Source organism: Macrobrachium nipponense, chromosome 3 (genome assembly GCF_015104395.2).
Source record: "Macrobrachium nipponense isolate FS-2020 chromosome 3, ASM1510439v2, whole genome shotgun sequence".
NCBI classification, from domain to species: Eukaryota; Metazoa; Arthropoda; class Malacostraca; order Decapoda; family Palaemonidae; genus Macrobrachium; species Macrobrachium nipponense.
Genome location: NC_087202.1, coordinates 81,104,987 through 81,177,075, shown reverse-complemented (window position 1 = coordinate 81,177,075; position 72,089 = coordinate 81,104,987). Strand labels below are relative to the sequence as shown.

Here is a 72,089-nt window from a genome sequence, read left to right as displayed (position 1 = left end):
GCTGAGCGGACTCAGAGGTCTGGTTCCTGGCTGCACGGTCGCTGGTAGGCGACCGTACACTCGGTACCTCACCTTCCCGCGAACGGGAGGCCGAGACGGACCCTGATGCAGTGGCAGAACCACTGACACCAGGCGAGGAAGTACCGGTGTTAGCCGGTACCCCTCTGGTCCCCGTAGTCTTCTTCCTTGCGGAAGAAGAGACGGGCCCCGCTCCCGAAGGAGCAGGAGGACCAGCGGAAGGAACCCTCCCGTCCCACCGAGGTGAGACGGGTCCCGAGAAGCTCCCGAGGAAGCTTCTTAGAGGGAGGAGGCGACCTTCTTCTTCCTCGGCTGTAAAGCCTTAGAAGTCGAAGGGAAGAGGCGGCGGCCGACGACGATGAAGAAGATGAAGACGACGACCACGACAACTTCCTCCTCTTCTTCGTCAGCTTCCTCAGACAGACGTAAGATCTGCTATCCAGGCGGAGCCGGGGCTGCTGTAGCCGAAGCCACAGGGCCCGGACGCACCTGTACAGACAGACCAAAGTCTGGGGTAGTAGCCACCACGAACAGGGACGACATCAGCAGGTATGGGCATCTCAGGAACAGCAGGCACGGCAGCACATGATCGGTAGGGACAGCCAGCGCAGCAACGGCAGGAACAGCCAGCGCAGCAACGGCAGGAACCAGCCACGCCAGCAACGCAGGGAACAAGCCAAGGCCAGTAACTGCATGGACAGTTCAGCCCAGAATCGGCAGTACGGCAGGCCGCACCGGAAACACAGGAAGTGGAGCAGCAGCCAGCAACATCCTGGTACCGGCGGCAGGTCCAGGGGCGAGTTCTAGGGCAGCGGAAGTGTGGTCGCTGCAGCGCGGCAACCACGAGCGGCGGCGGCACGCTCTCGGTACGGCGAACGGCAATTCACAGCGGCTGTAGGCAAGACTGTTAGCACGTGAGGCGAGTACACCAGGTGAGGAGGGACGTCGTCACCTGGTTGCGTGGTCCACATCCCATGGGTGACCGCAGTAGGCCCAGACATAGAACCGCAGCCCCTGGACACCAGCACGCTCTGCAATTGGAAGGACGCCCATACCTCACCAAGGTCCACTCTCGTGGCAGTAGCACCTGCGGAAATAATAGTAGTAGCGATTAATGGGGGGGAAATCCCCTCGTGCGGGGTTTGCCTCCCGAACGAGTGGAAGACCCCTAATACAATTGTACATCGGGCACGAGCGCCCACCCCCGCGCTCGACGGATCGGCGAGGAGAAGACGCCGATAACCTCCCCCCCCCCCTAAGGGGAAGAGCCATCTGTGGGAACTGAGCGGGGGGGGGTCTCGTTCCCCACCCCCGCACAGTACCCATGTACCCAACAACAATATAAGAGCCCTAGAGCAATCGTGCCATCGGCACGAATACAAGGCATAAGGATCAATTCCCTGACTGAGCGGAACTTGAACCAAATAATATTGATGCAATCAATAATAAGGAACAAAATGAAAATGCATCTTGCAAACGATTCACTTCACAAAGAATAAGGGCTCGGATCGAGCGCATTCGCGCCCTCGGCACCGAGCGCAAGGGTGAAAGGTTTTATTCCTTACCTTTATGGATCAAGGTTTCTGGAAACCTTGATCCATAATGAATTGATGCAATCAAGAAATATATGAAAATGAAAGACTACTGCGCTGCGATTTCACTTCATACAAATAAAAAAGGGGAAGGATCAATTCCCGTGAATAGCGGACATTGATCCCAGTCAACAATGCAATCTCATAAAAAAATGAAATGAAAAAGAACTGCACTTGCGATTTCACTTCATTCAAAAATAAAAAGGGGGAAGGATCAATCTCCGGGTAAGCTCGGAAACTGATCCAAAATGAGTATTGCTACAATAAAAAATAATATATGAAAATGAAAAAGAATACTGTACTTGCGATTCCACTTTCATACTGAATAAGTTTCCGTGTCGAGCGCATTCGTTCGGCAACGGGCATACAGGTCAAAAATAAATATAAATGAAAAGAGCACTTACTTACGATTTTCATCTACACATTTCCAACCCAATATACGCTCGGATAAGCGAGCGCGCGTCCGCCCTCGGCACCGAGCATACCCAATCCGAGGATCATTCTGGGAAAATGAATTCCGCAATTACGCCCTTCAGTCCCGGCACTCGGGTAATCGGAGGGCGTTGTGAACCAAGATCCTTTAATTCACAATTGAATTCAATGAAATGATTGTACTTACAATTCAGTTTCACTAGAAACATAGAAAAGAAAAACACAATCATGCGAAAGCAAACGACGATGAAGCGGGCAGAGAGCGATGATACACGTCCCACACGCCAGCAGGCCGAAGCAAAAGTGATTTGGTTTACCTCCCAGTCGCGCGCGCGCGCCTGTCGGACAAGCAGTTAACTACCGACCCCTTGTTCGAAAGCTTACGACCTATCCAGCTGCCGCTAGTACCTTCCTATTGTAAAAGGACCGAAGGTTTGTATGCCGTGTCGGAACAACCAGAGTTTTTTAATATATGAACATCTTTCAGCATGAACTGGAAACTGGTTAAAACTTGGTAACAAGGTATTTAACCACATGGAGATGGGCAGTGGGAGTGTTGAGCAAGGAAGTATCCCTCACTTGCCAACCATTGCCTTCACTTTTCCTATCACCAGAGGCACTGAGCAAGGCAGTTGAAGTGGGGATGAATATAAAGAGCTCTGGTTTGTGCAGCAACAGTGCAAGGTCTCTCCTCAACCCCCCTAAAGAAAGAAGAGAACCTATCCTCTGCTAACATGAAATCAATCCATGGCCTGATCTCAGGAAGAACAAATGGGTTGTGCATGCTCCTTTCTATGGCAGGTTGTAGAAAGATTGTTTTACACACTTTCAGTGAGCATGTGACTGTGACCAAACAGGGAGAGCAAAACATGCAGCCTCATTCCAGTGTAAGCCCAAGTGCTTGAGGTAGGATGAGGCGGGAGTGGGCCCTGAATTGAGTGGACTGGTTTTGTGCACAACCTGGTGACCAAGCACCCTTGCTACCCCTGGAGCAGGGAAAGTGCACAGACAGTAACTTTGGACTGCTTGCACAAGCCTTTAGACTTCCCCTTCTTCCACTTCTGCTGGTATAGCAAAGCCCAGGGATGGGGCAAAGGAAGATAAATCTGATAGAAACAAGGGGGAGGAAAAGGGTGAAGAGGGAGAACACTCTGGAGTATCTTCCCTTTCCCTGTGCCAGACACTAACCTCAGACAGCTGGCTAAGGTCATAACCAAATATGCAGATGTATCAGGAACCAGAGGGTCTACTACTGGAAGAACGACTGTAAAAGGAAGATCTGAACAGAAACAGCAAAATAAATACATCCAGAACGGTACTGGAGGGTTCAGGTGTTGAAAGCTGCTTCTCCTCATCCAGGTTGTCCAAGACGGCAGTGAACGACAGGGTCCCGGGATATTAAGGGAAGGCCATATCTTATCTTAATGAGGTACAATGACATCCATCTGTGGGAAACAGGTCATCATAAGCAGTTGTGTCCTCATGTGAGGGGGTATGATCAGTCTTACGATTAGGCTTAGTGTTACTCCTCACTGAGGGAGAAAACTTAATGAGGAATCAAAGAAGAGGTAAGGAGCTAGATGGGTTTGGTGGGTTCACCAAGGGCACATCCCCATCTGATGAAGCCAGATAAGGATAGCATATGCTTGTCCATGCTTGTCCTTCCTCCTTTGTTGCTCCAGGCAACATGAACTGCCCACAAGGCCAATAACATCCTTAACAGTGACATAACTTGTTTTTTTATCAAGAAAATAAAAAACAGACTGGCAATACAAAAATAGTTGCCAATGAGGAATACCCATCCAACTACATCTTTCAACCAGTCATTAATGTACCGTATATACTCGCATATCATGCGATTTTTGAAGACCTAATTTTGGAGCTAATTTTAAGGGGGTCACATCATACTTGAGATATAAAATTCGAGTATGTAATAATCACAGTATTGCATGATTAAATACAAACATAATGGATATGCATTTTTCCATGGATCCTTTAAAAAGCTAAGCTTTACTTCACTGCATCCAATAATATTAAGGCGGTCCCCGGGTTACGACGGGGGTTCCGTTGTTGTTGAGAACGCGTCGTAACGCCGAAAATAATCGTCATAAGCCCGGAACATTGTCAAAATCCTAAGGAAAACCTTACTTTTAAATGCTTTGGGGGTGCATTGAAAACAACAATGTAAACTCGCATTCTTATGGCCTTTTTCCATCAAAAAAAGAACCTTCAAATATGACCAACTTTGTCCCAAAATTGCCATTTTTCCTTAACTATACAAAACCTGAGGTCCTTTTTACAACTATGGAAGGTACTCTAGCCGCAGTCTGGATAGGTCGTTAAGCTTTCGAACAAGGGGTTCGGTAGTTTAACTGCTTGTGCCGACCAGGTCCGCAGCGCATTGGGAAGCTGCTGAGTTAGGGAGGTTAAACAAATCACTTTTGCTTTTGGCCCGAAGCTAAAAACTGCAGAGGGAGTGATGGGTGGCAATTGGTGTGGGACTATGTGTAAAAGGACCTCAGGTTTGTATAGTTAGGAAAAATGCGAATTTTGGACAAATTGTCATTTGTTCCGCACCCGGCCATACCAACCTTCTGGGGGGGTTGGGGGGGTCCTTTTACCAATAGGAAGACCTCACTTCTTGGTGGGTGGAGGTAATCTGAGTCTTTTGTGTGAACAGACTGGTGTTTCGCCCAACCAACATTGGAATGCCCTCCCTGGTTCGTAAGAGCGAGGGAGGGATCCAAGCCTCTGTCCCCGATTTGTATCGGGGTGTGCACCGGCAGGATGCAATTGGTCCAGACCTCTGGACCAAGTTACTAAGAGAGAGGCAACGCGTATCTCTTCGTACCAGCAAACAAGAACAAGTTCCTATTTACGAAGTATGGCAACAATAAGTTATGGTTTGTCTCGTTGTTGGCATCCACTTCCCCCCCCTCCCCCCCCTTTGTAGGAGGGAAGTGGTGGGATTATTCGCCTGTCCCCCATGCCCTAAGTGAAAGGGCTATGATGGGCTCTGTCAGGAGTAGCTCACCGGTCCATCTCGTCCGTTATCCACGCAAGGTTTGATGGAACCGTATCCCTCTACCCACAGGTATAGGGAGAGAAAAAGATAGGAAAGAAGAACCGCAGTCCCACTCTCCTCATTCCAACTTATCTATTCTTACAGTCCACAGAACCAGATCGATTGCTCGTTCAGCCTTGCTAGGGTCCTAGGGTTAGCTACACAACGTGTTGAAACGCCACCACTGGGTCCCAAGGAAAAAACGATCCAAGGACCTTGTGTGGGCAATATCCAAAAGGGTAAATAAGGAGGTGCCAGTGGGTCTGGTTGTACCGAGATCCCCTGCCTTTCAGTAGCCTGCTCCACGAAGAAGTTGTCTTGTGTAACTCGTAGGGAGTGGTAACTTCTCGGATTCATCATTGGTGCTGACGAAGAGTCTTCAACACCTCAGCCTGGGATTGTCGAAGTTTCTTCAGAAAGCGCGGTCAGCGGCTTTCACAGGACAAAGCCAGCATCTCCTTCGCATCGAAGGACGGTGGAAGTCCATTAGGGATGGGGATTTTGTGAAGAACTCTAAACCGATCAGTCATTGAACCAGAAGGGTTCAGAGTTCCTTGTCGCTACGAATTCGGGTAACGAAATCGGAGCGTGACGAATCCCCACATCCCCTGGCATTCTTTGACCTTTGCATGGAAAAGTACATGCAAGTTACCATCAAAGGAATGGAAAAGGAAGGGAAGGGAATTGGTCGTATGACTATCCCTCTTCTCGACTTCGTTGTGAAATGTCCTTTGTACCCTATGACTGGTCTATTTCCGTCTGCAGCGAAGTTGTTTCTTCTCTGGTAGTGGATAGGACCCACCGACACTCAAATGGGTGGGTGTACCTGTATGGTTGGGTTACTGGTACTGGAGCCAAGGCCGTTAGGGACGAAGAAAGACGGTTTTATGGAACAACCGAACTAAGAAATCCACAGCCGAAAGTCCGTAACCAAGACATTGGGCGCTCTAAGTGACGAATACAACATGCCGACTGACTGGGGCGTTCGGTAGGAAGGCAAGTTTGTCCAATCACCCCGAGCAAGTCACGTGACCTTCGCCTTAAAAGGGTTATGCCAAGAGACTAAACAAATAATTTGTTCGTCACCGATGCCAGAAGGCAAGGTGATGACTCTCTTAAGGCATGTGCCCAACAGGCGAAAGTCAATTGCCTTCAAGAGACCAAGGTCCCTGATGGCAAGATATCTCATAGTATAGTTGATTCTCGGCTAAGGAGAACAACACTATGTGTCGTTGAAGACGAAGGTGTACAGAAAATGCAACCTACGTCTTCACAGCTGAACCGAGAGAAGGATTCTCAAGATTCTGAACCTGTGCTACAAAGACTGAGAACGCTAACCGCTATTCATTGCTGTCCAGTGAGGATCGTAGTTGCAATTAAAATCGGAGTGCTTTTCAGTAATGAACGCCGGAAATAACTACTAGCCTGAAGAACTGCTTCTCATGGGCTGAACATTTGGAAGTAGAGCTGTCAGGTCGGAGAGTAGGGGATGTCTTCTGACATATCTGTTAATTCGGGGCGAGCAATGAATAATTGCACACCTACGAATACGAGGTATTTTGAAGACAAACTCAGATGTCTGCAAAAATCATTCGCATTATCGCGGTGCGATGCAGCGGGTGACTAGTACAGACTTCTGTTACCGTGCGGTAAACAGAAAGATGAAAGAGTCCAAGAAGATATCTCTGTTGAAAATTCTCGCAATGTCGAACAGGCGATGAAATCGAGCGTCACAAGCAGTAAGATGGTCCTTCATTATTGCGAGAATCCCCGTTAATCAGAGACCTAAGTCCATGATTGTTGGGCAGAGATACGGTTCGGTAGTCAATCAAACCAGGGGAGAGAGAGACGTAACCGACCGTGCATCTCCGAGACCTAGCTGATACTGAGCCGCTATCAGGCAGTTCAATACGCAGTAGCTTCTCGGTGACTCGTCATCCTGAGTTGCCAGGTAATCCATTATTCCACGAAGGAATGCGTTCGGCTAGAACCATCGAGCATAAAGATACGCTCGAGCAATTATATTTTGTTAACCGAAAAACGGATTTCGGTAAATACAAAAGCTGATTTGGTGTTGTCATGACATACCAAGTATCTAAAATCGAAACTGATAACTGCTGGGAGGTTGCAGGCAACCCCGAGTTGCAGTTCAATTAAGATACAATTCGTCTCGGTCACAAACCGTAGAGTTAACTACGGTATGCGCCTACCCCCCGGACAATTCAACTGTTAAAAGAATCATGTCGCGAGGGTAATATACGTAGTATATTTGTAGGTTCTGTACCACGACCTCCATCCTAAATTCTTTTCCTCTCGAGGAATGAGAATAAGGATTGGAGATCGACCGCCTTCGTTCTCTAGTCAAGAGAGTGAAGGAGAAGTCTTTCCCAAAGGAAAGCTTTCAATGGTGAACAGAATACCGAAGACGATAGTTCAAGCCAAACTGGAAGTTCCCGTCCGTTCTTCTCTATTCCAGGTTAATCGCCTACTGTGAGATACTCTTCTTTCAGCAGCAGTCTTCTTTCCAAAATGCTAGAAATTACGGAATTCGAGTATATTTGCGAGGTTCCCGATTAATCGTGTAACAATTATACGGGATTCTCGCTCACTTTGGACCGTGGTCTCGCCTAAGTGTTTGGAGATTCGTAAAAAAAAGCTCGAAAAAAAAAAACACTTTCTGAGGTTGAAGGTGGCGCTAAGTAAATTCCCCCCATAAGAATTCTAAAAAAAAGCCCACTCTGGGGTGAAAACCCCCCACCAGAATTCGGTTCAAACGATATCCAAGGCTGGTGGTCCATTCTCGATTTCCCCGTAGAAATCGAGAAAGGGGCAGGATCCCTCCTCAATGACCGGGGCTTACGTCAGGTAGGACCCGAAGGTCCCCCCACGGTAGCGGGGCCAGCCCCTAATGTTGGGATCTTATACAGAGAAATCTCTGTAGGATCCCTCCCCTTTCCCTCGTAGCCGTAAGGAGAGAGGGTGGGGGAGGAGAGGAATTGGATACTGGCTCGCCTTCCCAGCGGAACTAGCAGTTGGAGAAGAAAAGGAGCAGCCATCGCCTTACGGCGATGGCCTCTCAGAGCCTTGGGAAAACGTATCGTCAGGAGAAAACGTTTTTCCCCCGAGGAGGGTTTACGAACTCATACTGTAGGTAAGGGTCTGCCGCCACTGTGAACGTCGTCTGGGTGGGGCTGATCGACACCTGACAGGAGAGAGCCAATACCGTCCTCCGACTCATTCCAGTCCTCGTCGAGGTCGAAACCTCAGGAGGACCGAAGGGAAGGGGTATTCAAATACGGGTGTCCGAAGACACGTAGAAACGCCTCTGTCCCGCAGTAGAGAGGTGAAGTAGCTTGTTCGACCGCCCAGACTGAGAGAGCCTCTTGTCCGGAGACGAGAGACTACCTGGTTCAACACAGTCGGCAAGCTCCGATCGCGGCAGACCCTCACCGTCGATTTGGGTTCCCTCTCGGGCCCCAAAACGACTCGAGCCGAGACGTGGCTCTGCTGGTGGGAGCGGCGATCCTTCCCCGAGGTCGTTGTGCTGACGAATCAGCGCCATAACCTCGGCAAAGTTCCTCTGGATCTCGGAAGTCACAGCATCTTGCAGAGTGGGACCGTTAAGAAGCCCTTCGAACAAAGAGCATATTCCGAGAACTTCCTCCTAAAGAAGGGGGAACAGCGACAGCCCTCTCGGTCTTCTCCATCCACTTGCGCATACGTCCTGGCCGGTCCAAGAACCGTGCCTGGCACGTAGGGGTCGTGGTGGAATCATAGGGGCGCACCCCTCATGATCAAACTCCTTCAATACCTCGCTCCTTCCTGTGTAACCCGAGGAGGTTGAAAGGTAACGGGAGAGGCAGACTGAACGCCACCTCCTCGCTCGCTGGCCAGAACCAGCAGGCTTGGAGGGCTGCAGGCGATCGTCAACCCGCGGTGGCGATCGAGCTGCAGGCCTGGTCGAACCGTCTCGCTGTGGAGAACGGCTGGACTGAGCACAGCGGCCCCGCTCTCGAGTGTCGAAGAGCTGGTGCTGGTTGCCGTACCCGATCGCTCTCTGTGAGTGCGACGGTCAGGCGACCTGCAGGCTCCACTGTCACAGTGAGACCGGTGCTTGTCCTCACGGCACGTCACGTCGCTGGTTCCAGCCGTGGCTGGCACCGGCGAACGGGAGGACCTCTTCCCAGCCTCAGCCCGGTGCCGGTCGTGGACCGTCACGTCCCCCGGGTAGCCAGCTGGTCGCCGCGAGAGCGAGAGCTGGTCTGGTGAGAGTCGCGTGAGCGGCTGTCAGTCTTCCGCCCCGTGCCGTGAACCTGACGCTGAGCGAGCTCCGAGGTCTGGTTCCTGGCTGCACGGTCGCTGGTAGGCGACCGTACACTCGGTACCTCCCGCGAACGAGAGGCCGAGACGGACCCTGATGCAGTGGCAGAACCACTGACACCAGGCGAGGAAGTACCGGTGTTTAGCCGGTACCCTCGGTCGGTCCCGTAGTCTTCTTCCTTGCGAAGAAGAGAGGGCCCCGCTCCCGAAGGAAGCAGGAGGACCAGCGGAAGGAACCCTCCCGTCCCACCGAGGTGAGACGGGTCCCGAGAAGCTCCGAGGGGAGACTTCTTAGGAGGGAGGAGGCAACCTTCTTCTTCCTACGGGCTGTGAAGCCTTAGAAGTCGAAGGGGAAAGAGGCGGCAGCCGACGACGATGAAGAAGATGAAGACGACGACGACGCCAACCTTCCTCCTCTTCTTCGTCAGCTTCCTCAGGACAGACGTAAGATCTGCCATCCAGGGCGGAGCCGGGGTTGCTGTAGCCGAAGCCACAGGGCCCGGACGCACCTGTACGACAGACCATAGTCTGGGGTAGTACCACCACGAACAGGGACGACGTCAGCAGGTATGGGCATCTCAGGAACAGCAGGCACAGCCAGCACAGCATCGGTAGGGACAGCCAGCGCAACAACGGCAGGGACAGCCAGCGCAGCAACGGCAGGGACAGCCAGCGCAGCAACTGCATGGACAGTCAGCCCAGATCGGCAGGTACGGCAGGCAGCCACCGGAAACACAGGAAGTGGAGCAGCAGCCAGCAAACATCCTGGTACCGGCGGTAGGTCCAGGGGCGAGCTCTAGGGCAGCGGAAGTGTGGTCGCGGCAGCGCGGCAACCACGAGCGGCGGCGGCACGCCCCCTCTCGGTACGGCGAACGGCACTTCACAGCGGCTGTAGGCAAGACTGTTACCACGTGAGGCGAGTACACCAGGTAGAGGAGGGACGTCGTCACCTGGAGTGAGCGTGGTCACCACTCCATGGGTGACCGCAGTAGGCCCAGACATAGAACCGCAGCCCCTGGACACTAGCACGCCCTGCAAAATGGAAGGACGCCCATACCTCACCAAGGTCCACCCTCGTGGCAGTAGCACCTGCGGAAATAACAGTAGTAGCGATTAGTGGGGGGGGAAGTCCCCTCGCGCGGGGGGGTGAGCCCTCTCCGAACGAGTGGAAGACCCCGAATACAATTGTACATCGGGCACCGAGCGCCCTCCCCCGCGCTCGACGGATCGGGCGAGGAGAAGAACGCAGATAACCTCCCCCCCCAAGGGGAAGGGCCATCTGTGGGAGCTGAGCGGGGGGGGGGGGGGGGGGGGGGGTTCTCGTTCCCCACCCCCGCACAGCACCCATGTACCCAACAATAATAATAAGAGCCCGAGAGCAATCGTGCCCTCGGCCCGAATGCAAGGGCATAAGGATCAATTCCCTGACTGAGCGGAACTTGAACCAAATAAATATTGATGCAATCAATAATAAAAGGAAAAAATGAAAAAGAATCTTGCATTACGATTCACTTCACAATGAATAAGGGCTCGGATCGAGCGCATTTGCGCCCTCGGTACCGAGCGCAAGGGTAAAAGGATCCATTCCCGATTATGAATGGAAACCTTGATCCATAATGAATTGATGCAATCAAAATATATATGAAATGAAAAAGAATACTGCGCTTGCGATTTCACTTCATACAAATAAAAAGGGGAAGGATCAATTCCCGGGAAATAGCGGAAACATTGATCCAAGTAAACAATGCAATCTCAATAAAATATGAAAATGAAAAAGAACTGCACTTGCGATTTCACTTCATTCAAATAAAAAGGGGAAAGGATCAATTTCCGGGTAAGCTCGGAAACTGATCCAAAATGAGTATTGCTACAATCAAAATAAATATATGAAAATGAAAAAGAATACTGTACTTGCGATTCCACTTCCATACAGAATAAGTTTTCGTGCCGAGCGCATTCGCTCGGCAACGAGCATACAGGTCAAAAAAATATAAATGAAAAGAGCACTTACTTACGATTTTCATCTACACATTTCCAACCAAAATATACGCTCGGAGCGAGCGCTCTCCCGCCCTCGGCACCGAGCATACACAATACGAGGATCATTTCTGGGAAAATGAATTCCCGCACTTACGCCCTTCAGTCCCGGCACTCGGGTAATCGGAGGGCGTGGAGAAACCAAGATCCTTTAATTCACAATTGAATTCAATGGAAATAAATATGAAATGATTGTACTTACAATTCAGTTTCACTAGATAAATAGAAAAAGAAAAACACAACCATGCGAAAGCAACGACGATGAAGCGGGCAGAGAGCGATGATACACGTCCACACGCCAGCAGGCCGAAAGCAAAAGTGGTTTGTTTACCTCCCAGTCGCGCGCGGGCGCCTGTCGGACAAGCAGTTAACTACCGAACCCCTTGTTCGAAAGCTTACGACCTATCCAGCTGCCGCTAGTACCTTCCTATTGTAAAAGGACCGAAGGTTTGTATGCCATGTCGGAACAAATTGATTATTTTGCATTTTTGGTGTCATATTTCATCTCCCAGATGAGCGTTGTAGGCGTCGTACCCTGGAACATGCGTCGTAACCCTGGAAATAACGTCTATTGACAAGCGTTGTAACCTCGGAACGTCGTAAGCCGACACCGTCGTAACCCAGGGACTGCCTGTAATATATGTATTTTCATATTACTGTGTTTGTATTATAAAATACAAACTTAGCAATCAATGTTTTGGTTTGGAAATCACCTGAGGGCGAATGAGAGGTAAGTTTGTTTAGCTGTATTGAACTCAAATCAGAGCGACTTTCTTGCTTTTAGTTAGCGCAAATGAATCTCAAGATACTCTGTATAATGTAAAATAACCATGCCCCATATAAATAAAGTGTGTTCCGTTCAAAGTCAAAATATACTTAATCGTTGTGAACAAAATTTTGTTATTTTTTTCAATAGTAGATGGCGCTGCGGGCATGTTTATTGCATAAACAAAAATCAACAAATTCCGTTCAATATTTTCACTTCATCTCATCAGAATACTACAAGCTTTACTGTTTTCACTCCAATAAACGATCAATTTATAAAACGGTCTTTCATGCCCAATAGTTTCAATAGTTTTGCGAGTTTCATCTACGTTGCCAATGCACGATAATAGTCGTTAGCAGATCAACATTCTTTCCTCAACTTCAGCTAAAACTTACACCTTGAATTTAGCAGTATATCCCCTTGCCGATCTGTTCTCCATAGTGAGTAAGGATGTAGTGTAAAAATACATCAGTCCTATTCTCCTTAACGTCATTTGTAACATAATTATGGTAATTTTTTACTACCCCACGATGGTTGAAATGTAAGGAAAAAGGCTGTTGTTACGGACTGGTCGTTCATAGCAAATCAGCTGTTTCTGGCTGTATGCATTTTCAAAACAAGTACAGGCAGTCCCCGGGTTACGACGGGGGTTCCGTTCTTGAGATGCGTTGTAACCCGAAAATCGTCGCAAGCCGGAACATCGTAAAAAATGCTAAGAAAACCTCACTTTTAATGCTTTGGGTGCATTGAATACTGTAAAGTGCATTCTTATTGCATTTTTCATAAAAAAAACCTTCAAATATTGATTATTTTGCATTTTTGGTGTCATATTTCTTGTGCCAGATGAGTGTTGTAAGTGTCGTAACCCTGGAAATAATTTCTGATGATAATAATTGAAAAGCGCCTTAACCTCGGAACGTCGTAAGCCGAGCCCATCGTAACCCGGGGGACTGCCTGTATATCATTACTAACAATACTTTTGGCATTCTCTTTTACTTTTTTCAACTTAATTAGAAGATGGGATTGATTAAGAGATGGAGGAAAAGGGGTTAGCCTAACTAAAAAATGGAATAGATAGTAAGTGCAGCAGCATGTCCATCTATCATTACGGATGAAAAAAAGTGAAGGCGACAGTTTCCGAGTGAGGGGTAAGCCCTGCCCACCCTTCCACTCCACCTGTTAACTGCCTGGTTAATTGCCATGTTACCAAGATTTAACCAGTTTCCAGATAGCTCTGAAAGATACTCCTATATAAAGGCGATTGTATTCCCGTAGGAACAGCAGTAGTACACCATATTAAATCACAATACTACATTAATCCTGTGAAAAAGAACATAAATATTTTTTTTTTATTCAAGTTATACAAACAACAAAAATTCAATGCTTCGATTTTCTCAAAGCCCATATAACAAAGATTTAACTTATGTTTGATATGAAGCCCAGTTTACAGATTGCAATGGTACTGAAGAACTGACTCTATACTCCTCTTCTCTGTCACTGTTCTTCCGATTTGCTTCGTCAATTGGACGATGAGTAATCAAAGTATTTCCAGAAACAGGCCCACCTATTTGAAGAGGTACTGAAGAATCTAATGTTTGTGTTGTATTTGATGACAAGTGACTCCCCTGTGCAGTAAAGGCTAAGGACTCAGGCACTGGAAGGATCTGGGATGGTTTAACACATTCATTTGTGAACTGGGCTGACCCTGCATTTATATGTGCATAAAAAGTGGTTGAATTGACTGTTGCTTCTACAGGTAATTTGTTAGGTCCTCCCTGGACATCACTGGGTTCTGAACTTGAATGCTTTACGTGGTAATTCATATGCACTCGGAGATGCTTCTTGAGATTACCCGATTCACAAAAACCTCGATTACAATACTGACAAACGTAAGGTCTCTCTCCTGTATGAAGGCGCTCATGTACCTTCCTCTTTCCTTGATCTCTGTGAAAAGATGCAACATTTCCTTGTGATAAGATCAAAGCAGTAAAGTTCTTTCAACAATTAAAAAAAAGGATTAAATTCAACAACAAAAATAAATTTTCAACTAATATGCAAGTTCAAAAAGCAATTTAAATTTGTGGTCCTATCATATCAGTCAAGTAATGCAGACAGTAGGCAACAGTTAGCACATACTCTACAGTTTATAAGACATTTCCCTTACATATTGCTAGCTTGCTTACCTAAATGACTTTTCACAAAAGGAACACTTATATGGTCTTGTGTCTGTGTGTACATGCTCATGTTTCTGAAGAACTTGTTTTCGCAAAAACTGTTTATCACAAAATCTGCATTTATGCGGTTTTTCTCCTTTATGCTGCTTCTGATGCACAGTTAACTGTCCTTGTCGTCTGTACCTTAAGTGAAAGAAAAAAATGTGAATACAAATGAAAAGGGAAAGCTTAAGAAAGGAACTATAAGTGGACTCCATTAAGCGAGTGTTCCACAGCCTAAGCTCTATTTACATATATATAGTACTTCAATGTTAAAATATAAAAAAAAAAAAAATTTAAATGAGCCAGATCAATACACACCCAAAAAAAGTGAAACAGACCAATACATACACATTTCTTTATCTAGGTTCAGAATTATTTTCAATACAGAAGAAATGGACATGGCAAACAAAAGTATATAAATCCAAAATAACATCTGTTTATTAATAATATAGGTACAGAACTGTTGTTCATAAATTTAGAATAGAAAGATGAATTCATAGTATAAAACTAGACTCAAAATATAAAATGATCATCAATTGATTATCAGTCACCAAATACCACTTTTACACATTAAAAAATAACTGTAAGATTGTCCTACCTAAATTCAATCTATACAGGCAACACCCAAACCCAAAATGACTATAAACAATGGTAATACATGTCATGTGAACAATGACTACCAGAACCTCACTAGTAAATAAAATTTTCCCTCACAATAACCACAGGTTACAAGTGACACAGCACCTATTCAAGTTATTATAATGAAAAATAAATTAGTACATCAAAAACCTAAGAATTAAGGATAAAACATTGCTAAACTTACTTTGTGCCACATATGTCGCACACATAAGGTGTCTCCCCAGTGTGGATTCTTCTATGTTCCTCCATGTTCCCTCTTTGAGAAAAGCTTTTGTCACAGAATTCACAAGAAAAGGGACGCCTGCCAGTGTGCAGCCGTAAGTGACTCTCTAGATTTGCTTTTTGTGTAAACCTGCCAAAAATGGGGTAATTTAAAATATGAAGCGATTGTCAAACAGATTTCTGAAGAAACATTACAATATACTTTTCCAACAAGAAAACAAAACAGATAACTGTATTTCCTAGTACATAAATACCATTTTAAAACAAATCTGGAAATACTCCCGTGACTTTATACTAAGCTCAGTTTCAAGTAATTAGATCCTTGGGACTTCAAGGAATACCTAGTTAAGTCTAGCTTTAAAAATGTCACTGAAGTAAAATTAGCATTGAGCTAGCCATACACAATAGTACTAAGTTTGTTGCCTCTTCTACAGGACTAACTAAAGAACGTCTCTCTGTCTTCTGTTATCTAATTTTTTTTTGTCCTTGGCACCAGAACATCTTGGGGTTGCATACTCTGGAAGATGTTTAACAAGCAAAGGAATAATTTCTGAAAAGAGCTTAATTATTAGCATTAATAATGCTATACATATAATAACAATTCCATAATGTAACCTACACTTAAGCATTCGGGATATCATACAACAAGAATTATGTATCATTTCTGCCTTAAGAAAACCTGTATTATACACATCTGGAAATATTTTTTTTTTATCTACAATACTCAGAGTCCAGGGGCTGCCAATGCTTGAAAAAATTTTCAAGATCTTGAAACATCCACTATGAGCTTGAAATCTTAAAAGAAAAAAATTAAAATTACCCAAATATTGAAAAAAAATTAAATAGAAAAGTCCATCATCAAAAAAATATCATTTATCAGCAGTCTTCTGGAACTACTACTTGTTGAAGAATTTCCAGAAGACTGCTGAGCCTTGACCCAGGCTAACAACCTACACCTCTCTTGAAAAAGGGCCACAGATAGGGCATGAAAGTACTCGAGTGTTGAGTAAAATAAAATGTAAATACTTATAAGTAAACACGTTATACATAGTAATTTTGTGGGTTTCTTTTTCAATCTTCACAAGAAAACAAAGAATTTTTTGTTTTTAAAATCATCCTTGCTATTTCGGTCAAAAAGCCTGAATATTCCTGATATTAGAACTGAAGTGACTTTCATGGTCAATTATGATAACCCTAAGCAATCTATATTCATGCTGTAAGTAACTGCTTTCCAAGTGAATTAGTAAATCTAATGATAAAATAATTACTAACCTCTTTCCACACAATTCACAGCAATGAGTATATCTTTCCTCACTTGGCTTGTGTGTTCTTTTATGATTATAAAGCTCTGCTTTACTTTTAAATTTTTTATCACACTCATCACAAGTGAATGGTCGGGTATTTGTGTGAACAAGCATGTGTCGAGTCCATAAGTAGTGGGCAGGATATAGTTTCTTACATTTGGGGCAGCTGAAAATAAAGAAAATAATTTTATAAAATAAAGCTATGCAGAACAGGACATTTGCTCCAACACGTAATACAAACCCTCGGTCCTTTACATAGGGATTTACTTACAGTGCCAGCTGGACTGGTCGTAAGATTTCTAACAAGGTGGTTCGGTAGTAACTACTTGTCTGATGGTTGGGAGTCCTGCCCGACTGGAGGTAAACATTCCACTTTGCTTTCGGCCGTTGTCGGATGAAGACGTGTTCGCTCACCTCTCTGCCCGCCATTGTCGTGAGAATTCTACGCTTTTGCTTACGAAGCTGCTCTTTTCACAACTTTTCCTTGCTGTAGTACTTGTGGTATGCATCTACGTAAGTACTTGTGATTTAATTTTGTTCTTGACTTTGTGGTTTGCTTCGAGGACTCAGCCATGCAAGCCAATAAAGGTGAGACCCCCCCCCCCCCCCCCCCCCCACAACCAACCGGAGAGTATGCCCTGGTGTGGAGGGCCATAAGTGTGGGTCTTTTCAGTCCTCTGAGGTAGTGGACCCCCATTTAGTGTGTGCTCAGTGCCAAGGGTGTGAGTGCTCTCGGGCTGAGCCCTGTGACTTTTGTATTTCATGGTTGGAGGAAGAGGGTATGTAAAGTAGCCAAGCCTCATGTGGCTCTTTCCCCTGCGGGGGATGTGTCCCGTTCCGCCTCTTCGTTCGACCTGTCGAGCGCAGAGGAAGGGGCGCGACACCCTGACTAGGAACTGTACTCGGGGTCTTCCGTACGCTCAGGGTGGGATCTTTACCCCCCCGGGGTCCCCCCCCCCCCGGGGTGAGCGGGAACCTACCCCCTCTAACCCGACTGTTGCTTCCACAGGTGTGACTGCCGCTGCAGTTAGAGACCTCCAGCAGGTCTGGCACTCACTGAACCTTCCGGGCACTCCAAGTACTCAGGAGCTGTTGTTACACCTGGCTGCCCCTGTGACCCATGGCCCGGTGACGCTGACGACGACCACCATCTCTACACCTGGGTATGCTGCGCTACCGCACCTGGTGTACACGCAGCACATAACGTCAGTGACCCCCTCAGTTGCTGTGCAGGCCCTGATGACATTCGTGCCACGGGAGGAGATGGTTCCTCCTCTTGGGTTTGCTGTCCTCGTCCCAGCCCGTGACTTCGAGTGCCCGAAGAGTTCCCCGCTTGACTGCCAACCAGTTCCTGTGCCTGATCCTGCTGTCTCCGCTCCTGCCCGTGGTGTTGCTGCTCCCGCCGCAGGTCCCTCCAGACAGGTGCAGTTGGGCCATGTTGCTACCACAAGTGCCCCAGCTCCGTCCTGGATGGAGGACCTGACGGTGGTCCTGAGGAAGCTGACGAAGCAGAGGAAGGTGTCGTCGTCTTCTTTGTCGTCCTCTGCTGCCGCCTCTTCCCCTTCGACTTCCAAGGTCCCACAGCCAAGGAAGAAGAAGGTGGCCTCCACCCCCCCAAGAAGTCTCGCACAAAGACTTCTAAGTGTCTGTCCCACTCCAGTGGGACAGGTAGGTCTTCCACTGGTCTTCCTGTTCCTTCGGGAACGGGGCCTGTCTCTCCTTCCCCAGGGACGAAGAAGACGGGGACCGTAGGGTGCCAGCTATACTGCTGGTACCTTTTCTCCTGGTTCTAGAGGGTTCCGCCTCCACACCAGGAACCATCTCGGCCGCTCGCGAGCGAGCGTCACCGAGTGTACGGTCACCTGCTGGTGACCATGCAGCCAGGGTCCAGACCGCTGAGCCTGTTCGCCATCAGGACCTAGGCACGGAGCGGAAGACTGGTGGGAGTCGCTCAGGTGACTCTCGCCAGGCCGCAAGGCGATCGCTCTGGGTGGTGGATGCATCCCCAGTTCCCAAGGGTGACGTGACGGTCCCACCAGACCAATCACGTGCCGATGCCAGGAAGAAGTCCCGCTGGTCACCAGACCCAGCTCGGCTGGATCAGGTACCATGACGCGTCGAGAGGACGGTGCATGCTCTCACCGCGTCAGTGGACACTACCGGTCACCCGACCGTCGCTCCCACCGGGACCGGACGGCTCACTTGACTGGTAGCAGTTCTCCTGACGCACAGGACCGTTGCTACCGTTCTCAGTCCAGCGGTTCTCCATGGGACTAGACCTGCAGCTCGGTCGCCGCCATGGGTTGGCAATCGCCTGCAGTCCTCCAAGCCCACCGGCTCTGCTGGTAGGCAGGGTGGGACGTCAGGTCTTCCTCACCCCTGTCCCTTCAACCTCCTCAGGCTACACCAGGAGGACGAGGCAACTAGGGGCGACTGTGAGAAGCGCGCTCCACACAGTCCCGCCAGGAGAGTCTGCGAGCCTGGCTTGGTCCTGGGACTTGGCAGATTGTACACACAAGTGGTTGGAGGAGACCACGATGGGGTCTGGCGAGGTTTTTCTTCCTTCTGAAGGAAGAGGGTCTCGGGAGTTGATCGGCCTGGATGGATCTGACGGTCCATCGCGCAGGACGGTATCACTCCCGAGATTCAGAGGTCTTTTGCGGAGGTCATTTGCGCTGATTCGTCAGCACAACGACCTCGGGGAAAGGATCGGTGGTTGCTCCCTCCGAACCTCCATCGAGGTTGAAGTCGTTCTGGGGTCCTAAGAAGGAACCCAGGACGGCTGTGGGTTTGCCCCGATCCTCCTAGGCCGACAGTGTGCTGGGCCAGGTTGACTCTCTTGTCTCTGGACAGGAGGGCTCACTTAGGTCCAGCAGGTCGGACAAGCTGTTTCCCCCTCCTCTGCCTCATCAGCGGCGATTCTACGTGCAATCTGTGGACCCGTTGCTGACCAAGCAGGTTGACCCGGAGATAGCTAGGCTAACTCCAGGGGTGCCTCTCCATCACCTGCTGGCTGAGAACTCTGGTTCTCACAGCAAGAGGCATCGGCCCTGGAAGCGAACGCCATGGCAGCCTTCCAAGCAGTCTCCTGCCCAGACCTGTGGTCCCTCACAGTGTCCAGAGTCGCAGCCTCCTCAGGACCCATCACTCCCAAAGAAGATTAGGCGTTCGGAGACAGTGTTAGTCTGGAGGTAAAGCCATCTCGTATCTCACCCACCAGACAGCTAACCTATGGGCCAACCTGGTCCTGAGACGTCGAGACGCAGTCCTCGCTCGGGTGACCAGGGCGGCCAGTCGGGAAGTGACATTGGGTCTACGAAATGGACCGTTACTGGGTTCCTCCTCTCTCTTCCCCAGAGAGGCGGTGGAACAGCGGCGCACTGATGACAGTGACCGCCTAGTACACCAGGCAGTCTCAAAGGCCTCTGGGCAGCCTCAAATGACTGTGGCCAAGCCTCAGAGCTCGGCTAGCGCTTCCTCTGCCACCAAGACATCAGCTTCGTCAAGGTCAAGAGGAAAGACCCAGTCTTCGACTTCTGCTTTGAGGAGCGAGCATCAGCCCTCCTCCCATGCCTCCCACTCCCGTGGGGGTCCCGCCAAGCAGAAGCCGAAGAAGGGGAAACACTAGGGACGGCATTCCCCCTCACCTGCTGCTGGAAGTGGGGGGGTGCCTGGCGAGCCATTGGGCAACTTGGCAGTGCTACGGAACCAAGACCTAGGTAGTGGATGTCCTTCGGGAGAGATATCTGCTACCCTTCAAATTGCGGCCACCCCTCACTTCGCATCAGGAAGAAGTCAAGACCATGCTGAGCAAGCGAGCTGTGGAGATCGTACGAGATCAGTCGCTGGGCTTCTACAGCCGACTCTTCCTAGAGGAGAAGTCATCCGGGGGCTGGCAACCGGTGATAGATCTCTCTCCCTAGTACCGATTCATTTGCCAGACTCGGTTCACGATGGAAACGGCACGCTCAGTGCTCAATTCCATCAGGGAGAATGACTTCATGCTTTCAGTGGACCTGAAGGATGCATATTTCCAAATACCCATCAATCAGTCCTCCAGGAAGTACCTCCACTTTATCCTCAACGGGATGGTGTACCAATTCAGGGCACTGCTTTGGTCTCTAAACCACCCGCCTTCACACGAGTGTTCACTCTGGTGTCAGCTTGATCCAGCAGTGGCAAGTCTTGATTGGTCACCTGTCGTCACGAGTGGGCCTTAGCTCACTCGGTAGAGCTGTCAGCCAGATACACTCCAGGCAAGAGGAACGTAGTGGCAGACAAGCTCAGCCACCGGAATCAGGTGATTGGGACCAAATGGTCTCTTTACCCAGACGTGGCGGAAAGGCTCTTCAACCTGTAGGGGCAACCAGTCATGGATATGTTCGCTACCCGGCACAACAGAAAACTCAAGGTTTCTTCTCAGTCGTGCCAGACCCATGGGCAAGCTGCAGAGGACGCGTTCCAGCACCCATGGGACAACCTCCTAGTTTACGCCTTTCCCCCGTTCTGCCTGATTCGTAAGGTGATCAGCAGAGTGCTGGTCACCAGCAATCTTCGGATGATTCTGGTGGCAACCCAAATGGCCTCAGGCTGTTTGTATCCTGACCTGCTGGCTCTTTTCTCCGAGGCGCCGAGAGAGATTCTCCCTTGGCACAACCTCCTGTGCCAACCACACGAGGAGAGGTACCACCGAGCAGTTCAGTCCCCGTGTCTTCACGGCTGGTGGTATCCACCATCTCTTGCGAGTGAGAGGCTTTTCTCACCGAGCAGCAACCAAGAGATGGCAGGGCACCTCAGACAGTCCTCTGCAGCATTATACCAGGGAAAGTGGTCCGTCTTCTGTGGTTGATGTCGTGGACAGGGTCTCTCCACTCAGAGCCACTCTTCAGCAAGTAGCGTATTTCCTCATCTTTCTTCGTCGAGAGAAGCTCCCTCTCCGTCTCCGGCAGTTAAAGGCTACAGAGCCGCCCTGGCCCTAGTCCTTAAACTGCGAGCAGTCGACCTTTCCACTTCCATGGAAATTTCACACTCCTAATGAAGACTTCGGGGAGTCTTAAGCCCACCCAGGGAACTGAGGCCCCCGGGGTGGAATGTGACTTTCATACTTAGGAGCCTGACTCGCAGACCCTTCGAGCCACTCCGAGAGTTGTCAGACAGGGATCTGACCCTCAAGACCCGTCTTTCTGCTGGCCCTGGCATCGGCAAAGAGAGTGGAGAACTTCATGGTCTTTCCTTCGATGTTAAGCACTCGAGAGCATGGGGATCTGTAATGCTCTATTTCATCCCAGACTTCGTAGCGAAGACTCAGAACCCTTTGGTCCCTGATGACAGGTTCGAGTCCTTCACGATCCCCTCCCTGAAAAACTTAACCAACAATGATGCGGATGAGATGCTGCTTTGTCCTGTGAGGGTGCTACGCGCTACCCGAAGAGAACTCGTCACCTCAGGCCTGAGTGTCGACGCCTCTTCGTTAGCACCGGGGTTACCAAGAGAAGTGTCCAAGAACACTATTTCTCTCTGGCTTCGTGAGGTAATCCGGAAGGTGTACGCTTCAGGCAGGAGTGCCAACACCAGTACCCTTCGTCCGAGAACCCACAAAGTCAGAGGTATTGGTCCACCCCCTGCATTCTGCAAGAATTTGTCTGAGGCACAGGTACTGAAGGCAGGGGTTTTGGCCAACCAGACCACCTTCACCTCCTTCTACCTTCGGGATATTGCCCACAAGTTGTGTAGCTTACCCAGCTCCCTTACCGGACAAGGTAGCATTTCATCCTTGTGCGACTGCATGAATGGAAGAATGAATGAGAGTGTGACTGGCTTCTCTTCCTCATCTTTTTCTTCCCTCTCCCTGCGGCAGAGGGTGGCGGTCGTCACCACGCTGGACAGGATGTGGATGCAGGTAAGCATCCCTTTCATTAGGGATAGAAGCGTTTATCCACCACTTCCCTAACAAGGAAAGAAGTGGACGCCAGCGAGAGACAAACCCAAGACTTTATATTGGCTCTTGCGTAGGACTACTGTAGTTCTTTCTTGCTATTCATAAGATTACGTTTGCCTCCCTCTTATGAATTTGGTTCAGAGGTCTGACCACTGATCCTGCAGTACACACTCCAATCAGTTGGGCGAAGGCTAGGCTCCCTCCCTTTGCTCTTACGACCAGGGAGGGAACCCAGGTCGGACAAACACCAGTCTGTTCATAAGACTTAGATTCCACCCACCAATAAGTGAGTCTTCCCTATGTGAATGACCGAGGGTTTGTATTACGTGTCGGAACAAATCACAGTTTTGAAGTAAATTGTATTTTTCCTAACTATACAAACCTGAGGTCCTTTACACATAGTCCCGCCTCATGTCACCTCTCACTCTGTTCCTGGGCATAAAGCAAAGTGGAATGTTTACCTCCAGTCGGGCGGGACTCCCGACCATTGGATAAGCAGTTACTACCGAACTACCTTGTTAGAAATCTTATGACCGCTCCAGCTGGCGCTGCAAATAAATCCCTATGTAAAGGACCTCAGGTTTGTATAGTTTGGAAAAATACAATTTACTTCAAAATTGTGGTATTATAACACACCTCTAACTTCCACTAGGTAATGTTCCAACACAAAAATCTCTACTTTCCAAACATCAGACCATAAAGAAATGTACAACACTGTAAAATCAAAACTCGTTACTAAACTACAAATTTTTTTTTTAAATATTCACTCCATTTAACAAGATACCACTGTTCTTATGCAAAACACTTGTATATAATAACTTACGGAACATAAAGCAAAATGACAATTTGTCCAAAATTGCATTTTTCCTAACTATACAAACCTGAGGTCCTTTTACAATAGGAAGGTACTAGCGGCAGCTGGATAGGTCGTAAGCTTTCGAACAAGGGGTTCGGTAGTTAACTGCTTGTCCGACAGGCGCGCGCGCAGCGACTGGGGAGGTAAACAAATCACTTTTGCTTTTGCCCAAGAAAAAACTGCAGAGTGAGGGGTGGCATGAGGTGGGGCTATGTGTAAAAGGACCTCAGGTTTGTATAGTTAGGAAAAATGCAATTTTGGACAAATTGTCATTTGTTCCGACACGGCATACAAACCTTCGGTCCTTTTACAATAGGAAGACTCACTTCTTGGTGGGAGGAATCTGAGTCTTTTGTGAACAGACTGGTGTTCGCCCAACCTTGGAAGTCTCCCTGGTCGTAAGAGCGAGGGAGGGATCCAAGCCTCTGTCCGATTGATCGGGGTGTGCACCGCAGGATCAATGGTCAGACCTCTGGACCGAGTACTAAGAGAGAGCAAGCGTATCTCTTCGTACCAGCAATGTAAGAACTTGTTCCTGTACAGGAGCAAATATAAAGTCATGGGTTTGACTCTTGTAGGCATCCACTTCCCCCCCCTTGTAGGAGGAAGTGGTGGATATTCTGCTCCTATCCCTAGTGAAAGAGATAGGATGGGGCTCTGTCATATAGCTCACCTGCATCTCGTCCTCATCCAGCGTAGTGACGACCATGGCCCTCTGCCCACAGGTAGAGGAGGAGGAAAAGATGGGAAGAGGGAGCCAGTCACTCACTCACTCACACATCCATCCACACAGTCACACCAGGACTCGATGCTGTTTCAGCCTGCGAGGGTCTGGGTTAGCTACACAACTTGTTGAGCAGCCACCACGGGTCCCAAGGGAAAAGGTATCCAAGGACCTGTGGGCAATATCCCGAAGGTAGAGGACGTAAAGGTAGTCTGGTTAGACCAGACCCCTGCCTTCAGGACCTGCGCCACGGAGAAGTTCTTACGAAACGCCAACGAGGGGCCAATACTTCTGACTTCGTGAGCTCTCGGACGGGACGTACGGATGTCGTCACTACCATCAGCCTCATACGCCCTCCTGATGACCTCACGCAGCCATAATGAAAGAGTGTTCTTGGATACTTCTTTCTTGGTTACCCCCGGTGCTAACCGAAGAGGCGTCGACACTCAGGCCCTGAGGTGTCGAGTTTTCTTCAGATAGCGCCGTAGCGCCCTCACAGGACAAAGCAGCATCTCATCCGCATCATTATCGGTGAAGTCCATTAGGGAGGGAATCGTGAAGGGACTCGAACCTGGTCGTCTGGGACCGACGGTTTTCTGAGTCTTCGCAACGAAGTTCGGGACGAAATCGAGCGTCACAGATCCCCATCCCCCTGGAGTGTCGTACATCATAGGAAAGACCATGAAGTTCCCCTACTCTCTTCGCCGATGCCAGGGCCAGCAAGAAGAGGGTCTTGAGGGTCAGATCCCTGTCTGACGACTCTCGGAGTGGCTCGAACGGCGTTCGAGTCAAACTCCTAAGGACGAGAGTCACAAATCCCACGCAGGGGGCCTGAGTTCCCTGGGTGGGCAAGAACCTTTCGAACTCCTCATAAGCAAGGAGATCTCGAACAGTTCGAGATGTCCAATCCCCTCAGTTTCAGGACGAGAGCCAGGGCGGCTCTGTATCCTTTGACTGTGGGACTGAGAGGAGCTTCTCTCGGCGAAGAAAAACGAGGAAATCCGCTACCTGCTGAAGAGTGGCTCTGAGAGGAGATAGACCCGTCTACGACACCAACCACAGAAGACGGCCCACTTCCCTGGTAACACAGCTGCAGAGGACTGACGGACGTTTCCAGCCATCTCTGTTGCTGCGCTACGAGAAAAGCCTCTCGTTCGCAAGAGATGGTGGATAACAGCCAGCCGTGAAGACGTAGGGACTGGACTGCTCGGTGGTACCGCTCGACGTGTGGCTGGGCGAGAAGGTTGTGCCAAGGGGGAATCTCTCTCGGTTCTCCTGCGAGAAGAGCCAGCAGGTCCGGATACCAAATGGCCTGTGGCCATTTGGGAGCCACCAGATCATCCTGAGATTCGGGTGGTGACCAGTGCTCGACTGATCACCTTGCGAATCAGGCTGAACGGGGGAAAGGCATAGACTAAGAGGTTGTCCCACGGGTGTTGAAGAGCTCCTCTGCAGCTGCCCATGGGTCCGGCACGGCCGAGAAGAACACCTGGAGCTTCCTGTTGTGCCGGGTGGCGAACAGATCCACGACTGGTCGCCCCCACAGGTCGAAGAGCCTTTCCGCCACGTCCTGGTGTAGAGACCACTCGGTCCCTATCACCTGATCCCGACGGCTGAGCGTGTCTGCTACTACATTCTCTTCCCTGGAATGTAGCGTGCCGACAGCTCTATTGAGTGTGCCTCGGCCCACTCGTGCACCTGCCGAGTCAACTGGTACAACGGGAGAGACACTAGGGCCCCCCCTGTTTTTGTTGACGTAGGCACTACCGTGGTGTTGTCGCACATCAACACCACTGAGTGTCCCATCAAGCGGTCCTGGAACTCTTGGAGAGCGAGGACGCTGCCTTGAGTTCCAGTACATTGATGTGAAGGTGCTTGTCGTTCTCGTCCCACACTCCTGAAGTCAGCAACTCCTCCAGGTGTGCGCCCCATCCCTCGGTCGATCGTCGGGGGTTGAGAACAGCTGCATGTCCGGGGGGGGAGTGCGCAAGAGGGCACTCCTCTTAAGAGGTTCCTGTCGTCCAGCCACCAGGCTAGGTCCTGCCTCACCTCCGGTGTCAGTGACACTGGAAAGCTTGGGGGATCCGTCGCCTGTGACAACTCTCCTTTAGTCTCCACTGAAGAGACCGCAGGTGAAGACGCCCGTGAGGGACAACTTCTCGAGTGACGACAGGTGTCCGATCACGACTTGCCATCGCTGAGCTACCTGTTCCTGCCGAGACAGGAACTGGTTGGCTGCCTCCCTGAATCTGCTGATCCGCGAGTCTGCGGGGAAGACTCGCCCTGCTACCCGTGTCGATCAGCATACCCAGGTACTTCATCCTCTGCTTGGGCTCGAGATCGGACTTTTCGAAGTTCACAACGATCCCCAGATCGCGACAGAACTCGAGCAAGTCGATCCCTGTCCTGTAGCAACTGCGAGCGGAGCTCGCCAGGACTAACCAATCGTCGAGATACCTCATCAGACGTATCCCGTGCGAATGGGCCCAAGCAGACACCAGAGTGAACACTCGCGTGAACACCTGTGGGGCGGTTGAGAGACCGAAGCAAAGTGCCCTGAACTGGTACACCGTCCCGTCGAGGATGAAGCGGAGGTACTTTCTGGAGGACTGATGAATGGGTATTTGGAAATACGCATCCTTCAAGTCCACTGAAAGCATGAAATCGTTCTCCCTGATGGAGTCGAGCACTGAACGTGCCGTCTCCATCGTGAACCGGGTCTGGCGAACAAACCGGTTCAAAGGAGAGAGATCTATCACCGGGCGCCAGCCTCCCGTAGACTTTTCCACCAGGAAGAGTCGACTGTAAAAGCCTGGTGGACTGATCCGTGACGATTTTCTACAGCTCTCTTGCTCAGCATGGTCTTGATCTCCTGTCCAATGCTACGTCCTTCGATGACCCTGGAACGTACGACTGCTGTTGGACCGGGTTGGAGGTGAGGGGTGGCCGAGATTCGAAGGGTAATAGATATCCCTCCCGAAGGACATCTACAATCCAGGTCTCAGCGCCGTAGCGCTGCCAAGTTGCCCAATGGCTGGCCAGGCACCCCCCCACCTTCCCGGCAGCAGGTGAGGGGGAACGCCGTCCCTAGCGTTTCCCCCTTTCTTCGACTTCTTCCCAGAGCCTCCACGGGAGGAGGAGGGCTGGGAGGAGGGCTGGTTACGGCTCCCCTTGGTAGAAGTCGAAGAAGACAGAGTCTTTCCCCGGGGCTTCGACGCCGCTACCGTCTTAGCCACCGAGGAAGCGCTAGCCGAGCTCTTAGACTTGGCCGCAGTCCGAGGCTGCCCAGAAGCCTTCGAGACTGCCTGGTGAACCAGACGGTCACTGTCGTCAGTGCGCCGTCTGTCCACCGCAGCGTCCACCATCTCTCCTGGGAAGAGAGATGTGGAACTCCGTAGAGGTCCGTTGCGAAGACCCAACGCCGCTTCACGCCCGCCGCCCTGGAACCCGAGTAAGGATCAAGGCGTCCCGTTCCGTTACGGAGAACCAGGTTGGCCCACAGGTTCACCGTCTGGTGGGCAAGGAATGGAGATGGCTCTTCCTCCAGACTGGCAAAGTCTCCTAAAGGCCGAGTCATCTTCGGGAGAAATTCCCCCGGGAGTTGGCTGCGACCTTAGATACTGTGAGGGACCACAGATCTAGCCAGGAGACGGCCTGGAAAGCTGCCATGGCAGTAGATTCCAGGCCGAGTGCCTCTTGCTGCGTGGGAGAACCATAGGTTCTCGGACAGGAGCTGCTGCAGAGACACACCCGGAGTCAGCCTGGCTAACTCCGGGTTCACCTGTTTGGGCGGCATCGGATCCTCGGATGGCACGTAAAAACGCCGCTGTCGCAGCAGAGGAGGTGGAAGCAGCTTGCTCGACCTGCCAGACTTGAGAAGAACCGTCTTGTCCGGAGACAAGCGATTCTACCTGGTCCAGCACTGAGTCTGCAAGCTCGGAACGCGGCAAACCCACCGTCGGTCTGGGTTCCCTCTTCGGGCCCCTAGAACGACTCGAGCCGGGACGTGGGCTCGGATGGTGGGAGCGGCGATCCTTCCCCGAGGTCGTTGTGCTGACGAATCAGCGCAATAACCTCGGCAAAGTTCCTCTGGATCTCAGGAGTAACTGCGTCCTGCGGAGTCGGACCATCCAGTCCCTCAAACAGGAGCATCTCCCGAGACCCTCCTCCCTCGAGGGGAGGAACAGCGACAGACCCCTCTCGGTCTCCTCCAACCACCTGTGCGTACGACCTGGCTGGTCCGAGAACCGTGCCTGGTACGTATGACGACGTGGTGGGATCCTGAGGGGCGCACCCCTCACGTCCACTCCTCAATACCTCGCCCCTCCCGGTGTAACCCGAGGAGGTTGAAGGTATGGGAGAGGCAGACCTGACGCTCCCTCCTCGCTCGCTGGCAGAACCAGTGGGCTTGGAAGACTGCAGGCGATCGTCAACCCGCGGTGGCGATCGAGCTGCAGGCCTAGTCGAGCCGTCTCGCTGTGGAGAACGGCTGGACCGAGAACAGCGGCCCCGGTCTCGTGTGTCAGAGGAGCTGGTGCTGGTCGCCGTACGATCGCTCTCTGTGAGAGTGACGGTCAGGCGACCGGCGAGCTCCACTGTCACGGTGAGACCGGTGCGTATCCTCACGGCGCGTCACGTCGCTGGTACCAGCCGTGGCTGGTGCCGGCGAACGGGGGGACCTCTTCCCAGCCTAAGCCCGGGGTGGACGGTCATGGACGTCAGTCGCTCCCGGGTAGCCAGCTGCTCGCCGCGAGAGCGAGAGCTGGTCTGGTGAGAGTCGCGTGAGCGGCTGTCACCAGTCTTCCGCTCCGTGCCGTGAAACCTGACGCTGAGCTGGCTCAGAGGTCTGGTTCCTAGCTGCACGGTCGCTGTTAGGCGACCGTACACTCGGTACCTCTCGCGAACGATAAGGCCGAGACGGATCCTGCTGCCGTGGCCGAACCACTAACAGCAGGTGAGGAAGTGCCGGTGTTAGCCGGGCACTCCTCTGGTCCCCCGTAGTCTTCTTCCTTGCGGAAGAAGAGACGGGTCCTGCTCCCGAAGGAGCAGGGTGACCAGCGGAAGAACCCCCCGTCTCACCAGAGCGAGACGGGCCCTTAGAAGTTCCCGAAGGAGACTTCTTAGGGGGGGGGAGGCGACCTTCTTCTTCTTAGGCGGGGGAGCCTTAGAAGAAGAAGGGAAGATGGCGGCAGACGACGACGACGACGAAGAAGACGATGACGACACCTTCCTCCTCTTCTTCTTCTTCGTCAACCTCCTCAGGACCGATGTCAAATCTGTCATCCAGGGCGGAGCCGGGGCTGCTGTTGCCGAAGCAACAGGGCCCGGACGCACCTGTCCGAACAGATCAGCATCGGGAGCAGCGGAGCCAGGAACAGGAACAACGTCAGCAGGTGCAGGCATCACAGGAACGGCAGTCGATACGGCAGGAGCAGGTACAGGAACGGCAGCAGTGGTCATCAACGTCACGTCCGTGAACAGCGGCTGGGAAAGACCAGGTACGGCAGGTACGGCAGGCTGTGCAGGCGGTCCAGATGGACGGACCAGCGGCACAGACATCCTTGGTACTGGTGGGAGGTCCAGGGGCGAGCTCTTCGGGCACACGAAGTCCGGTCGCGGCAGCACGGCAAACCCAGGTGGCGGCATCACACTCCCCCGAGGTACGGCGACTGGCCCCTGCACCGATGTAGTAGGTGTTACAGAGACCGCGTGCGGGGTGTACACCAGGTGAGGAGGTGAAGCGTAGCCAGGTGTTGTAAGGGTCGTGGTGGTGGTCGTAACCGTCGCATGGGTGACCGCCACGGAGCCAGCGAGGATGGTAGAGCAGCCCCTGGACACTCGGCACGCCCTGCAGGCCCCAAAACGATGCCCACACCTGTCCGAGGTCGTCCTTCGCGGCAACCGCACCTGAGGAAGCAAAAGTCGGGTGATTAGGAGGATCCTCTACCCGCTCGCGCGAAGACGAACGGATAGAGGACCCAGAGTACAACTCGACGTCAGGGTATCTAGCGCCCTCCTCCACACTCGACAAGTCAGGTGAGGAGAAGGACCTAGAAACCCCCCCCGAAGGGGAAGGCGCCAAACGTGGAAGCTGAGCGGGCGGCAGGAAAGAAGACGAAGTGTCCGTAACCAAAGGAGTCGCGGGAGAGCTTTCCGACGACTCCTTTGCAGGCCTTCGCTTCTTCCTGCCCTCATACAAAGTCCACTGCGCCTCCGACCAATTATTACAAACTTCACATGGCTCGGCTCGGGTGCATTCGCGCCCCGACACCGATGCGCAAAAAAAAGAAATATGAGGGTCAATCTCCGGGAATGAGCGGAACTTTCCGCATTTACGCCCTTCGGTACCCGGGCATAGTCTCCGTGGGGTAGCGAGGCGAGGAGATTCCATCATTGACCAATAAATCACAATTAATTAGAAAGAGAGAAATGATTGTACTTACAATGATTCTTTCATACACAAACACAACCATATACTCAGGAAAGCAAACGACGAGAAGCGGGCAGAGAGCGTCGAACACACACGTCCACTCGCTGTGAGGCCGAAAGCAAAAGTGATTTGTTTACCTCCCAGTCGCGCGCGCGCGCCTGTCGGACAAGCAGTTAACTACCGAACCCCTTGTTCGAAAGCTTACGACCTATCCAGCTGCCGCTAGTACCTTCCTATTGTAAAAGGACCGAAGGTTTGTATGCCGTGTCGGAACAATCATGAATTATGGACAACTGTACTTTCAACATATCAAAGAAATCTACAATTCTAGAGATTAGTACCTTTGTAGAGTATCCCGATGCTTCCTTTTCTGATGGCTAGTCATGGAATTAAGTTTCAGAAAAGTCTCTGGACATTGAGGGCACATAAACTTAACATCTGAAGACTTATGAACTTCTATGACATGGCTAGTCAACTCTTCCGAACTGTGAAAGGTAGCTTCACAGAAATGGCATCTCATTGGACATCTCGACTTTACTTCCTAAGATATAAACATTTTAATGGATTTTGTGACAAAATAAAAAATATTAAAACAAAAAAGTATGTCTTTATAAATTTGCTACAAATGACAATAGTATACTAACTAAAATAAAAAATATTAAAACAAAAAGGCATGTCTTTATAAATTTGCTACAAATGACAATAGTATACTAACTTGGCCTAGAGTTAGCTTATGTCAATATGTTTGTTCTTATGTAACCAGTAGTAATCATAAAATAGCCTAACTCCATGTGCAACAATTCCAGTCATACCAGTTTGACAAGTCTTTCTAGAAAAAATCAGTTGCACATAACCAGCTTGTGCTTAACTTGTCCATATAGGAAAGTTGGCATCAGTCCTCTATGTATCTCCTTCAGGATTGGTCAAGCTGTTCCGCAACCCATGGATATTGCTGTTTTACTGTTATTGTGGTATGCCATACATTATGTAGTCATTCACAAGCATCTGTTTATTAATGTAGTCATTCACAAGCATCTGTTTATTGTTTGCATCTCTCTAGCTTGTTGTGATTAGTGTTGAGTGTATTTACGTTTCCCATTTAGTTTGTGGCATGGTCACTGCCACTGTCCTATTGTGAGTGCTCATTTTTTCAGTATTCAGTAAGTTCACTGTTCATGTAGGTTAAAATGGAAACATTCAGAGTAAATTTTGCTCTTTCCTCGTTCTTTGTCAGGGGTGATTTGTTTCTTTATTTTGTACATATTTTGCCATTTTTGTCAGTGTATAGTAACAATTAACTATTTACAGAGGGGCCCCTGCAATGCCTAGTGTTGGAAAGGCTGTTTGAAGCCATTCGGGCAGGTTCGTTGAACAGCAAGCCATAAATAGCAGGAATAACCTCATGGCCAAGAAATTTGTCTTCTTATTGGCTGTGCAATCTTCAGCTGTGATATCCCACTGTACTGAAACTTTTAAAAATCAACTAATGTTCTTGATTAGGGATGTTGGCTTTATATTTTATAAATTTTTAAATAATCTTACATATAAAGTAAAACTAGGCGGACTTTTTCAGATTTTTAATTCTATCATTAGCAAAAGTCAAATACTAGTTGTGTATTGAGAATAATGATCATTTTAATAAAACTGTTGCTTTACTGAACCTAATAATATGGGATGTATTATTACCATATTATCATATTATAATATAAACAGAGCAATCTGCTATTCGCATTCTGGTTTTGTTTACATTCTTAAAATTATCAGCTGATTTTGTTTTACCTACATCAGTCTTTTGCTGCCGAATGGAACTTAATTCATAGATACGTTTCTTTCATAAATTACCAAAGCTGGGTTTAAAAATTGCAGCTACTTTATTTATAAATTAAATGAGCTACATGTGTGTTTTTCCCAGTTTCAGAAAGTGCTTTTGCATCCAAAACATTTTGCACTGTTCATTATTCATGGTTTCCAGTCGTTCTTGACTTATGAACCTTGTTGAACTTGTTTACTAATGGCCAATATTTCCTTTGGTAGTATTTTACTATCAAACTAAAGGGGGGTTCCTTAATATAGGCAGTCCCTGGTTATTGGTGGACTTGGTTCATGGCGCTTGTCTAGAGCTATAAAGTCAGCGATTTATGGCGCGATAACGGGCCATGTACAATACCATGAAAGCAGCAAGCAGCCAAAACAGGGAAATCTGGTAAAGAACAGATGAACTAGACAAGTCATCCAGGTCAGCAAAGCAATCTTCTTTTATTCTTAATACTGAAGTGCCTGTCACTGCCAAGATATACTAGCAATCTTTAAGAGTAGCCAAGATTCATCCCAAATTTCAATGCAAAAAAAATTCTTAACATATAACTCTAAGTTTATAAGGTATAATGCAGAGTTCTTCCTAACAGTCATACATTACAGCACTATTATCTTTAAGAAAACGGTATACTAACGGTATACTAAGCATACCATTTCAAGTTGAATACCGATAAATAATAAATATATGTATGTACATTACAAAGAGTATGTGCAAATTATGAACATTCAGCAAAGCTTTAAGGATATATATACTATTCCAAACTTAATGAAAAACTTTAATCAATCAACTTCAAGATACTCAGCCAAAAATATTTCCTACTCACCAGTCTCTCACTGCTAGACACAGCTTCCCTTGCGCCAGATAGTCGGTCATCTGTTGTGCCATCTTCATCTTTAATTCTTCTGTTAGTTTCATCCTGTAACTATAATATAATGGATTTCACAAAGTATATTTCAACTACAATTCAAACAGAAATAAGGCAACATGTTCATCATCAATCATACCTTAACCTACAATCATGGTCTTTGTATGTCCCAGATGCCAGTCTATTGTTTTATATTGTTTAACAGACTCAATGGCACCAGCAGTAGCCCTGGGTCCTCAGTGTTTAGCTGCCTTACTTTTTGGGCATCTGCAGCATTATTAGCAGCTAGCTAACTTCACATTTAAGTGTTTTTTCACTTCTTCACAATTGCCAAAGCAAATTAATTTCGACAACAATTAAATAATCTTTTTGTCACTCATCTTACTTTTTCACAGCATTAGTATAGCCAAAGTATAGTGATAACTCTTCAACTAGGTCAGCTTCCTTTTTCTGGCTGGTAGTTTGGAATGAAATCTTTCTAAAGTATCTTCAATGCCTTTTGTAGGAATCTAACCTGCTTACTCCTTTACTGAAAGAAAATTGTTTCTGTTGTATCTTCAAGTATCTGTTTTCTGTCTGGTGTTGTATTCTGGCACTTTTTGGCCTTAGTAGTTAACCTGGTCCAAATGACACTTCATTTGGATATCAATCATGAAGAGCATCATACACAGTCCCACCCTTGACTGCTCCAGAGTATCCTAAAGGAGATACTGACTACTGCTGCTTCACCAACTTCGCTGAAAGTGGATTCTGACGCACTAGTGTGGCAAGCATAGGACCAATTGAAACTCGAGCATATGGCAGGATTTTAGAACCAAGATTCAATACAAGAACCATTCTTCTTGATATCCTCATACCTGCACCTTGGGACCAAGTCAGGATCTTAGCAGCATCTGGGAATTTATTAGATCCCAAATTGAATAGTTGGTTCTCCTCCAGACCTTCAGGGACCCTGGAAGAACTAGGACTAAGACCAAGCAGTTTTCAGGACTTAGAACCATAGCAACAAGACCAGATGGAACATCTCAGCAGTGATGCCAATCCTCAACCAGTAACAAGCAGTGACCAGATTTCAGCATCTTGGCTATGTAACAAAGCACAGCAAAGATTTCCCAACATAATATCCCAAAACTCATCTGGATAAAACAGAAATGTGTCTGATTTACTGATATTAGGCATCTAGATTATTTTCTTTTATCACATTGTTTTAATCTCATTTTAAATTTGAATAACTATCCTTTTTGTAGTACCCCCCTAGCCCAAGCTTCTTCCAAAATGCCGCCATTTTGGACACCTCCGACACTGGAAGAGAAGAGAATGATGAAAAAACCTCACCCTTCTCAGGAACCGAAAAAGCTCCCAAGGAAGAGGGGGCTACATTACAAAAATGACCCTGGCAACCTCCCAATACTTCCATCGATGAATCAATGGAAGAAAAGGAAGGAGATGCAGGAACAACGCTACTATGGGGGTTGACTACTGCGGAAGACAAAACATCGGGAATAGGAGCAAAGCCCTCCCAAGTAGGAGTCGAGACTCGCCGATGTTCCCTCTTGCCATAAAACTTCCTCCACTGCTCCTTAGGCCGTGCCCGGCATTCCGTGCAAGGATTCGTAATAGTACAAAAATTCGAACGACACCTACTGCATTTGATGTGAGGGTCGGTCTCTGCCGAAACCAAAAAACGAGAACACGGAAAACTATGAGCTCCAGGGCACATACGTTGACACCAAGAAGGAGCAGAAGAAGCCATAATACCAGGTAAAAACACATACACACACTAGAAGAAACGAAACGGGCAATGAACCGGGAAAAGGCCAAGAGGGGTAAACACAACTCTCGCCCAGGCGGTCAAAGAAAAGACTGGCGTAGATGCGTGGTCCTTGACCACTCTTCATCCGATCTACGCATGTGTTGCCAGATATCACAAGATTCCTTGCTTTCATCAGCTTTTTAACCGGATCCAGCTAGGCGCTAGAAATTATCCTATTGTTAAGACCGAAGGTTTGTTCGCGTATGAACAAATAGTATAGTAGTACTTAGAATGAAGCAGTGACATCAGCTGAAAACAAATTGATTTACTTTTCATTAAAAAAATACTTTTGAAAAAAAAAATATACTACAGGATTAAGAATTTACTGTGCCATGAAAAGTACAAAATTCATTTCCAAAATACACATTATTGTTATACTATCATTGCATATACAAAATACTATATAAAGAAAATCAAGAAATAAAGGGCAAACATTTTTATGATTCTCCATTTAGAACTAACTTAGCTAACTTAGTGATGATTCTTTTTGAACTGCTATAGTTTCTGGTGAGATGGATTTAAACCACCAAAAGCATCCTGCAGGTGTAGTCCCTTTACCAACTGATGTCAAAATATTTGAGATAACATTTTTAAAAATTTCTTGTAGATGACAAAAAATTTTCTGTAGATGACATCATCAGAATCTCAAAGGATGAAAATTGCATAACATAATTTAATAACTTTACCTAAGCTATGTCACATATTTTTTGAAAACCATTAATTTGCACAGAGTGCGTACTGTGTGCGCTACTAAGATACACAATCTGTTGCATCATATAATACAGGTCAACCATCACTATTCCAGTATCACTGGGGCCTTCAGGACACCGGATTTTTTTCACAACCCAAAGGATAAACAATTGTATGCATAGGGTACATACGTACTCACAAAAGTAGCACTAGCAAACAGTAGTGGCAGGTTGATGTGGTGACCCAGAAAATTTAGTCCCAGATGATTAGTGATGGAACTTCATTCACATTTGAGGGATTAGTGATGGTCAATCTGCACTTGATAATCTGGTACAACTTTGCATGCAACAAGAGCAAGACCTTTATCAATCATGTCTATGATTACAAAATATACCATCTACAAAAATAATTTTTCTGTGGAAAAATCTCATAAGCTCCCTGTATGATATCTGTAACTACAGCAAACCTGAAAGACTAAACTCTCTACAAGAGGATCAGTCGCTTATAAATTATTGTCTGAAAGACCTATGATTCAATGAATGCTAAAAATTTAAAGGAACTTACTACTTTCTGAGAAATAACAGCATCTGGTGAATCTACATCATCCGAGATGTGTAGCTCCCCTAGTTCACTCTTGCATGAACTAAGTCCTTTCAAGTTCTCAGTGTTCTTTTTGATTAGTTTTCCAATACATCCTGAATAAAGAAAAATCACAAACGTTAAAAGTAATTTGTATTTTCCTAACATACAAACCTGAAGTCCTTTAAACTGGGTTTATCTTACGAATGCGAGCTGGAACAGTTGTTAAAAACGTACTGAGAACGTAATTAACTATTGACGGGTAGAGGAAAGCCTCCCCACACCCCACCTGCAGGTCTGCCCTCCCCTTTACCTTACAGTCCAGATGCCAATGATAGGGGTGGCTGAAGTGGGCCATTATGTACAGAACTTCCGGTTTGTATGTTAGGAAAAATACAAATTACTTTTAAAATTTGCTATTTGTTCCCACACAAATACAAACCTTGTTTTTTACATTAGGACCCATTAGTGGGAGGAAATCTGGGTGTCCTCTGAACCGACTTGTAGGTTCACCCAATCTGGGATATCCTTTTCTGGTCTTGAGGCAAGATTTCACCTATCCTACTCCTATCACCCCTTGCATTTCCTCACTTACTAATTCCATATCATAATCTCACATTCAACATTCTTTGTATCCTCTCCTCTAGCTTCTCTTTCATCTTTCTCTCTCATGCTGTCTTCACTTGTTCCCTAACAGATTCCTTTAATTCCTTCATCATCCTCTTCAGCATCTTATTCTCCTGTCTTAACTGCTCATTTTCTGCATCTGCCTTCCTCAAGGACTAACTGCCCCCTCTAAAACCCTCTGCAATCTCTATAATTCCTCCATTTTCTTTACCTTATTTTACCTTACACCAACTTGAAAAATATTCCTAATTGTCAACACTAATGTCACTACACCATTCACCATAAATTTTTCAACAGCCTTTTCTCACTCGCTACTTCACTGCTCAACTACTATCCTCCCTCTCACAACTGCTGAACTCCACTAGTCTCCCTGAATCATAGTTTTACCATTGCAAAGGAAATTGCCTTTATATGAAAAGCTGCAATGATGCACCATCAACTTGCTTGGATAAGAAACTTTTGGTCAAGCTTAGTGTTGGAGATATTGTTTCCCAGGACCATTTGTATCACCCATCTTGTTAGACAGGCATGTAAAACAGTGAAAGAGCCTGGCTAATTCCCAGAAAATTGGAGATATAATTACGTGTAATCCAGACAAAGAGGCATGTGTCCATGCTTTTGCTGAGCTTGAATTGACCTGAGAGAAGCAGTTGACTGCTATTTCACAACTGTAGAACTTTATGATTTGTTCAAACAAAGACTGGAATAGATAATTGTTGATGTTTTCCTTTGTGCACCAGGCAGTTGAAAGAACAGATACTTACCCATATCCCAGAAAAGGGATGAGAGATTTGGCTTGCCTATAAAGGGAATGTGGGAGAAGCCCTAACCATGACATGTGACTACATTATGCACTAATTGTAGCCAAAGCAGCCACAATATTGATAAAGCAGATGCTTGAGCATGAAGTATTTGATGGAATCTTAACAGCAATGACTAGAAGAGAATCTGTGGCACAAGGTTTGCTGGAAATTATAAGTATGCTGCTAAACGGTGGAGATATAAATTCCAAAATTAAATAGAGATGTTGGAAGACTCCAGCATCTTCAACAAGTACCAGACATTCCAAGTTAAGAAAAATGATATTGTTAGTATACAATAAAGTTTTGTACATACTTACCTGGCAGATATATATGATTGATGGCCCGCCCAGCCTCCCCTCAGGAGACAGGTGGAAGAAAAAATCTGACAAGAAAGGGGGACTGGTTCTTACACCCGCCACCCAGCGGCGGGTAAGGTAGATCACCTGACCTACCTGTAGCGTGTGCCGCGAGTTTTGAATTTTCTGTCGTGACGTCAGAGACATAAGCTAAGTATATATCTGCCAGGTAAGTATGTACAAAACTTTATTGTATACTAACAATATCATTTTTGTACATGAACTTCCCTGCCAGATATATACTTAGCTGATTGACACCCTTGGTGGAGGGAAAGAGACACATACTCACCTAGAAAGTGGGGACAACACATGTTAAAGGAATAAAATATATACCCTTGGTTCTTACCTGATCTAGGCAGAAGACTTCATAGTTACTGTCTATTAGTCTGCGTTGCCTAACGAGTTTCAGCGAGGGCGTGACCTGTAGCTGAAGAACTCTTTAGGTCTACCAATGGGAACTGAGTCCACTTACTTGGCAGAATCCAAACAGGGTCTGGTCAATGGGGATCAACCCGCTTACGTGACAGAGCCTATCACTACCAAACGCAAGGAGCCTCAAGCACAACCGATCACCTAACCAAATACAAATATTAGTATACAAAAGAAGGAGCTGCCTCCTGCAACCTCCTTCATACAACCAAAAACTCAATATCAAAAACTAACAGGGAAAAAGATTAAAAAGGATGTATTTCAGCTCCCTGCCCCAGCACTGAATCCGCCGATACGTAAGGGCCTAGCCCAAAACACTTTTCATACGTAATCGATACGTCTTTTAGGTAGTGATTGGAGAAGACTGATTCACACCTCCAAAAAGTGGCCTTCATGAGGTTTTGCAATGACATATTCTTCTTGAAAGCCAAAGATGTCGTGATGGCCCTTACTTCGTGCGCCTTGACTTTCAGAAGACTAAAATGACAATTTGTCCAAAATTGCATTTTTTCCTAACTATACAAACCTGAGGTCCTTTTACAATAGGAAGGTACTAGCGGCAGCTGGATAGGTCGTAAGCTTTCGAACAAGGGGTTCGGTAGTTAACTGCTTGTCCGACAGGCGCTGCTGCGCGCGACTGGTAGGTAAACAAATCACTTTTGCTTTTGGCCCAAGCAAAAACTGCAGAGTGAGGGGTGGCATGAGGTGGGGCTATGTGTAAAAGGACCTCAGGTTTGTATAGTTAGGAAAAATGCAATTTTGGACAAATTGTCATTTGTTCCGACACGGCATACAAACCTTCGGTCCTTTTACAATAGGAAGACTCACTTCTTGGTGGGTGGAATCTGAGTCTTTTGTGAACAGACTGGTGTTCGCCCAACCTTGGAAGCCTCCCTGGTCGTAAGAGCGAGGGAGGGATCCAAGCCTCTGTCCGATTGATCGGGGTGTGCACCGCAGGGATCAATGGTCAGACCTCTGGACCAAGTACTAAGAGAGAGGCAAGCGTATCTCTTCGTACCAGCAAACAAGAACAAGTTCCTATTTGCAAGAGGCAAACAACGTTATGGTTTGTCTCTTGTTGGCATCCACTTCCCCCCCCCTTTGTAGGAGGAAGTGGTGGATATTCGCTCCCATCCCTAGTGAAAGGGATAGGATGGGGCTCTGTCGAGTAGCTCACCGGCATCTCGTCCTTATCCAGCAAGGTGATGACCGTATCCCTCTACCCACAGGTAGAGGGGTAGAAAAAGATAGGAAGAGAAGCCAGTCACTCTCTCATTCACTTATCTATTCTTACAGTCACACCAGGACTCGATGCTGTTCACCACCCTGCTAGGGTCTGGGTTAGCTACACAACGTGTTGAGCAGCCACCACGGGTCCTAAGGAAAACGATCCAAGGACCTGTGGGCAATATCCAAAAGGTAGAAGGAGGTGCCAGTGGTCTGGTTGTACCAGACCCCTGCCTTCAGCCTGCGCCACGGTAAGTTCTGTGTAACTCGAGGGAGTGTACTTCTAGGTCATCTTGGTGCTGACGAAGAGTCTTCAACACTCCGCCTGGGATGTCGAGTTTCTTCAGAAAGCGCGGTCGCGCTTTCACAGGACAAAGCAGCATCTCCTTCGCATCGAAGGCGGTGAAGTCCATTAGGGAGGGGACTGTGAAGGACTCTAACCGATCGTCAGGAACCGAAGGGTTCAGAGTCTTCGCTACGAATTCGGTACGAAATCGAGCGTCACGAATCCCCATCCCCTGGATGCTTGACTTCGCAGGCAAAGTCATGCAATTACCTCAGAGGAAAAGAAGGGAATTTCGAATGACCTATCCCTCTTCTCGACTTCGGTGATGTCCTGTACCCATACTGGTCTATCCGTCTGCAGCGAAGTTGTTGTTCTCGGTAGTGGATAGGACACCGACACTCAATGTTGGGTGTCGATGGTATGGGTACTGTGACAAGCCGTTAGGACGAAGAAAAGATTGTTATGGAACAAACCGAACTAAGTCCACAGCGAAGTTCGTAACAGACTTGGGCGCTCTGACAGCTGCCTACTGACTGCGTTCGGTAGGAGGCAAGTTGTCCAAGCACCCGAGCAAGTCACGTGACCTTCGCCTTAACATGTATGCCAAGAGACTAAACAAATAATTTGTTCGTCACCGATGCCAGAAGGCAAGGTGATGACTCTCTTAAGGCATGTGCCCAACAGGCGAAAGTCAATTGCCTTCTAGAGACCGCGGTCCTTGATGGCAAGATATCTCATAGTATAGTTGATTCTCGGGTAAGGAGAAACAACACTATGTGACGTTGAAGACGAAGGTGTACAGAAATGCAACCTACGTCTTCACAGCTGAACCGAGAGAGGATTCTCAAGATTCTGAACCTGTGCTACAAAGACTGAGAACGCTAACCGCTATTGATTGCTGTCCGGTGAGGACCGTAGTTGCAATAAAAGCGGAGCGCTTCCAGTAATGAAGACAGGGAACCTGCTTGCCTGAAGAACTGCTTCTCATGGGCTGAACATTTGGAAGTAGAGCTGTCAGGTCGGAGAGTAGGCGATGTCTTCTGACATATCTGTTAATTCTGGGGTCGAGCAATGAAATTGCACACCTACGAATACGAGATATTTTGAAGACAAACTCAGATGTCTGCAAAAATCATTCGCATTATCGCAGTGCGATGCAGCGGTTTTGACTAGTACAGACTTCTGTTACCGTGCGGTAAAACAGAAAGATGACAGAGTCCAAGAGATATCTCTGTTGAAAATTCTCGCAATGTCGAAGGCGATGAATCGAGCGTCACAGCAGTAGATGGTCCTTCATTATTGCGAGAATCCCCGTTAATCAGAGACCTAAGTCCATGATTGTTGGGCAGAGATACGGTTCGGTAGTCAATCCGACCAGGGGAGAGAGAGACGTAACCGACCGTGCATCTCAGAGACCTAGCTGATACTGAGCCGCTATCAGGCAGTTCAATACGCAGTAGCTCTCGGTGACTCGTCATCCTGAGTTGCCAGGTAATCCATTATTCCACGAAGGAATGCGTTCGGCTATAACCATCGAGCATAAAGATACGCTCGAGCAATTATATTTAACCGAAACGGATTTCGGTAAATACAAAAGCTGATTTGGTGTTGTCATGACAATACCAAGTATCTAAAATCGAAACTGATAACTGCTGGGAGGTTGCAGGCAACCCCGAGTTGCAGTTCATTAAGATACAATTCGTCTCGGTCACAAACCGTAGAGTTGAACTACGGTATGCGCCTACCCCACGGACACTTCAACTGTTAAAGAATCATGTCGCGAGGGTAATATACGTAGTATATTTGTAGGTTCTGTACCACGACCTCCATCCTAAATTCTTTTCCCCTCGAGGAATGAGAATAAGGATTGGAGATCGACCGCCTTCGTTCTCTTATTCAAGAGAGTGAAGGAGAAGTCTTTTCCTAAAGGAAAGCTTCAATGGTGAACAGAATACCGAAGACGATAGTTCAAGCCAAACTGGAAGTTCCCGTCCGTTCTTCTCTATTCCAGGTTAAGCGCCTACTGTGAGATACTCTTCTTTCAGCAGCGGTCTTCTTCCAAATGCTAGAAATTACAGGAATTCGAGCATAAGCGAGGTTTCCCGATTATCGTGTACAATTATCGGGGATTCTCGCTCACTTTGGACCGTGGTCTCGCCTGAGTGTTTGGAGATCGTAAAAACTCGAACACTCTGAGTGCGCTAGAAATTCCGTAGAATTCTAAGCACTCTGCGAAACCCCCACCGAATTCGTCAGACGATATCGGCTGGTGGTCCTCTCGATTCCCGTAGAAATCGAGAAAGGGGCAGGATCCCTCCTCAATGACCGGGGCTTACGTCAGGTAGGACCCGAAGGTCCCCCCGGTAGCGCAGCCCCTAACGTGGGATCTTACAGAGAAATCTCTGTAGGATCCCTCCCCTTTCCCTCGTAGCCGTAAGGAGAGAGGGAATGGGGGAGGAATTGGATACTGGCTCGCCTTCCCCAGCGGATCTAGCAGTTGGAGAAGAAAAGGAGCAGCCATCGCCTTACGGCGATGGCCTCTCAGAGCCTGGGAAAACGTATCGTCAGGAGAAAACGTTTTGCCCAGGAGGGTTGGTTACGAACTCATACTGTAGGTAAGTGTCTGCCGCCACTGTGAACGTCGTCTGGGTGGGGCTGATCGACACCTGACATATAGAGCCGATACCGCTCCGACTCATTTCAGTCCTCGTCGAGGTCGAAACCTCAGGAGGACCGAAGGGTATTTAAATACGGTGTCCGAAGACACGTATAAACGCCTCTGTCGCAGTAGAGGAGGTGAAGTAGCTTGTTCGACCGTCCAGAACTGAGAGAGCCTTCTTGTCCGGAGACGAGAGACTACCTGGTTCAACACAGTCGGCAAGCTCCGATCGCGGCAGACCCACCGTCGATTTGGGTTCCCTCTCGGGCCCCAAAACGACTCGAGCCGAGACACGGCTCTGCTGGTGGGAGCGGCGATCCTTCCCCGAGGTCATTGTGCTGACGAATCAGCGCCGTAACCTCGGCAAAGTTCCTCTGGATCTCGGAAGTCACAGCATCTTGCAGAGTGGGACCGTTAAGCCCTTCGAACAAGAGCATATTCCGAGAACCTTCCTCCTAAGAAGGGGGAACAGCGACAGCCCTCTCGGTCTTCCCCATCCACTTGCGCATACGCCCTGGCCGGTCCCCCAAGAACCGTGCCTGGCACGTAGGGCGTTGTGGTGGGATCATGAGGGGCGACCCTCACCGATCACTCCTCCAATACCTCGCTCCTCCCGGTGTAACCCGAGGTGGTTGAAGGGTTTACGGGGAGAGGCAGACCTGACGCTCCCTCGTTGCTCGCTGGCAGAACCAGCAGGCTTGGAGGGCTGCAGGCGATCGTCAACCCGCGGTGGCGATCGAGCTGCAGGGCCTGGTCGAACGTCTCGCTGTGGAGAACGGCTGGACTGAGCACAGCGGCCCCGATCTCGAGTGTCAGAAGAGCTGGTGCTGGTTGCCGTACCCGATCGCTCTCTGTGAGAGCGACGGTCAGGCGACCTGCAGGCTCCACTGTCACAGTGAGACCGGTGCTTGTCCTCACGGCACGTCACGTCGCTGGTTCCAGCCGTGGCTGGCACCGGCGAACGGGAGGACCTCTTCCCAGCCTCAGAGCCCGGTGGCCGGTCGGGTAGGAACCGTCACGTCCCCGGGTAGCCAGCTGTTTCGCCCCCGCGCGAGAGCGAGAGCTGGTCTGGTGAGAGTCGCGTGAGCGGCTGTCACCAGTCTTCCGCCCCGTGCCGTGAACCTGACGCTGAGCGGACTCAGAGGTCTGGTTCCTGGCTGCACGGTGGTCGCTGTAGGCGACCGTAACACTCGGTACCGCCTCCCGCGAACGGAGGCCGAGACGGACCCTGATGCAGTGGCAGAACACCACTGACACCAGGCGAGGAAGTACCGGTGTTAGCCGGTACCCCTCTGGTCCCCGTAGTCTTCTTCCTTGCGGAAGAAGAGACGGGCCCCCGCTCCCGAAAGGAGCAGGAGGACCAGCGGAAGGAACCCTCCCGTCCCACCGAGGTGAGACGGGTCCCGAGAAGCTCCCGAGGAAGCTTCTTAGGAGGGAGGAGGCGACCTTCTTCTTCCTCGGCTGTAAAGCCTTAGAAGTCGAAGGGGAAGAGGAGGGCGGCGGCCGACGACGATGAAGAAGATGAAGAGACGACGACCACGACACCTTCCTCCTCTTCTTCGTCAGCTTCCTCAGGACAGACGTAAGATCTGCTATCCAGGGCGGAGCCGGGGCTGCTGTAGCCGAAGCCACAGGGCCCGGACGCACCTGTACAGACAGACCAAAGTCTGGGGTAGTACCACACGAACAGGGACGACATCAGCAGGTATGGGCATCTCAGAACAGCAGGCACGGCCAGCACATCATCGGTAGGGACAGCCAGCGCAGCAACGGCAGGAACAGCCAGTGCAGCAACGGCAGGGACAGCCAGCGCAGCAACTGCATCCCAGAATCGGCAGGTACGGCAGGCAGCACCGGAAACACAGGAAGTGGAGCAGCAGCCAGCAACATCCTGGTACCGGCGGCAGGTCCAGGGGCGAGTTCTAGGGCAGCGGAAGTGTGGTCGCTGCAGCGCGGCAACCACGAGCGGCGGCGGCACGCCCCCCTCTCGGTACGGCGAACGGCACTTCACAGCGGCTGTAGGCAAGACTGATACCACGTGAGGCGAGTACACCAGGTGAGGAGGGACGTCGTCACCTGGTTGCGTGGTCACCACTCCATGGGTGACCGCAGTAGGCCCAGACATAGAACCGCAGCCCCTGGACACCAGCACGCTCTGCAATTGGAAGGACGCCCATACCTCACCAAGGTCCACGCTCGTGGCAGTAGCACCTGCGGAAATAATATAGTAAGCGATTAATTGTGGGGAAATCCCCTCGTGCGGGGGTTTGATCCCTCCCGAACGAGTGGAAGACCCCTAATACAATTGTACATCGGGCACCGAGCGCCCTCCCCCCACCCGCGCTCGACGGATCGGGCGAGGAGAAAAGAACGCCGATAACCTCCCCCCCCCCAACCCCCCAAGGGGAAGAGCCATCTGTGGGAACTGAGCGGGGGGGGGTCTCGTTCCCCACCCCCGCACAGTACCCATGTACGCAACAAAAAATAAGAGCCCTAGAGCAATCGTGCCATCGGCACGAATACCTGGCATAAGGAGCAATTCCCTGACTGAGCGGAACTTGAACCAAATAATATTGACAATAAATAATAAGGAACATTGATGCAATCAATAATAAGGAACAAAATGAAAATGCATCTTGCAAAACGATTCACTTCACAATGAATAAGGGCTCGGATCGAGCGCATTTGCGCCCTCGGTACCGAGCGCAAGGGTGAAAGGTTCCATTCCTTACCTTTATGGATCAAGGTTTCTGAAACCTTGATCCATAATGAATTGATGCAATCAACAAATATATGAAAATGAAAAGACTTACTGCGCTTGCGACTTTACACTTCATACAAAGATAAAAAAAGGGGTGAAGGATCAATTCCCGTGAATAGCGGAACATTGATCCCAGTCAACAAAGCAATCTCAATAAAAAAATGAAAATGAAAAAGAACTGCACTTGCGATTTCACTTCATTCAAAATAAAAAGGGGGAAGGATCAATCTCCGGGTAAGCTCGGAAACTGATCCAAAATGAGTATTGCTACAATAAAAAATAATATATGAAAATGAAAAACGAATACTGTACTTGCGATTCCACTTTCATACTGAATAAGTTTCCGTGCCGAGCGCATTCGTTCGGCAACGGGCATACAGGTCAAAAAAATATAAATGAAAAAGAGCACTTACTTACGATTTTCATCTACACATTTCCAACCCCAATATACGCTCGGAGCGAGACGCATCCCCCGCCCTCGGCACCGAGCATACACAATACGAGGATCATTCTGGGAAAATGAATTCCCGCAATTACGCCCTTCAGTCCCGGCACTCGGGTAATCGGAGGGCGTTGTGAAGCCAAGATCCTTTAATTCACAATTGAATTCAATGAAATGATTGTACTTACAATTCAGTTTCACTAGATACATAGAAAAAGAAAAACACAATCATGCGAAAGCAAACGACGATGAAGCTGGGCAGAGAGCGATGATACACGTCCACACGCCAGCAGGCCGAAAGCAAAAGTGATTTGTTTACCTACCAGTCGCGCAGCAAGCAAACGCGCTCCTGTCGGACAAGCAGTTAACTACCGAACCCCTTGTTCGAAAGCTTACGACCTATCCAGCTGCCGCTAGTACCTTCCTATTGTAAAAGGACCGAAGGTTTGTATGCCGTGTCGGAACAACTGTTGCTGATTGCACGATGTGTGGGGCTTCTCTAATAACATTCCTGATAAAGAAATGAGAGGGCATTTTTAGAATAAGGGCCTACTGGGGCGGGGTCCCTTACTGAACACCAGAGATTGCTCTCATTAGCACCAAGTCTTCTCTTCCTCTGAAGATAAAATTTCAGGCTTCTCACCGGGCAAAGAGATCTCTCCTCTTCTGTCCCAACTAAGGAGGATAAGCTTTTAATTTTGAAGCTCCTGGGCCACGGTGAAGAAGGGTTTTCATTCTTGGCTAGGAAAGCCGGAAGAAAAGAGCAAACCGCGGAGCCTCCTTGGAAACCTACCTCACCTTCTAGAGCCTGCAGCTCGCTGACTCTCTTCGCTGAAGCTAACGCACAGAGAAAAAGGGGAGGTTCGAATCTTGAGGACCTCAGGAAGAGCAGTACGACATCTAGATTCCAGCTAGGGACTAAGCAATAGGTTCTTTTAACCGTCTCAAATGATTTGATTAAGTCATGGAGGTCCTTATCTTCGGATATGTTTAATCCTCTGTGACAAAAAACTGAGGAAAGCATGCTCCTGTAGCCCTTGATGGTGGAGACTACTAACCCGCATTTTTCCGTCAGGAAGATAAGGAAATCTGCTATCTGAGTCACATGAGGGTACTGGAGGAGGAAACTTTATGAGTCCTGCACCAACGTCGAAAAACATCCCACATTCGACTGGTAGACTCTAGAGGTGGAAGGTCTACGTGCATTGGCAATAGCCCTTTGCACGACTTTGCCGAAAAGCCCTTAGCTCTGACGAGACTCTTGATAGTCTGAATCCAGTCAGACTGAGAGCGGGGAGGTTCTTGTGAAACCTGTCGAAGTGGGGCTGTTTGAGCAGATCGACTCTTAGTGGTAGGGATCTTGGAACATCCACCAGCCATTCCAGTACCTCTGTGAACCAGTCGTGGGCGAGCCAGAACGGAGCTATCAAAGTCATCCTTGCTCCTTCTGAAGCTGCGAACTTCCTTAGCGTTTCCCCTAGAATCTTGAAAGGCGGGAACGCGTAAAGATCCAGGTTTTTCCAATCCATCAGGAATGCATCTATTGCCACTGCTCTTGGGTCCGCAATAGGGGAGCAGTATAGATCTATCCTCGCATTCCTGGAGGTCGCAAAGAGATCGAGATGGGGCCTGCCTCACGTCCTCCACAGCTCCTGGCATACGTCCGAGTGCAGAGTCCACTCTGAGGGAAGGACTTGATTCCTTCTGCTTAGCAGATCCGCTCTGACATTTCTCTCTCCCTGTACGAACCTGGTGAGAAGACTTATCTTCCTTTCCTCCAACCACAGGAGGAGCGATCTCGCTGTCTCGTACAGAGAGAAAGAGTGAGTCCCCCCCTGTTTTCCGTTGAATGTAAGCCAGGGCTGTGGGTGTCCGAGTTGATCTGAACTGACTTTCCCTTTACGAGGGGTTCGAAGGTTTTGAGAGCGAACCCAATCATTGTTAGCTCTTTCCTGTTGGTGTGCCAGGACACCTGATCCCCCATCCAGGTGCCTGACACTTCTCTCGACCCGAGAGTAGCTCCCCAACCTATGTCCGATGCGTCTGCATATAATACTAGGCTGGGGTTCCGAACCTGCAAGGAAAGGCCTTCCTTGAACAGGAGAGGGTCTAGCCACCAACGGAGATCCTCCTTTATCACTTGCGAAATCTTGAACGCAAAGTCTAGACCTTGAGATCTTCGGTTCCAGTTCCTCGTCAGGAAGAACTGTAGGGGTCTGAGGTGCAACCTCCCTAGAGAAACGAATTGCTCCAGCGAGAAGTGTCCCCAACAGACTCATCCACTCCTTCGCTGTGCATACATCTTTCTCTAGAAAGGTTGCGACCTTCTCCGAACATCGGGTTATCCTCTCTGGGGAAGGATACGCCCGAAAAACCTGAGAAGCCATCAGAATCCCCAGATAGATACGATCTTGACTGGGGATTAGCTGTGACTTCTCGAAATTCACTAGCAAACCCAGAGAAGCTGCTAGATTCAACGTTAAGCGTAAGTCCTCCAGACATTTCTCCTTGGACTTGGCCCTGATTAGCCAATCGTCCAAGTAGAGGGAAATCCTCACTCCCTCGAGATGAAGCCACTGAGCAACGTTCTTCATCAGCCATGTGAAGACTTGGGGGGCTGTGGAAAGGCCGAAGCATAGGGCCCTGAACTGAAAAACGTTCCCTCCCCACATGAATCTTAGAAATTTGCGTGACGAAGGATGGACCGGCACGTGGAAGTAAGCGTCCTGAAGGTCCAGTGACACCATCCAGTCCCCGGGACGAAGAGCTGCTAAGACTGATGAAGTCGTCTCCATAGCGAACTTCCTCTTCTTCACAAAGACGTTCAGGGCACTTACGTCCAGAACCGGCCTCCATCCTCCTGAGTTCTTGGGAACTAGGAACAGACGGTTGTAGAAACCCGCAGAAAGAGGGTCCTCTACCATCTCTATTGCCTCTTTCTCCAACATCAGCTCTACTGCTAGGGCGAGGGCTTGATTCATGAGTGGGTCTTTGTATTTGGCCACCAGCTCCCTTGGTGTGGTGGTCAAAGGGGGTGGTCTCGATATAAAGGGGAATGGATGGTATTCCCCTCTTGATTGATAGCGATGGGACCAGTTGTCCGCCCCCTTTCGTGCCCAGACGTCTGCAAAGTTCAGAAGTCTGGCACCCACAGTTGTCTGGAGGACACGCGAGCTATTTCTTGGCCCTAATAGACCGAGAGAAGGTCCTTCCTCTTCTAGGTGGTCTTGAACCTCTGGAGGAAGAAGAGCGGGACGAAGGGCCTCCTCAAAAGGGCTCTTGCCTACTCTGAGTGTCCTTCTTCGTTTTCTGTTGGAACGAAGGTTTCGGGATCCTAGCTGAGCGAGCCAGCATATCCTGCGTCGCTTTTGCTGACAACGAGCTGGAGATGTCATTGAGTATTTTCTTCGGGAAGAGTTGCGGAGAAAGTTGAGAATACAACAAGGAAGCTCTCTAGGCATGAGAAACAGCCTTGGTAAGAAAGGAGCAGAAAACCGCCCTTTTCTTTACTACTCCTGCGCCAAAAAGGGAAGCTATCTCCCCGGATCCGTCTCTCACTGCCTTGTCCATACAAGACAGCACTGCGTGAAGGTCTTCAGGTGAAAGAGTGTCTTGATCTTGAGTCCTCTTAGCCATGACTCCAAGGGTCCAGTCAAGAAAGTTAAAAACTTCTAAGACCCGGAACATTCCCTTCAGAAGGTGATCTAACTCGCTCATACCCCACGTCGTCTTCGCAGAATTAAGCGCCGAGCGACGTGCGGAATCAACCAACGAAGAGAAGTCCGAGTCTGCTGAAGAGGGAAGAGTCAGACCCAAGGGCTCTCCTGACTCATACCAGAACCCCATCTTACCCGTAAGTTTGGACGGGGGGAAAAGAAAATACGGTCTTCCCTTTCTCCTCCTTCGATACCAACCAATCGTCGAAGTTCTTAAGAGCCTTCTTCATCGACACCGTCGGTTTCATCTTAACGACTGAAGACTTCTTAGCCGTATTGGTCGTTGAAAATAAGGACGGAGGTGACGGAGGAGCAACGGCCGAAAGAGACTCCCCAAAATCTTGCAAGAGGAGGTCGGTCAGTCTCTTGTATGACGAAACTGAAGCATCCTTGGGCAAATCTTCCTCAGAATCCCCAAGATACTCTTCAGACGAATGACGTTTAGAAGTTTTACTGCCAGGAGGAGAGCTATTCCTCGGAGAGCGCCTGCTCGGAGAGCGCCTACTAGGCGAGCGCCTACTGGGAGAGCGCTTACAGGGAGAGCGCCTACAGAGAGAGCGTCTACTTGGAGAACGCCTACTTAGAGAGCGCCTACTTGGGGAGCGCCTACTAGGAGAGCGCCTACTTGGGGAGCGCCTACTAGGAGAGCGCCTACTAGCGGAAGCTCGCCTGTCGGAAACAAAGTCTATGTCCACAGATGAGCGCCTGGACAAGGGAGAGCGCCTATCAGGCTCTCTGCGCCTGCTAGGCTCTTGGCGCCTGCCATCCTCAAAACGCCTGCCAGGCTCTTGGCGCCTGTCAGACTCAAAACCCCTACCAGGCTCTTGACGCCTGCCACGGGGAGAAAAAACTTCCACGGAGGAGTCCCTGTCCGAAGCACGGCGCTTACAAGGCTCTGAGCGCCTATCCAATAGGGAGTAATCCAACGGAGAGGAATGCTTCCACTGGCGCCTACTAGGCTCCGAGCGCCCGTCAAAAGGAGAGCGGCTACCAGGCGAAGAACTCTTCCTTCGCTCCTGACGAGTACGAGGCTCTTGACGTCTGTCAAGCTCTTGACGCTTAACTGAAGAGGAGCGGAAATCCTGAGGAGAGCGCCTGTCAGGCTCCTTACGCCTGACATGCTCAATACTCTTGCTGGGGAGAGAGGAGAGCCTACTCGGAGAGTGATCCCGAACTTCAGCCTGCACTTCTGACGTCCTACTACGAGGCTCAATAACTACTCTAGCAGGAGGAGAGCGAGCAGAAGAGACGTTCTTTGATTTCTTCACCGGAAGCGAGGCGTCCTTCCGACGATGAGAAGACCTGGCAATAGAATCTGCTAAAGCCGCAATCTGCGCCTGCAGACCCGCCAAGATGCGCGCAGGAGACCTCTTGAATTCCTCTTCAGGAGACGTAGTCCGAGACCGAACAGGGGAAGCGTAAATAGAAGAATTCCTGGCTCTCTTGCGTTCCACTTCTGGTTCTTCCGCAAAGGATTCGGGGCTGGAAGGAAAGGCGCAAGGTGCTTTCCAGGGCCTCTTGAGAGGGCGAGACGACTCTGAGGCGCTCCATCTACGCTTAGGTGAAGGCGACGAAGATGACGAGAAACACTGGCGCAATAATTCCTTCTTGGCTCGATCCAAGGCAGCCTGGGAACGAGCAACAGGATCTGCCGAGGGGACGCCTGACCGGTGGGGGTTCTCCCTAACCTTCCTGCGGCTTTCGGCTTTCCTCCTCCTCTGGGTCTGGGAGTCTGGAAGAGGTCTAGGCCTGGAAGCGTTAGTGAGCCGGTCAGACGCACCCTCCACTGCACTAGGGGCACTGCACTGATCACTTGCACTATCACTCTTACCTTGTCGAGAGCGAGCGAAGCTCTCCTTACTCCTGATCGAGGCTCTCCCGGAAGCCACTTCCGAAAACGAATCTTCGGGTTCAAAGCTGGGCGCAGGGGCTGAAACAAGAGAAGGAACTACTTCTGCTACAGGGTTCTCAACGTCCATTTCACTGACTCTAGATCTACTTGAGCTCCTTGAAGAAGCCTTACGTGCCCTATCCTTCTCAAACTTCCTTAAATAAGCAGATAGAGCCTTCCATCCATCTTCATCTAAACTCTCGCACTCTTTACAAGGGTTAACAAAAGAGCATTCATTCCCCCTACAAACCATACATACGGAGTGAGGATCCAAAGCAGCCTTTGGAAGCCTCACTTTACAGTCACTCACTGAGCAAACTCTAAATAAAGAAGGTTTCTTAACCTCAGAATCATCCATGATTATTAATTCAAAGAACAATCCAAAAGAAAATCCAAATAACAATCCAAAAGCGTAAGCCAAGCCAACAAACAAAGGGTACTTCACCAAAATCCAATTCGTCGGCAACGAGAAAGAATCTAACTATCGTAAGGACTGAACAACAGGTGTTGTCCAGCCGGCGACAGAAAAAAATCTGACAAGAAAGGGGGACTGGTTCTTACACCCGCCACCCAGCGGCGGGTAAGGTAGATCACCTGACCTACCTGTAGCGTGTGCCGCGAGTTTTGAATTTTCTGTCGTGATGTCACAGACATAAGCTAAGTATATATCTGGCAGGGAAGTTCATGTACAAAACCTTCATTTCCAATATACCATGGTCTCTTGGTCTTTCCAAAAACCAGAGAGCTTAAGTTATCACAATGGATGGTGCAGTGCCTGTAAATGCTCTGAGGCTAACAAAGGGGTCTACATTTAAGTCTTGCAAAAGATGATTTCCTATCCAAGAATCAAAAGAAATAAAGGTATATAAACAAGCAAACTAAGCATTTGATTTATATAGGGTATAAAAAAGACAAAAAAAAAAAGAAGACACAAGAGTTTGCCAGAATGATCAGTGCTGCAAACACTCCCAGCAATAGGGCCAGCTTCCTCAGGAATTACCAAAACTAAATTGAACTGTTTGCATATTTGGCAGACATAATCCTTTCATCTAAGGCAGATTATACAACATGCATTATTGTCACCAAAGGGGATGCTGCACTTTGCAGCAAAGCTCAACAGTTTACTTCTAACCTGCAAGGTTGCACTCATAAAGAAGCAGACAAGAAGTCTTTTTGCACACTGCATATGCTGCAAAGCATGAAGACACCTCAAGTACAATCTATGCAGTTCAGACGCAGAAGTATTCGTCACAGCAGTATCTAGCATTGTAAAAATTAGTTTGGATAAATGAATTAAATTTGGGAGGGGAAGGGACATGAAGTGGATACCTATTCATGAAATTGCTACAGCATGGGAACAAAAGATTCAGCCCTTCCTTTCTTTTGAACACCGAGTAGGTGTGACACACTGTCTGCCTTTCATGGAAAGGGGAAGAAGCCTGTATGGCAAACTCGGACTGCATTTCAGCATGTAATACCCACCATCTCCAAACTAATTTCAGCACCAGTAGTTATAGAAGATGAAGACTTGCAAATCATCGAAAAGTTTGTGATGCTAATGTACGAAAGAAACAGTTCACATAAAGATGTAAATAAGGGTAGATTTAATCTCTTTGCACAGAAGCAAAGATCTTATGATTGCATTCCTCCCTACAATGGCTGCTCTTAGAGGACATTGCAAGAGATGCCTTTCAAGCAAGGCACATTTGGAGCCAATCTTTAGCATACCATCCAGCAATGCCCAGTCCAAGACACTGGGGATGGCAACAGATTGATGGTACCTGGGTTCCAAATAGGACAGATTTGCCTGCAGTAGCAGAATCTTGCCAAGAACTGAATAAGTATGGATGTAAGCAGGAATGCCATGGCAGGTGCAAGTACTACAACTCTGGGTTTTGTTGATCTCTTAATGACAGTAAGAATACCAAAATATGAATTCACAATCATTTTACATACAGTATGGAACAGAAACATTTTTAAAATATAGAGCAAATTTGCCACCACTTTTGAAATGTGTCAGCTATCTCAGAAACAGCCATAAATTGAGATGGCCAGAGGTTGATTTTGATTTAAAGGGATAATAAAGAGTTGCAATTTTTATTTACAGGGATAATAAAGAGTTGCTTGAAACACCATCTGCACTTTTCTTCCACCACCCTGTTCCACTAACCATACCAAAAGTTAGGTGTATGCTGTGTACCAATATATTGCTGGTAGCAACAATTTTTTTTGTTTTGGCTGTTGATTCTAATTCTCAAATCTGTGATGTTACATAATGTCCGTTTACAACAGAAAACACTAGTTCCTAAGAAAATGTTCAAATCTATGTTATCAGTAAGCCCTTAGGGGAACTTCAGAATGAGAAGTTCAATTGTACATAAGTGCAGTTTTAGCAGCATTACAAATTTTCCACTAAATTACACTAGAATACACAAACACATGTGCTACTGTACTGGGTATCTTGACTAACCCTGCATGTGTAGCAGTGTATCATACATATTTTAATGAGTCAATTGCTACAAACACAGGTATAGTCAAATACCCAGTACAGGGTGTTCCTGGTTATTGGCGGCATCGGTTAACGCCGCTTTGGTTTTATGGTATTTGGCTAACAATGATTTTAACCAGATTTTTGGCGCCTATATATATATTGCCCTGCCATTAACTGGGGACTGCCTTACAATAGCTATCCAGTTATCTAATTTCACTAGATAAGAGAGTGAGTCTTGAGCAACCCTGGGATACAATTAGATATTTTCAAGTATAAAGCTAGACAAGTCAGCTATGAACAGTGCTATTCAACAGTGCATGAGTGAAGCAGGCTGGGAGTGGAAGCTATTTCTCAGAGCTGAGTGATGCAACAAGGGTCTACTTACTACTGTGCATTTCACTTTTGACTCATTTGTTTCAAGCACTATCATAAATATTTCTTTTGCCTGTTTACCTCTCATCTGAAGAGAAAAAGTTTATTTAATTGGCCTTGTGACACTGTTCACCAACAAATACTTTGTCATACTGTACTTAGTGTGTCTTATGGTACCACTGTAAAATATACTATAACCTTTATTCTATCTTCTCTTTGTACCTTGCATATAAATGTATTGTATATAAAGAATCTGATTTACAGCACAAATACAGGCCAATTCTGTACTGTTCATCTTTTCTCTAACTGCTTAGTCAGTATTTATCCAAGTCGCCTGATGTAATTAGTAACCTACCACCAAACATGAATAGTGTTTCTTTTGAGTTACTACTGAGTGTGCTATGCTACATATCACTAGTAAATTTTGTGTGCTATTTAAACAGAGTTCAGTTAAACATTTATTCAGTGGTACATTACCTTTCACAGGCTTCTTGCGTCCTCTCACCATACGTGCACTAGCAGCCCGCCTCTTGTAAGAACGTGGACCTGGAGAAAAGTATCCCATGATTATCATACCACAAAAACAGCCCATATTTATACCACTTCATGAAACCCAGAAAATGAGATTTTCAAAATTAGAATCTACATAATTTCTAATACAAACCCCATCAGTTTATAGGTGCCTAATTCTGTGATACACAGTTCCCCTGACATAAAAAGAAAGATGACTATCACTTGGCACACTATTCCTCCAAGCAGTGCCTTTTGCAATAATAGTGGTAAGGTAACTCCCTGCATTTTCTACTTACTAAAAGAGGTGTGGTGCCAAGAAAAAAGCAATGATGGTAGGTATATGTCGAAAAATATATTTCAGTCTTAAAAATATTATTTGTTAAACCTAACTCAACCAGTTTATATGGGCTATTTAGGTAACCAGGTTTTCCTGTTGTAAGTAAAATAAATTATAACCAAGGCACAAAGGTCAACAACCTTCTGAATGAGGTTAGGAAATCAGATCCTCTCTGTACAAATATGGGGTCATAGGTTGGTCTGGCACCATGTAGCAGGACCACAAAATACCTGCAAAAAATCAAACAAATCATAAAGACCCCATCAGCCACATGGGGATCTTATACAGTGAATGCTATGATCTTAGGCTAAAAGGAATATGGGTCAGAGGGTAAAATTAATATGACCCCCCAACCTTTTCCATTTGACCCAAAATCAGAAAATAAAGAATTTGGCATGTCTAGCAATCACTACCCTAAAGACATGTTAGTTCAGTGGCCACCAGTCAAGTGTGCAAATCCAACTTCATGACCTAGGATGCTTGAATTTTTTATGAGTCCTTCTTGGATAACTTTACCTGCCAGGAGGGGATAAAAATTGACAGGCACAACTTTAAGAGAGGAATACTTGCCAGAGTCATCATCAAGTAACCAGCACATATAGTCACTGCTTGAGTTGGTAGAAGACATATTTTGTTCCCATTTCCTCAAAGGAAGAGAGTAGGTACTGTATTTCCCAGCATATTAGATGCACTTTTTTATTTTAATGTACCAAAAAACTGCCCTGCATCCAATGAAGCCGTCATTGAAAAATAAGCCTACCTTAATTAGTATAACAAAAATTGTGTTACTCATATAAAGTATGAAATCATATGTAAATTTACACTTGCCTTTCAAGGAAACTAAATGAAATTTACCATAAATAAACAATGGTTATGTGTTACTGTGACAAGCCACCAGTTTGGTGATTTGATTTTGTTTACATCAACTCATTGAGCAAAGGGCTGACTGCTGACATATCTTGAGCAATTTTTCGTAAATTTGTGATAAGTAACTAGTATGTAATAATTCCGCAAGCTTTCAATATTTCATTATACACAAATAACAAACTTATGAAAAATTGCTTATGATATGTAGGCAGTTAGCCTGGCAATTATTTGTAAACAATATCAAGCATTATCCTAGTGTCCTGCTGCAGTAACATAAAAGCGAGTGTAAATTTACATCATAGGGGTGCATCTTATGAGGGGGTGCATCTTATACACCGGCAAATACCGTAAGCATCTAAGGATCATGGATATATACTGAAAGCAAGCTTTCAGTATGTATCCAGTATATATCCTCTAAAGTTGTGAAACATCCATTGCACCTCACTACAGTGCATGTCTATGTACGTACTCTTAAAACTTGTAATGTGGTAGAACTGTGCCAATGAACAGCTGACAATGATCACTTCCTCTATGTGAACAATAGTAGAGATTACTTTTGGTTTTGCAGAAACAGCAGTCTGGGCTAAGATTTCACTATTAATAAGACATCACCAAACACATCTTTTGCAAACAAGGTTACAAGATCTGATAATACTGGAAAGATATGAGCATTGTTATCTGGATGCAAATAGAGGGATAATCACCTGAATTGCTGTGTCGGACAGCTCCTATAGAATGTGAAATGGTCTGAGGAGTAGACTTGAGGACAATAGCCACTTGCACATGACACAAAATTATCTGACATCTAACCAAGGTGATCCCTGTCTTATGGAATACTGAAAGCCATGATTTACCTTTAAACATCCAAAAAATGTCTAGTCTATCTAGCCAAGGCTGGCAGAAAACTTGAGTAAATCCTTAAATGAAAAAGTCCTCAAAAGTTTGTGGAGATTACATGTTGCTGATACCCAAACAGACAGCTTTCTATGCTTGTCAATGAACTGCCCCTCCCAGTAAGAGTAGACAGCAAAAGGATGAGGGGTAGTACCCCTACAAACATAGTTCCAAAAATGATATTGTTAAACTACAATAAAGTTTTGTACATACTACCTGGCAGATATATACTTAGCTATAGTCTCCAACGTTCCCGACAGAATTTCAAATCTCGCGGCACACGCGACAGGTAGGTCAGGTGGTCTACCTTACCCGCCGCTGGGTGGCGGATGTACGAACCCACTCCCGTAAGCTTGTCAGATTTTTCTCTTCCACCTGTCTCCTGAGGGGAGGCTGGGTGGGCCATTAAATCGTATATATCTGCCAGGTAAGTATGTACAAAACTTTATTGTAGTTTAACAATATCATTTTTGTACATGAACTTCCCTGACAGATATATACTTAGCTGATTGGCACCCTTGGTGGAGGGTAAGAGACAGCTCAATAATACAGGTAAGACGGGAAACAACTAATGTTGTAGGATATAAAAACCTTGGTTCTCACCTTTTCAGGATGAAGACTTCATAGATACTATCTCTGAGTCTGCATTGCCTGGAGAGCTACAGCTAGGCCGTGACCTGATGCTGAAAGACTCTCGGATCTACCACTGGGGATATGTGATCCCCTATTGTGGTAGAATCCAAGTCGGATGCTGTTAGAGGGACCTTGTCCGCTTACCTAACAGATCCTTACCAACTAACCTCTGCAAGGAGTCCCCAAAACCCACCAGACCACCTAACCAAAATACAAAGGGTTAATATTACGACAAAAAGAGGTGCCTCCTGCAACCTCTTTCAGACAACCAAAAAACAACAATATTAAATATAGGGTAAACCATCATAAAAATTTACACGAGGATAAGTTTCAGCTCCCTGCCCCAGCACCGAATCCGCCGATACGAAAGGACCCAAGGCGAAGCATTTATCATATGTGATTTTTTACATCAAGTAGGTAGTGGTTTGCGAAAAACCGATTTGCATCTCCAAAAAGTCGCCTCCATCAAGTTCCGCACAGACATATTTTTTCTGAATGCAAGCGAAGTTGCGATGGCTCTCACCTCGTGAGCTTTCACTTTCAGTAGTCTAAAATGATCTTCCTTACAGGCAACATGTGCCTCTGTAATAAGGCTTCTCAGAAAAAAGGAAAGAGCATTCTTCGACATGGGCCGAGTGGGGTCCTTTACGGAGCACCAAAGCACATCTTGATTAGCCTTAAGTTGTTCCTTCCTCTTAAGGAAATACATCATTAATTCTCATAGGGCAAAGAGTTCTTTCAGGCTCTTCCCCTACTAGAAAAGATAAACTACGAACTTCAAAGCTCCTGGGCCAAGGGCGTGATGGGTTTTCATTCTTTGCCAGGAAACTTGGAAGAAATGAACACACCATAGAATCTTCCTTAAACCCTACATTGCCCTCAATAGCTTGGAGCTCACTCACTCTCTTAGCTGTAGCTAGGGCCAAAGGAAGATAGCCTTCTTCGTCAAATCCTTGAAAGAGGCTAAGCCAGGAGGTTCGAATCTAGACGATCCAAGGAATTGTAGGACTACGTCGTAGATTCCAGTTCGGTACTATGAGGACGCTTAATGGTTTCAAATGATCTAATAAGATCATGCAGGTCCTTATCATCGGATATATTTAAGCCTCTATGCCGAAATACCGCCGCCAACATACTGCGGTATCCCCTTAATAGTTGACACAACCAGATGACATTCTTCTTTGAGGAAAAAAAATAAGGAAATCCGCAATTTGGGTCACAGAGGTACTGGAAGAGGAAATGTTCTTCCTCTTGCACCAACGTCTGAAGACATCCCACTTTGACTGGTATACACGCAAGGTGGAAGGTCCTCCTCGCTTCTTGCGATTGCTTTAGCAGCTGTTGCTGAAAAAGCCTTTCGCTCTGACCAAACTTTGGACAGTCTGAAACCAGTCAGACTGAGAGCGAGGAGATTTTTGTGGTACCTGTCGAAGTGGGGTTGTCTGAGTAGATCGCTCCTTAGCGGGAGCGATCTTGGAAGGTCCACCAACCATTCCAGTACCTCTGTGAACCATTCTTGGCCGGCCAAAAGGGAGCGATTAAGGTCATTCTCGTTGAATCGGACTCTACGAACTTCTTGATGGTTAGCCCCAGGATCTTGAAGGGGGAAACGCGTAGACGTCGAGTCCGTTCCAGTCTAGAAGAAGAGCATCTATTGCTACTGCCTCTGGATCCGATATCGGAGAGCAGTAAGGATCCAGCTCTTGTTCTTTGACGTGGCAAAGAGGTCTATGTGTGGCCTGCCCCATAACTTCCACAGGTCTCTGGCATACATCCAGATGAAGGGTCCCACTCTGTGGGAAGGACCTGATCTTTCCTGCTGAGGAGATCTGCTCTTACATTCCTTTCTCCCTGCACGAACCTGGTGAGAAGCTTGATTCCTCTTTCTTTCTGCCCACAGAAGAAGGTCTCTTGCTGTCTCGTACAGGGAGAAGGAATGCGTCCCCCCCTCCCCCGTTTCCTGATGTATGCCAGAGCTGTAGTGTTGTCCCGCGTTGACCTGCACTACCGATCTTCTGACTTTGGGCTCGAAAGCCTTCAGAGCCAACCACACAGCCATCAACTCCTTTCTGTTGATGTGCCAGGCTACCTGGTCCCCCACCCAGGTACCTGACACTTCGCTGTTCAGAGTTGCACCCCACCCCATGTCCGACGCGTCGGAGAACAACACCAGGTTGGGGGTCTGTGATTGAAGAGACAGTCCCTTCGCAAAGAGGTTGGGATCTGTCCACCATAAGAGATGTTTCTTGATGTCCTGGGATAACGACAGGGAGAACGTCAAATCCTGAGAACGACGACTCCAATTCCGATGAAGAAAGAATTGGAGTGGTCTCAGGTGCAACCTTCCTAGGGAAACGAATTGCTCCAGAGAGGAGAGCGTCCCCAGCAGACTCATCCCACTCCCTCACTGTGCATACTTCTTTCCCTAAGAAGGTTGTTACTCTCTCGAATCCTCGGGCTATCCTTTCCTGCGAGGGAAAAGCCCGAAAACTCAGAGAGTTCATCTGTATCCCGAGATACACACACTCTTGCTCGGGAATTAGTGATGACTTCTTGAAATTGACGAGAAGTCCCAAAGCCTTCGTCAATTCTAAAGTTACTTGTAAGTCCTTCAAACAACGATCTTCTGAATTGGCCCTTATTAGCCAATCGTCGAGGTACATGGATATCCTCACCCCTTTCAAATGAAGCCATTGAGCCATTCCTCAAATCCCCGTGAACACTTGATGGGGCCGTCGAGAGGCCGAAACACAGAGCCCTGAACTGAAAAATTTTCCCCCCCATCATGAATCTGAGAAACTTCCTCGAGGAAGGATGGATCGGTACGTGGAAGTAAGCGTCCTGTAAATCCAAGGAAACCATCCAGTCCCCTGGACGAAGTGCTGCCAGCACTGATGAAGGCGTTTCCATCGTGAACTTCTTCTTTTCTACGAAGAAGTTCAGGGCGCTTACATCCAACACCGGTCTCCATCCCCCTGAGGAACTTCGGAACTAGGAAAAGGCGGTTGTAAAGCCCATGATGATGGTCTGTCACTAGTTCGATAGCCCCCTTCTCCAGCATCTGATCTACTGCTAGATGGAGAGCTTGATTCATGATGGGGTCTCTGTACCTGGCCGTCAGTTCCCTTGGGATGGTCGTCAAGGGAGGTCTTTCGACGAAAGGGATGAGGTAACCTCTCCTCAAAATAGAAAGGGTCCAAGGATCCGCCCCTTTTTGGGCCCAGACTTTCTGCAAACTCTAAGAGTCTGGCGCCCACCGTTGATTGAAGGACTTGCAAGTTATTTTGGGGGCTTTAACAGACTTGGCGAAAGTCTTACCCCTTCTTGAAGGTCTACGACCTCTAAACGTAGAGGTCTTGATGAAGATGCCCCTCGAAAGGGTTTCTCGAACACTTGCCTTTTCCTTCTTAGCCTTGGTAGGGAAGGAAGGGCGAGGTTTCCTTGCCGACTGTGCCAAAAGGTCCTGGGTGGCTTTGGCCGAAAGTGACCTCGAAATGTCCTGCACTCGATGTTTCGGGAACAACTGAGTAGACAGAGGAAGCAAACAGCAAAGAAGACCTCTGAGCATGGGAGACCGACTTCGTTAAGAAGGAACAATAAACCGACCTCTTCTTCACGATCCCGGCCCCATAAAGGGAGGCGATTTCACTCGCTCCGTCTCTTACCGACTTGTCCATACAAGACAAAACACACATAAGATCTTCTGGCGAAATTGACTCTGGCACTTCAATTTTCTTGGCTAGGACTCCCAACGACCAATCAAGGAAGTTAAATACTTCTAGCACTCTAAACATACCTTTGAGCAAATGATCCAATTCATTCATTGCCCAAGTCGTCTTAGCAGAGTTAAGGGCAGTTCTCCTTGTCGAATCTACCAGTGCCGAAAAATCCGAATCAGCCGAAGACGGTAGACCCAATCCTAAGGGCTCTCCTGTTTCGTACCAGAAACCAGCGCGTACTGGAATAACTTCGAAGGAGGAAAAGCGAACAGTCGTTTTCCCCGCTTCTTCTTTGGAAGCCATCCAGGAACCAAAACTCCTCAGTGCCTTCTTCATAGAAAGAGTTGGCTTCATCCTACACAAGAAGAACTCTTCGCTGTCTTCGCCGTTGAAAAAAAGTGAGTGAGGAGAGGAGGAGCCGTAGGCGTAAGGGAATCCCCAAAAACTTGTAAAAGTAGCTCTGTAAGCTTCTTGTAAGAAGAGACAGCAGCAGAAGTGTTCGGTTCCTCATCCGAACCTTCTAGGACGTCTTGTCGAGGCGAGCGCGGAAGATCCTTAGGTGACGAAGGGATCCTAGCAGGAGTTGAGCGAGAGGTTGGAGAACGCCCTCTCCTTAGAAGAGTTCACATCCACTGGAGAACGATGAGAAGATCTGGGAAGTCTACGATGAGACTCCCTCTTCGAGGTATACGGAATCTCAGCCGAAGGAGAGGTAGGGCTCCTACTCCGAGAATCCTCGGAAACATCCCAACAGGTGCGCTTACGAGGAGGCGAGCGCCTACTATACTCTATGCGCCTATCCTGAGGCGAGCGGCTGCCAGGAGAAGAGCGCCTATCGAGAGCAGAGCGCTTGCGCGGCTCTCCATACCTGTCCAGTTGCGTAACGATCAACGGAAGTCCGACTGGAAGGCGAAATGCGCCTACTAGGAGAAGGCTGCGTTGCGAGTACTCTTGACGTCTAACAAGAGCGGGTAAACATTCAGGAGAAGGGCGCTTCAAAACTAACGAGCGCCTACTTGGAGAAGGGCGCTTCCGGGATTCCTGGTGCCTACCAGAGACAAACGGTCAGGAGAAGTGCGCCTAGAAGCGGGAGAGCGCCTACACGGAGAAGGGCGCTTGAAAGACTCTTGTTGTCTGCCCCTAGGAGAATTAATCAGGAGGAGTATGACGCCTTAAAAGAGACGAGCGCCTACTAGGAGATCTATGTGCAGTAGGCTCTTGGCGCCTACCTTGCGGGGAGCGGCTAACAGTAGGCCGTCTATCATGCACACGGAACCTCTACCAGACTCTAGATGCCTGTCAGGAGAGAATCACGATCCGACACTCGAGGAGAGTGACATCTGGAAGAAGAACGCCTACTTGTATAAGGCGCCTTCTAGAATTTCTGAGGCTGCTGAGGAGGAAGTTTCACGCGAGGGAGTTGAAGAAATCGCGTGATGAGCAGGTGCAGTGCGCTTACCGGAAGCGGGAATCCAATCTGGAGAAAAAACTTCTTTCTCCATAGAGCGTCCTACCGATGTTTGGCGTCTTGAAATCGAAAGAGAGCCAGGCGAGCGAGGGCGCTCACGCGAGCGAGGGGGCGCTCACTCGAGCGAGGGCTCTCAAACACGCGAAGCCCCCCACCTTCATACGAAACCTCCCCATATGAAGGAGAACGATCCTCTGAAGAGCGGCGCCTAGATCTCTTGATCGGAAGAGAAACGTCCTTCTTCCTACGATCTAACTGCTAGAGAGTCTGCTAGCGCCGTGATCTGAGCTTGAAGTCCCGCGAGTACTCTCGTAGGAGAATCTTCTTGTTCTTCCTCGGAAGCAGCGCCGAGCACGGAGCGCGAGAAGAAGAACGATCACAGGATTTCTTGGGTTTCTCGCCTCCACCGACGATTCTTCCGGGAAAACCTCCGGACTAGAAGCCAAAGGACTGCAGGAGCCTTCCAAGCCCTCTTCAACGGGCGCGACGCATCCGGGGAGTTCCAACCTCTCTTCGGAGAGGGAGACGACGAAGAGGAGAAGCATTGGCGTAGGAGCTCCTTCTTGTAGCGATCCGAGGCAGCCTGGGAGCGTACTTCAGGATCTGCCGAGGGACGCCTGACCGGTGGGGGCTCTCCCTAGCCCTCCTGCGGCTTTCGACTTTCCTACTCCACTGGAACTGGGAGTCTGGAAGAGGTCTAGGCCTAGAGGCACTAAGGAGCCGGTCAGACGCACCCTCCACAACAACTGGGGACACTGCACTGATCACTAACACTCTCCTTACCTTCCAACTGACGAATCTTCTGATCCATAGAACGATTCTTGGCTTTCAGAGCTGCCGCCTCCGAAGGCGAATCTTCGGCTTCGGTGCGGGGAGCCGGGGCTGCAACTTGGGAAGAAGGTTCTAATTCTACGTTAGTACTATTAGGATCCACATCCAACTCACTCATTCTAGATCTGCTAGAACTTCTAGAGGAAGCCTTACGCACTCTATCACGTTCCAACTTCCTAACATAAGAAGAGAGAGCCTTATATTCTTCTTCATTCAATCCTTACATTCATTACAAGGGTTAGCAAAAGCACATTCATTCCCCCTGCATTTCATGCAAACCGTGTGGGGGTCTACCGAAGCTTTCGGCAACCTCACCTTACATCCTTCATTCACGCAAACCCTAAACAAAACCGAAGTTTTAACTACCGATTCTAGATCAGACATCGTTAAAGAAAATCAAACTCAAAATCCAAACTGGTCCACAATCAGCGTATGCCAGCCAACCAAAGCGAATACGTCACCAAAAGAAGTCCAAATTAACTCAGGCAAGCGAGAATCGAAAAACTATCGAGAGGAACCGACAACAGTTGTTATCGTTCCCGCGACAGAGAAAAATCTGACAAGCTTACGGGAGTGGTTCGTACATCCGCCACCCAGCGGCGGGTAAGGTAGACACCTGACCTACCTGTCGCGTGTGCCGCGAGATTTGAAAATTCTGTCGGAACGTCGGAGGACTATGCTAAGTATATAATCTGTCAGGGAAGTTCATGTACAAAACTGGAAATTTCTTGCCATATCTTGAACACATTAGGTGAAATGTAGGATTGACAGTTGGAAACCTGGGCACTTGTAAAAGGATGGGTTGAGTTAAAAACAACTATGTACTACAATCTCACTAGAATTTAGAATGTTCTTTCGAAGAGAAATTAACAAAAGGAATTTACAATACATCAATTCATTACTTGAACTGCACCACTTACTGGAATCTTCACTGTCAAGGTCATCATCAATGGCATCATCCTCTGTTTCTTTAAGTTCAACCTTGACATCTTGAATGATTTCATAAAGGCGGTCTTCACTCAACTTAACTTTGTTACCTGATGCGTTATCAGCTGAGAAAAATAAGGTTAATAATATTCACATAAGTACATTATATATTATTATCATTATCATTATTATCACTATTATTATTATTACATATTATTATTCTGAAGATAAACTATATACATACTGAAGTATGATAAGGCTACTAATGCTGCAAGACTCCTGAAAGTCTTACAAGAAAAATCTGATATAAACTCAGAGACCTGAACAAGACATAAATGTTCACAATAATACCAAAATTTGCAAAAATCACTTAAACATTTTCCAAAACAAAATAAATCTTACTACAGTTTATTTCATGAAATAAAATCAGTATAGGATTATCAACAAAGCTCAGGATAGGACTCTATAAATCATTGTTACTTAAAGACAAAAAAGAACTTTTGCCCCCCAAAAAGCAGAAATATTATTTCAAGCTATGAATGATACATATATGAGATAAGGTAACAGTCTAACTTTAAGTCTATCCCATAGCAAATTTCAACAGAACAATAGCCATATTTGAATAAAAAATACTGGAAATCTTATCACTTTACAGTGTTTTATAAAAAATATATTATATGACCATAACTCAATTCTGACTACAATAACCTCACAAACATAGGAATAACCGTTGATATGACTAAAAATCACTAAAGAATCATTTAATCGGCTAAAATATAGAACTTTTGAACCCCCATTAATCATATGGCGTTTTAAACAGATTATCAAAGAATACTCATCCCATCAATAAATAGTGTTAATAATATGTTCTAGAGAGAAATTTGTTTACACATGCAGTAGGATAATGACATTACTGAAGAATAGATGTACCAGTACTTCTTAACCTGACTTTTGGACTAGTACTCATAAAAAGCCAAATCTTAACCAATACAAAAAAAAACTAATCATCAGAAAGACACCCAGTGAATGTACTGTATTCACTTTGATACTTCTTGGTAACTGACATAGGCACAAACAGTACCTCCTGCAAGTTTCTTGTTAAGGTAAAACCTGTTACAAAAAGTGAAGAAATTGACATACCTTCAAAAAGTTTTCTGAACTTTGCTTGTGTAGCCAAACTGGTGTCCACAAATTCAACCACTTCATCCAATTTTGCAACACAAGGACCACACACATGATGAGGTAAAGCATCACGATTACTAACCTGCAAGTTCAAATTTACAATGGTTGGATTAAAAATCATATGAAAAACTTAGCGAACAACTACTGCCTATACGTAATCTTGTATGGCTCCCTTAAGATTGCTAATGGTGCTAGTATTGTCTTTATAGTTCCTGGAATAAAAACTATATGCCAAATGCTTAGCTGAAATGTTCATCAAATGTATTTACCTGCTCAGAAGTCATCCATTACCTCCCACCAGCAATAAAACCAATCGCAAGAATCCTAAGAATACGTATAGTATTAATAACTGAAGAATTTGAGTATACAGTCATTTTGAATAAAGTAAGCCAAGTAATTTTTTTTTAATATCTCATTTGGAAGGGGGCTGCTTGTGGATTGGCTGACCAAGTGTTGTTTTAAGAAGAAATGGACCGTAAGTTTCAATGCTGATTTGGAAGAGGCAGTCTCACAGAAAGTGTGTATTTCTGTAAGATGACAATGCTAGCCCCATCATCCAGCTAAACCAGTGGTTTTTTCTACATTCCTATTTTCTTATTTCTGGACTACCAAATAAAAATTATATTTGTATTTTTCATTGTTTTCATCTCTATAAATTCTGGAGGTATGATATAGGTATTTGATGTAATGTTGGGAGGATCCAGGCAAGGTTGAGGTGCAACACCCTAGAAAAGGTTAGGTTACAGGAAGTTTTCGATAGGAAGTAGTCCTGCTGAAGTGTTTTTAATTTGCTTTTAGGCAAGGCTACAACAGCACCCTAGTTCTTGCCAGTCAGCAAACATATTTGCCACCTTTTGCTTGTATTTTTGTTTATGTTTATGCCTTTTGTTTGTGTTCATGATATTTACAGCCTTTTGTTTGTTTAAAATCTTCCCCAAGGAGTTGGGACTAAGAATAAACATGGTTGGCAATTTACAAGTAAGCAGATAGTTACTGAACTAGAGGGGCACAGTAGCCATCTTCAGCTTTATCCATAAAGGGGCTGGATCGTGTCAAGATTAGCAAACCCACTATTTTTCAAGACAGTATTATACAACGTTGATTTATATAGCCCATACATATACATATACATATATATATATACATAGGGTAAATGACCGAGCAGCGACATAGTGGCCACCAATCCCAGAATGTGGTCACCTTCCCAAAAAAGTACTTGAATTCACTGCCATAAGCATCTGTCAAGAGTTGTGGCCTATCCAGGTAGCATGCCGAGATGAGATTTCTACGCTCCTCTTGAAGTAGGCGTTTTCTCCCAAATTACGAAATAATGGCATCTAATTCAAGCGCTTTTACGGGAAGTGGCCATGTTCCGAGAGAGGTGGCCGCTACTATGTCGCCATTCAGTCATTTATCCTAGTATGCCAGCTATAGAATTGAATAGAATACTACTAGTAGACTTGAATATAGGGTTTAGGCCAAAGGCCAAGCACTGGGACCTACCTATGAGGTCATTCTGTGCTGAAATGAAAATTGACAGTAAATGGTTTGAAAGATGTATAGTGGGAGGAACCAATTGTTAGTACAAGACGAGGAAAGTAAAATGGAAGAAATAGCCTAGGCTACCTATACCTAAATATGAAAGGAGGCACAGTAAAAGGAATGGAGTTGCAGCTGGTGGTATAAGGAAGGGACGCTGCAAAGAACAGTAATTATAATGCCTACAGGGCACAGCATGAGGAGCACTGATGGCAAAAAACAAAAACAAGAGAGAGCCTCCCAATTAGCTAGCTAGTAAGGTAGGTAGGTAGGCTAGTATAGAGGTTACGATGTTACGTTGCATCCGTGTACCTATACAGTCTCTGACCTTAGTTTATTTAGCCTTTAAGTCTTTAAAAAATACAAGTAGTGAGTCTGAAATTAAAGAATGACATCATTACCATGAAATTAAGTGAACATAAATTAACATTCATGTTTACGACCTTCAACCATAAACAAACCCACATCAGTCAAAGACAGACCAAAACAAATACAGGGTGTACAAAAAACTTCACACTCACAATCACCCTCACGTATTTCTTGATAATTGCCACCAAATTCCTCTCTCCGCATTGATTTTCGAATAAATGTATTAGGTCTTGACTCTCCGTGCCGCAGAGCCTGCATAGGCGATCTATTTGGTCAAACGAAGAACCCATGTTTGCGAGGTTGAATAAATCATACTTATTTCGCGGATCTTTCTTCCCTTGGCATCATCTTCTTCTTCTCTTCCAGTAAGAGATCTGGACTGGATGCTGGATCTGACTCGAGAGTAAAGCGGCCCACACACGCTCAAATTTTTGGTTAAATTATTTTATGTCAAATTATTTGACGGTTTGACGTTCGCCCTACACGCTCAAACTTCTCATCAAATTTCCATTTTGCTCCTGAGTGTCATCATGGATGCATATACAGCGTTGGCTCTTGGCTTAGCGTTGAAGAGCACACAGAAACGAAAGTGGGCCCAGCAATGGTATTTGTGTCGTGAACGATTTTGTCATGCTCCTTTATTAAATGAACAGAATTAGTAAACCCGATGTTTTCAAGAACTTTTATTTTTTTTAATTCTTTTCGGAAGCTCGTCCGCAGTGATTTTATTTTCTTCTTCAGCTCCTCCTTCGTCCCTTCCGGATAATAACCACGGAATTTCTGTAGAAGAGTCTCATATGCCATATCTTTTTTTATTTCTGTCACTATAACAGTCACTTTTAATGTTCCAAAGTTGTGGTAAACTTCTATAAACATCAATAAGCTCAAGAAGAAATTTCTTTTCATGTTTTGTTGGAGCCAAGATGACGATGAGCCGCGCACGTCCTCCTCAGATTATGTCTAATCACTAACTAATTTGCGCAAATTATTGCTAGGTACCACACACGCACAAATTATTTGACGTTGGCTCAAAAAATATCTACTGAAATCAGATCAGTAAAAAAATTTGACATCAAACCTTTAAGGCCATCAAATTACGCCACACACGATCAAATTCATGTCAAATAATTTGACATAAAAAAATTGGACCAAAAATTTGAGCGTGTGTGGGCCGCTTAAAGGGGAATTGTAGCTCATAAACGAGATATATCAGCTCCTTATATATATTAGCTCAAGCAATATTCGTGCTCCAACTTTTAATAATATTGTTTATTCTCGTTAAAATGGATTTCCAGATTCATGAGAGATTTAGCGCTGCGTTTTAAAGGAACTTCCAGTGATTACTTCGAGTCAGGCGCAAAAGGTATATGGAATTAAAGAGATCCTTCTCCGGTCCTCTTTTTTTTCATAATTTCCCGGCAGATTGCTCGAAGTATAGTTTAATTTAAATGTCAATTTACATACTTGAGCAATGTTTCTTTGCACATCGTATTTTTATAAGTAGGTACGTGTGGGATCTCGTCCATTACCTTACATGTATTGAATTGAATTGAATAAAAAGAATTTAGACCAAAGGCCAAGCACTGGGGCCTATGAGGTCATTCAGTGCTGAAACGGAGATTGACAGTAAGAGGCTTGAAAGGTATAACAGGAGGAAAACCTCGCAGTTGCACTATGAATCAAGTGCTAGAAGAGGCTGAAAAGTAAGATGGAAGAAGGGGAATAATATAAAAGAAGTAGGTACAGTAAAAGGAACGAAAGGGGTTGCAGTTAGGGGTCGAAGGCACGCTGCAAAGAACCTTAAGTAATACCTACAGTGCACTGCATGAGGTGTACTGACGGCACGAAGCCCCTTACGCAACACATTGTATATGTATGACAGAGAATGTAGTTTTTTTTTTTTTTTTTTTTAATAATAGCAGTAGCTAGTACCCGTATGTGTGTATGTGTGTTATTTTGTAAACCAGTGCTTTGAATCTTAGTACGTCATTGTTTTATTACCCGTTTAAGAGAAGTTGGTGAGTCTGCAAATATTACTGCCTTTCTGAATGTGCAATTGCCTCATAGTATAAATTCCAGTACCTCATGAATAACACAGAATTCGTCACCCAGAACAGATGTAGATAAGCTTAATCTAACTCTACGTCCATTCACATAACCTTCCAGTTTCCAAAATGTCCTGATGCGTCAACGTTAACAAAAGGGCTTTCATCATCAGTTAATTTTGCAATTCTTACTGGTTCAGCATAAGCGTATCATTCACCACACTACTGAACAGAGTAAGACTCTGGTCTGAGCCCCGAGGCGCTGACCTGATCATTTTTTTCTGGTGCGAAAATTCCGAAAAAATATTTTCAGCATTCACGGGGGTATTAATATCCTTGAAAATGATCTTTTCAGGTTACCTACTAATCTTCAAGTAGCATTATGTATAAAACTGCTACGTGCTTAATTAAGTATTTAAAGTAAATAAATTTTCTTATAATATATTAGAGAAGCTCTACCGGCTGGTCCCTTATGCGTCTTGTTTTACTGAACCCAATCTGACTGTGCCCCATCGACTCTTGTGTCCTGTCTGTCTAGGACCTTGGTCTAGTCCAGTGATTCTTAAATTGGGGGGCGCTAGAAGCTTCCAAGGGGGCCGGAAGCAGGGTTGCCGATTAATTTTTCGAATTTGTGAAGTTAATAGCAAAATTGCAAAAAAAAACATTATCACTGCTTCCTTGTGTGATTTTGTCTAACATTTTCTATCAGTGTAATCTGTATAATGCTGAAACTGTTTGAATAAGGATTAAGACAGAATTTGATTCCATCATATGTTTGTTTTTATCAGTTTCTATGAACATAGTCTATTCCATTGATATATAGTACAGAGCTGACTTTGCACACATCTTTCGTTCTTTGTTAATTTTTCTCCTATCAGACCAACCAGAACATTTAGTCATGCTAGTCTGGTATACCGGCGACAGTGAGTTACAAGGGAAAACAAAAGCAAAGCAGCTGGCGAAAGCGAATGACAGGGATTGAATAACAAACAAAACATACAATTCAAAGATATAATTTACTCAATAAACATAAAACCTTTGGCGACATTGACGTGACTGTACTACACAGTTCGTTTACTTACGTAAAATCAGGATCCATACTATATATGTATGGATCCTGCGTAAAATCAAAATACCAGGTTCGACCTGGAAGGAGGGAGACCTTCAGGATAACAATTATTTTCCTCCCATCCAGTCACCGGAGGAGAGAGAGAGAGAGAGAGAGAGAGAGAGAGAGCACTCAAACTCGATCAAGCTCTCCAATCAAAATACCAGGTTCGACCAGGAAGGAGGGAGACCTTCAAGATAACAATTTTCCTCCCATCCAGTCACCGGAGAGAGAGAGAGAGAGAGAGCACTCAAACTCAAGCTTCCCATTTTTGGAGATAATGATCAAAAGAGAGTCACTCAAAGCCGTAGCGTTGCTTCTATCCATGCAGTCTCTGTAGAAAGTGATGTCGGTGTAGATTCCTGGTATTCCGTTCTGGCCACAGTCGGTGTGACCGTAGGAGACGACTCCTATCTGCAGGTAAGGAGGCCCTCTTGGTCCTCCTAGAACCAGGGGGCCACCTGAGTCTCCAGCGCAGGAGTCTTTTTCGATCTCTCCGCCCATGCAGATCTGGAATGAGGAACACGAATATAGAATATGGACAAATCAAATATTTAGTCACATGATGGAGATTCCCACTAGATGGTTGTGAGAGAGGTGAGAGATAGAGAGGAGGAGAGAGGAGGTAGAGAGATGAGAGAGAGAGAGAGAGAGAGAGAGAGAGAGAGAGAGAGAGAGAGAGAGAGAGAGAGATAACATTTAGTTCCTCGCCCAAGTCACAACACGCATTGGATGACAAATTTAATTACAAGAAGAGAGAAAGAATAAGTGAGCGAAAGAAGTAAATACACTTAAATAAAGAGGTTTTACATTTTTAGATGGAAATACTGTACAATACAATATAGAGTCTCGGAAACATTACAAAATAAGAAACAGAAATGGAAAGGCACTTAAGTAAAGAGGTACAGTATACCAATTGAGTCTCTGCGACATTACAAAATAGGAAACAGAAACGTCTCAGACGTGTTTGAATTACTGATCCTCAGAATCGTTAAAGGCAGATACTGGGAGATTGTTATACTGTCGTTTTGGCACTTCTCAAGGAAGAAATATTCACGTAATTTTTATCGCGCAAGACCTGCTTTTGTAGGCAGGTTCTTTCGCCGATTGTAAATTACTAACTGGACTTTGTAAGGACCATGAAGGAGTGTAGCAAGGTACAAAAAAAGTTAAGTATATCTTAGTTTTACCAGACCACTGAGCTGATTAACAACTCTCCTAGGGCTGGTCCGAAGAGTTAGATATTTTTACGTGGCTAGGAACCAATTGGTAACCT

General features: G+C 47.0%; 1 protein-coding gene across 4 annotated transcripts; it reads right to left on the bottom strand.

The window, feature by feature from the left end:
- Window positions 1-13,178: 13,178 nt before the first annotated feature.
- Window positions 13,179-68,063, bottom strand: LOC135221849 (zinc finger protein 141-like). Of its 4 annotated transcripts, none has more exons than XM_064259778.1 (11): window positions 67,819-68,063; window positions 65,711-65,834; window positions 64,564-64,695; window positions 54,859-54,927; window positions 36,307-36,437; window positions 33,198-33,296; window positions 30,900-31,099; window positions 16,579-16,776; window positions 15,269-15,436; window positions 14,413-14,586; window positions 13,179-14,173 (listed from the first exon to the last, which is right to left on the bottom strand). In XM_064259778.1, the coding sequence occupies exons 1-11, from the start codon at window positions 67,948-67,950 to the stop codon at window positions 13,651-13,653; spliced, it is 1,950 nt and encodes a 649-aa protein (XP_064115848.1). In that variant the 5' UTR covers window positions 67,951-68,063; the 3' UTR covers window positions 13,179-13,650. The 4 variants fall into 4 exon arrangements, with proteins under 4 accessions (XP_064115848.1, XP_064115847.1, XP_064115846.1 ...); XM_064259777.1 differs by having other exon boundaries at window positions 33,198-33,290; window positions 67,813-68,060; XM_064259776.1 differs by having other exon boundaries at window positions 67,813-68,055.
- Between the last annotated feature and the right edge of the window lie 4,026 nt (window positions 68,064-72,089).

Excerpts from the sequence above, each read along its gene's own strand:
- LOC135221849 (XM_064259776.1), bottom strand. The coding sequence starts at position 67,950 with ATGGGTTCTTCGTTTGACCAAATAGATCGCCTATGCAGGCTCTGCGGC. Across the intron at positions 36,438-54,858 it reads ACGCAAGAAGCCTGTGAAAG|GATGTATTGGAAAACTAATC; the intron begins GTAATGTACCAC and ends TTCTTTATTCAG. Across the intron at positions 31,100-33,197 it reads TGTCTAGCAGTGAGAGACTG|GAAGTAAAGTCGAGATGTCC; the intron begins GTGAGTAGGAAA and ends TTTATATCTTAG.